A 72,089-nucleotide genomic window follows, 5' to 3' on the forward strand; every position below is an offset into this window, starting at 1 on the left:
TACGGGAGCCGGGCTCCGCCGCCGACATCGACTACAGGACAGTTTCGTCCGGACTCCTACGGGAGCCGGGCTCCGCCGCCGACATCGACTACAGGACAGCTCCGTCCGGACTCCTACGGGAGCCGGGCTCCGCCGCCGACATCGACTACAGGACAGCTCCGCCCGGGCTCCTACGGGAGTCGGGCTCCGCCGCCGACATCGACTACAGGACAGCTCCGCCCGGACTCCTACGGGAGTCGGGCTCCACCGCCGACATCGACTACAGGACAGCTCCGCCCGGACTCCTACGGGAGCCGGGCTCCGCCGCCGACATCGACTACAGGACAGCTCCGCCCGGACTCCTACGGGAGCCGGGCTCCACCGTCGACATCGACTACAGGACAGCTCCGCCCGGACTCCTACGGGAGCCGGGCTCCGCCGCCGACATCGACTACAGGACAGCTCCGCCCGGGCTCCTACGGGAGCCGGGCTCCGCCGCCGACATCGACTACAGGACAGTTCCGCCCAGGCTCCTACGGGAGCCGGGCTCCGCCGCCGACATCGACTACAGGACAGTTTCGCCCGGACTCCTACGGGAGCCGGGCTCCGCCGCCGACATCGACTATAGGGCAGCTCCGTTCGGGCTCCTACGGGAGCCGGGCTCCGCCGCCGACATCGACAACAGGACAGCTCCGCCCGAACTCCTACGGGAGCCGGGCTCCGTCCTCAGCGTCGACCGCTGGCAAGTCTCGTCCGGACTCCTACGGGAGCCAGACTTCGCCTTTGACTTTAATTGCAGGAAGACTCCGCCCGGACTCCTACGGGAGTCGGGCTTTGTCCTCAGCTCCAACAGCCGCCAGTAGCCTCCGTCCGGACTCCTACAGGAGCCGGACTCTGCCAACAACGTCAACTGCAAGCGGACTCCTACGGGAGCCGGACCTCTCCTTCGACTCTAATCACAGGAGGACTTCGTCCGGGCTCCTACGAGAGCCGGACTCCATCCTCAACTTCAACGGCTACAGACAGACTATGTCCGGACTCCGTCCGGACCCCCACGGGAGCCGGGCTCCACCCACGACCCCAATCGCAAGGAGGACTCCGCCCGGATCCATACGAGGGCCGAACTCCAACCGCTGCCGAGCTTCAGCCGGCAAATCTGCACTCCTAGGCCACAATCACGGCCACGATCCTGCTCCACTTCCTGCGGCGAACTCCGCGCAGCTCCATCACTCCCTGACAGACCGCAGTAACGGTCGCAACACTGCTCCACTCTCTGCGGCGGATCCCGCGCCCACGCGGCTCCATTACTGCCTGACAGGCCACGATAAACGGCCATGATCCTGCTCCACCTCCTGCAGCAGATATCGCACGATTCTCCCATCCGCTGGCAAGACGCCGCAGCATCTGCATCCTACTTCCCACGGCAGATTCCACGTGGCACGCCCTAGTGATGGCCACGGCTCCGCTCCACTACTCTTCGCAGTAGATTCCTCCTGACTAAGGGCGGCTCACTACCTGGCGGTTACAAACGTCGCCATCAATCCGTTACCTCCCCCGCCTATAAAAGGGGGACCCAGATACGTTATTCTCTAAGCTCATTTCTTATCTCAAAACTCTGCTAAATTCTCCGTTCGAGCACTCCATTCTTGTTGAGGCAGAGGACTGACTTGAGCGTCGGAGGGTCTTGCCGGAGCAACCCCACCTCTGGTTTAGACTTCCTTTGCAGGTCCCGGCGGCGACCGCGGCTTCCCCGACTCCAGCTTCTCCGGCGCAAGCAGATTTTTGCACCAATAGGATTGGCGCTAGAGGAAGGGCTGTGTCTTCGCAGCACCCTTATTCTTAAAGGAGTGTTCAACGGAGCCGTCTCCGACCGTCTCCCCGTCACCCACTCCTAATCTTCCCCCGTGAGACCGACACTCGATGCCTCCACGCAAGGCGTCCACCCGACGGTCCACGGCCTCCGCGGCCAGATCTCAGGCTCCGACCTCCCCTCCAGTTTCTCAGCCTCCTCCTCCTCCCCCTCCGGCGGCGGCGGTCGGCGCGGAGCAATTTGACTTGCTGGCACAGCAGGTCAGAGGCCTCGTCGAAGCCGTACAAGCAATGCTGCAGCAGCAACCGCAGGCGTCGGCGCATCCGGAAGGGGCATCTCTGGAATGCCAGAACCCGGCGGTGGGGCGGGCCACCTGGGCCAGCCGCCCCGTCCTTCCCGGGAAAACAAATCCGAGGGTAGAGAGCCCTCAATCGGATCATGACTCCACCCCTGGAAGATCCCTGCCCCCGTTCTACCAAAAGACTCTCGAGACTCGAAGTCGAGAGGATTTCCTGGACCGGAGGCTCCAGGAGATGAACCGACGGATTGAAGAACTCCGCCACGCGCCCCCCGCTTATGGTGAGGATATTTGCACCGACTCTCCCTTCTCCCAAATGATCATGCAGGAACCGATCCCGCCAAACTTCAAGCTTCCCCAGTTTGAAAGCTACGATGGGACTTCGGACCCGGTTGATCATCTGGAGGCCTTTCGGACGATGATGCTGCTTCACGACGCTCCTGACGCCATCTTATGCCGGGCTTTCCCATCTACTTTGAAGGGAGCAGCGAGGAACTGGTACTCGGCTTTGAAGCCGGGTACCATCTTTTCCTTCGATCAAATGAGCCACCAATTTGTGGCCCATTTTGTCAGCAGCCGGCGTCCCCAGAAGGGTTCGGAGTCCTTCATCAACATCAAGCAGAAGGAAGGGGAGTCCATACGGGCCTATGTCAACCGCTTTAACATCGCGGCGTTGGAGGTCCGGAACTTGGACCAGTCAGTTGCCATGGCCGCCCTGAAAGGTGGCCTTCAGAAGAATGATCTTTTGTACTCCCTGGAGAAGAAGTACCCCAGGAATTTTGCCGATTTACTGGCTCGGGCTGAAGGATACGCCCGAGCGGAAGAAGTCTTCAAAATGAAGGACGAAGAGACAGCAAGGGAGCGTCAAGCGGGAGATTCGAGTAAGCCCGCAGTTGAGAAAAGGCCAAAGGAAGCCCGGCCGCGTTCCCGATCCCCTCCTGGACATAAGCGCGCCCATACTCCACCCCGGGCACGCAGGCAGAGAAGCCCGGACCGCGGGGTTCGGCGGGGCTCCCCACCAGGGAGATTTCGTAACTACGCCCCCCTCAACACCTCGAAGGCCCAGGTATTAATGGAGGTCAGGGAGCAGCTCCCTAGGCCGGAGAGGATGCGCACACATCCCGGGAAGCGCAACCCCAACAAGTTCTGCCTCTACCACCGCGACCACGGCCACGACACCGAAGAATGCATCCAGCTCCAGGACGAGATCGAGGAGCTCATTCGGCGAGGTCGACTCGACAGATTCATCCGCCGCAGGCCTGAGGGTAGAGGAGACCGGCCAAGAGCCCTCTCACAGCCTGAACCGCAGAAAAGGGAGGAGCAACCCGGGGACCGGCCTCCCATCGGGACCATCGACTCCATCACTGGAGGGCCTCAAGGAGGAGCGGAAAAACTGTAAATGTATCACTTACGATTTCGCCTTGAATCTAATTTTCTTTCTACCTAACGTGCTCTTCCCACCTGGCATAGATTTGTTACGACTGGATACGACCCCTCCAAAAACCACAGCCATGTCAGGAACAGGAGGAGAACCTCGTCCTGACATAAGCAAAGTCAAAGGCCCAGTTCTTTTAGACCGGATGGGGGGAGAGGCTTTACAACGCCCCAATGTGCCCCCACAGCCCTGTTAGGGACAGGAGGAGAACCTCGCCCTAACTTGAGCAAAGTCAAAGGCCCGATTCTTTTAGACCGGATGGGGGAGAGGCCTTACAACGCCCTAATGTGCCCCCACAGCCCTGTTAGGGACAGGAGGAAAACCTCGCCCTAACTTGAGCGAAATCAAAGGCCCGATTTTTTTAGACCGGATGGGGGGAGAGGCCTTACAACGCCCTAATGTGCCCCCACAGCCATGTCAGGAACAGGAGGAGAACCTCGTCCTGACATGAGCAAAGTCGGAGGCCCAGTTCTTTTAGACCGGATGGGGGAGAGGCCTTACAGCGTTCTAACGCGCCCCTACAAACCAGGCTGGTAACGAGAGGAGAACCTCACGCCGGCTCAAGCAAAATGGAAGGCCCGGGCTCCTACGGGAGCCGAGTTCCGTCCACAACGTCGAGGAAGACTCCACCCGGACTCCTACGGGAGCCGGGTTCCAACGCCAAGAAAGACTTCACCCGGACTCCTACAGGAGCCAGGTTCCGCCTACAAGGAAGACTCCACCCAGACTCCTACGGGAGCCGGGTTTCGCCTACAAGGAAGACTCCACCCGGACTCCTACGGGAGCCGGGTTCCGCCTACAAGGAAGACTTCGCCCGGACTCCTACGGGAGCCGGGCTCCAGCCACGACTTCTGCAGCGGGGGTTAATGGTGGCGAAACCCGGCCGCCTAACAAGATCGGATGAAGGAAAAAAGCCCCCACGTCTACATCAAACAAGTCAAACGACAGGAAAGATTCAGCAGACAATAATATTAGTGCAGCGCGCGGATGAGGTAACGCAAAACGCTCTTTTCATTTCATTTCCGATATGCACACTACAAGGCCATGACGGCCAAGGAAAGAAGGGCAAAATGACAAAAAGGAAATAACTACATGATAAGACAGAAAGACAAAAGAACTCTAAGAAAGCCCTGCTCCCTCCGACCTAGAGTTATCTGTTCCGTCCCTTAACCAGGACTGCCTCAGGTTCTCTATTGCTTCTTCTAGTTCTTCCCTCTTCCGCAGCGCATCCTGGAGCGCCCGACGAAGTTGCTGGCTCTCAGCCTCCGCTTCTCGACGCCTCTTCCACAAAACTTCAGACTCCGCCTCCGCGTCTGCGACGGCCTGCCGCTCAAGTGCTAGTTGGATCTTCACTTGTTGCAGCTCGGCTGTCTTCTCCCCGAGGGAGACAGAAATCCCTTCAACAGTGCCTCTCAGGGCTTGGAGCTCTTCAGAATCTTGGGCGGAAGTAAGCTGCGTCCTATTAGCCAGCTGCCTCTGGAGACGAACGACTTCGTCAGCCGCCGTCCGGAATCTCCCTTTATACTCTTCCACTTGCCGGCGCCAGCTGGCCCGCTGCACGTCGTGGCTCATCTCGGCGTCTTGAAGCTGCTTCTGAAGGTCGGAGACCTTCTGCGATCACTTCTGTCCATCATCAACCCGGGCCAAGAGCCGAGATGAGTTTCCTTCCAGCTGGCCGATCTTCCTCTTCGCAGCTGACAGTTCCACCTTAAGGGCGCTGATCTTGGCTTCTTGAGCCCAAATTCGGTCGCTGGTGCTCTTCTTGCATTCCTCGAGCTCCTTTGTGAAGTTCGCCTTCCTCCGGCTGTAATCCATGATCGCCTTCACATGGAGACTCCGAAAGTGGGCGGCCTCAGCGGCGGCTTCAGAATGGCTTTCTCTTGATTTGCGGAGCTCGCCTTCCATCTTCTTTAACTTCTTCATCAGGTGAAGGACCTCCTTTTTCAACCGCTGGATTGTCGATTTCAGCGGGACCCCCAAGGGCAAGGGGAGTGCTTCAGCAGGGCACTGCCATCGGAAGGTGAAAGCATCAAAGAATGGCTCATTGCAAGGAGAGAAGCAGAAAGAAGGAGGAGGGGGAAGGAGAAGCCATCCACAACAAGAAATTCGACTTTATTGATTGAATAATTTTGAAGACAAACAGAAAGGAAATATGGCGACAAAATAAGGGTACAAGGTCAGAGGTCTCAGACCTCAGGGGCGGGAGGTGGAGAACTCGGTGCGAGGGGTGCGACCGCGGTGGCGGTGGCGGCGGACGAGGGGCCGGCCTCGTCTTCAGACTCCTCGAGAAAGCCGAGGTCGAGTTCGGAGAATTTACTGGCCACCTTCTCTTGGCAGAGCTCGAACCCCTTGGTGAACGCCTCCTGGCCGAACTGGACATTCAGGTCCCTCATCTCCGCGGAGGCCTTGAATTCCTCCACCGCAAGGGCCCTGGCCTCCGAGACCAGAACCGGAGTTTGCTCGACCAAATGGGCGACCTCGGCCTCCGCCTTCCTCGCCGACTCCTCCAAGATCCGTCTCTCCTCTTCCCGGGCTTGCCTCTCTCTTTCCAGGGCCTCCTAGAGGGCGACTACTTCGGCCGTCTTCGCTTGGAGGCGAGCAATCTCGGCTTGGCAGCGTTCCTCCGCCTGAAGGAGGTCCCTCCTCATGCGGCTCGTCGCCTCGACATAGGCGAAGAGCTGGTGCCCAATCTGCAAGGACGGATAGAGAATTACGACAAAGGCCGAGTGACCGTGTAAATAAATATCCGCTTACCTCGAGGAAGGACCCCAAAGAGTCCCAAGCCCGCTGCTCAGGATCGGCGCGGTCGATCCTCTCCACGACGTCGGACAGGATGCAGCCGTCGAGCAGCCGTCTGATCAAGTCCCTATCGTTGAAGGGATTCTCCGATCCCTCCTCGGAGCAGACGGACTCGTCCACAGCAGCTCGGTGGCTACTCGCCCTGCGAGCCACCGATTTCCTCCTCCTCCCCGCGGCGGGCGCCTCCGTGGGATGAACCCCCGGAGCGGGGGCCCCAGTCGGCGGGCTCCTCGAGGAGGCCCGAGGGGCCACTGGCTCGGCATCTGAAGGAATGTCGATGGCCGGGGCCGCCTGGACGGGTGCAGCCAAGCTCGTCTCCTCCGCCCTGGCCCTCTTTGCCGATCCGGAGGCCGCCGCGCCCTTTCTCTTCTGAGCTCTCATGCCCCTGGCGAGCATCCGCGCTGCTTCGGCATCCATTGCTAAAAAAAAAAATGATGAAAAAAAAAAAAAGGAGAAGGAAGGAGAAAAAAGGAAAAAAGAAGCAACATCGATCAATCAAGAGTCAAAAAAAAAAAAAAAGAGAAAGAAAAAGAAGAGAGTGGGAAGGAAAAAGAGGTAAAGAGAAGAAGAAGAGGAAGGCAAGAAAAGAAAAGATAAGATGAATACTCGCTGGATCCTGAGGGCTCAGGCCGATGTTGAAAAGAAGCTGCTCCCTCAGAAGATTAGGAAGGGAAGGAGCGGGATAAGTTAGAAGCTTCTGGGCGGCCTGGAGGTCGTTCTCCCCCAGGCTGGGAGCCCGGCGGACGGAATCCCTCAGAGAACCCCAAGGGGGCAGGCCCAGTTCCAGGGTCGGGTAGTGGACAAAGAGGTATTTCTCCTTCCAATTGTGAATCGAAGAAGGGGCGCCCTTCAGCAACCCCTTTCTTACCAAACTGGGGGGAGAAGTACCACCAGTCCTTCACCGAAGGATAGCGTTTGAAGGTATAAAAATGCCTAAACAAGGAGAGAGACGGCTGAACCTCGACTATGTGACAGAAGGAGAGAAACCCTATCAAAAATCTAAAGGAATTCGGGGCCACGGAAGCGAGAGAAATGTCCAAGAAGCGGAAGAAGGCAGCGACAAAGGCAGGAAGCGGAAGCCGGAGTCTGGCACGGAACGCTTCCTGATACAAACAGAAGCGACCGGGAGGAGGAGTGCTGGCCCGGTCAGAGGGGCCAGGTAGCTCCAGGTCGTACTCCGGAGGAACCCCATACTGAACCCTTATCAGAAGGAGTTCCTCCGAAGTCGACGAACATGGAATAACGCTCGGTGCGAAAACCGGGTGAGGCTCAGCCCCGGACGCGGGTTCGTCCACAGAGACAGGGACCTGGGGGTTTGAAGCAGAAGAACTCTCGGAACTGCCAGGAGCAGAAGAGCCAGAAGACATTTTGAGTAGTTTCGAAGGGAGGATCTAAAGGACCCTAAATAGACGGACCGAAAGGGGAACGAGAGACCGAAGGCTAACTCGGAGGGACGCACAAAAGTAATGATGAGAAAAGAAGCCCCTAGGCGGTGAGAGGAAGGTTGGCACTAACCTATATTACTCTGAGGGACCTTGGGGACGAGAAACGGGAGGCGCCTACGGCTCGAGAAGACGATCACTAAAGCAGGGCTCTCGAAGAGAAGACAGACACCAGCGAAAACTCAGGAATGGAGTAGGACGCCTAAAGGAGGGAGGACGGGTTTAAATAGACCCTGGGATCCGGCCCCATAATGATTGCGAATCCCCCAGGCCGGTCCGCATCCGACACGTGTCCCACTCCCCCTGGCAGACGGCTAAAAGCGGCTGACGGTTGGCAAGATCATAATTGCGCCGTACCTAGGCCAGAGTACCTGCGGGATTTTTGAAGCGTCCCCTCGTACCGCTCCAATTCGAAAAGACTCCGGCACGCACACATTTAATGCCAAAATATCCGGAGGCGGCAGTGCGCAGGATTCGAAGGGATGGTTTCGGCTGTGCCCATCTCTCTCTCTGTACTTTCTTCGTTTGAAAGTCAAACTCGGAAGTAGGGGGACTGGTGTTGGGTATAAAATACTCACAGTCAAAATCCTCAGCGGAATCGACTACGAACAGGACAGCTCCGCCCGGACTCCTACGGGAGCCGGGCTCCGCCGCCGACATCGACTACAGGACAGTTTCGCCCGGACTCCTACGGGACCCAGGCTCCACCGCCGACATCGACTACAGGACAGCTCCGCCCGGACTCCTACGGGAGCCGGGCTCCGCCGCCGACATCGACTACAGGACAGCTCCGCCCGGGCTCCTACCGGGAGCCGGGCTCCGCCGCCGACATCGACTACAGGACAGCTCCGCCCGGACTCCTACGGGAGCCGGGCTCCACCGCCGACATCGACTACAGGACAGCTCCGCCCGGACTCCTACGGGAGCCGGGCTCTGCCGTCGACATCGACTACAGGACAGCTCCGCCCGGGCTCCTACGGGAGCCGGGCTCCACCGTCGACATCGACTACAGGACAGCTCCGCCCGGGCTCCTACGGGAGCCGGACTCCGCCGCCGACATCGACTACAGGACAGCTCCGCCCGGGCTCCTACGGGAGCCGGGCTCCGCCGCCGACATCGACTACAGGACAGCTCCGCCCGAACTCCTACGGGAGCCGGGCTCCGCCGCCGACATCGACTACAGGACAGTTCCGCCTGGGCTCCTACGGGAGCCGGGCTCCGTCGCCGACATCGACTACAGGACAGTTTCGCCCGGACTCCTACGGGAGCCGGGCTCCGTCGCCGACATCGACTACAGGACAGTTTCGCCCGGACTCCTACGGGAGCCGGGCTCCGCCGCCGACTATCCGCCCCCGGGCTCCTACGGGAGCCGGGCTCCGTCGCCGACATCGACTACAGGACAGCTCCGCCCGGACTCCTACGGGAGCCGGGCTCCGTCCTCAGCGTCGACCGCTGGTAAGTCTCGTCCGGACTCCTACGGGAGCCAGACTTCGCCTTTGACTTTAATTGCAGGAAGACTCCGCCCGGACTTCTACGGGAGTCGGGCTTTGTCCTCAGCTCCAACAGCCGCCAGTAGCCTCCGTCCGGACTCCTACAGGAGCCGGACTCTGCCAACAACGTCAACTGCAAGCGGACTCCTACGGGAGCCGGACCTCTCCTTCGACTCTAATCACAGGAGGACTTCGTCCGGGCTCCTACGAGAGCCGGACTCCGTCCTCAACTTCAACGGCTACAGACAGACTATGTCCGAACTCCGTCCGGACCCCCACGGGAGCCGGACTCCACCTACGACCCCAATCGCAAGGAGGACTCCGTCCGGATCCATACGAGGGCCGAACTCCAACCGCTGCCGAGCTTCAGCCGGCAGATCTGCACTCCCAGGCCACAATCACGGCCACGATCCTGCTCCACTTCCTGCGGCGAACTCCGCGCAGCTCCATCACTCCCTGACAGGCCGCAGTAACGGTCGCAACACTGCTCCACTCTCTGCGGCGGATCCCGCGCCCACGCGGCTCCATTACTGCCTGACAGGCCACGATAAACGGCCGCGATCCTGCTCCAACCCTTGCAGCAGATATCGCACGATTCTTCCATCCGCTGGCAAGACGCCGCAGCATCTGCATCCCACTTTCCACGGCAGATTCCACGTGGCACGCCCCAGTGATGGCCACGGCTCCGCTCCACTACTCTTCGCAGTAGATTCCTCCTGACTAAGGGCGGCCCACTACCTGGCGGTTACAAACGTCGCCATCAATCCGTTACCTCCCCCGCCTATAAAAGGGGGACCCAGATACGTTATTCTCTAAGCTCATTTCTTATCTCAAAACTCTGCTAAATTCTCCGTTCGAGCACTCTATTCTTGTTGAGACAGAGGACTGACTTGAGCGTCGGAGGGTCTTGCCGGAGCAACCCCACCTCCGGTTTAGACTTCCTTTGCAGGTCCCGGCGGCGACCGCGGCTTCTCCGACTCCAGCTTCTCCAGCGCAAGCAGATTTTTGCACCAACAATTACTATCGCAAGTATTATTTTATTCCTTAAGCATTGAATATTATTGCTATTAAAATTTATATTATTTTATTCAATCAACAAATGGTTAGATGAAATGATATATAATGGTATTTAAATATCAATAAAATAAATAATAACAAAAATCAAAAAAAATATTTATTTACTATTTGTTAGAAGCTATTTTACACCTTAAAATTAAATATCCAAAGTGATGGAAGCACACTCCAGTAATTTTCACTTTCTCAATAAACCAAATAGCAAAAAATGAATGATTTTTAAAATGCATGCACGCACCTTTAGAAAGTTTTCTTAAATTCTTCTTTTCTTTATAATTCCTCAAAATTTAGATCTCTAAATTGTTAACAAAATAATTGTACTCCACATAGACTTAGATATTCTAACAACAGTATTATTAATATTTTGAATTATTGAGTACTTATCACATCATGGTTATAAATAATTTATGTACTAAAAATACATCTTTGACTAACTAAAAAAATTGTGGAAAAAAGTAATTATATTAAAGATATTGTCTGTTATAAAAATAATGATCGTATGGATTACCATTTATGCTTTAAGGGTTAATTATTAAACAAATGGTGAAGGGAAAGAAAATTTATGTGGCTAATCTCTTTATCACATTGAAAGGTGTAAAAGTAGAGAGGAATGAAAAGGAAAAACACATCATTGCGAGAATTGTCACTGAATATTGGCCTTTTTTCTCCGCGTCAAAGTAATGTACTCCCGATGCATTTGCTGTTGAACCTAAATATCTATTTTATACTTGACTGACCCAAGTTAATATCTTGAGAAAATATTGTATTTGATGATTATTTGATTTATGCAATATGGAGAAAATTTAGAATCCATGTGACCATCTGCGATGGGTAGATAAGAAAGAAAATAATAAATTATCTTTTCAGATGAAAAAGAAGACAATAAGTGTATCTCATTACAAGACTAACTATCTGATTCTCCTTCCTTGGCTCTTCAGCCTTTGCCTATAAACAAAGGTTTATAGGGACTCTCAAGGTATGCAATCACTTCTCTCTCAACATACTCACTCTTTTATATCTGTTTCAGACTTCTAACTTGAGTGTCGGAAGATCTTTACCGAAACCAACTCCAACCAAAGATTTATTTTGTAGGTCCTGCCGTCGTCGTTCTATAGTCACCGTCTAGCTCTAGTTAAGCCAACCCAAGATACAAATATGCAGCAAAAACACCAATGAGATATGGTATTATTTGTATCCCTTTTACTATTTTTGTTCTAACAACTGTAGATCTAGACATTGAGTCTATTCCATTAGTTATGCATCAAAGGATAATAGTAGGGACACTATGGGAGATTTGAAAGCTCACTTTTAGTGGAAAAATTTTGGTCATCAGTTTTCTAGACATCCTCATACCAAATGCGTTCGATTCAAACCTACCTCCACTTCGAAGTCCTAAGAAGTAGAAGTTTGAGAATGGGAATGGGGCGATAAGACGTTCTTTTGTGGAACCTAAAAACCTCCTCTATAGCACGGATCCAGGCTCTTCATTTTGAATGCACGACCTTGTTCAGATTCCACACAGCAGATGAAAGATGGCACTTTACTATGCATGTAATTACATCATTGCCACTTTTTACTTTGAATTAGCAATGCTGCATATCTACACGCAACGGTCTCTATGCAAATGGTTCAAATTCTTTTGAGGTGAAGAGATTATTGCATGAGTGCTCGCATGCATAAGGATGCATATGTGCCATTGTTGATTTCAACATAGATGGTAGTAAATTAGTAGGGATGGAATTAAAAGAAAAGTTGCAACATGTTGGAGAATAAGGATATGAGATTAAATTGTATCCGCTTATATAATGAAAATCTTAGCAAAATATGAGAGTACGGTTTGCATCCCGATCCAAAATGGTAATAAATTGGGATTGTTCTATCGTAACCCTTCTGCATCAAACCAAATATGAGGGCCTTGTGCTAAAGCTATAATTATTTTATACTAAATAAATATAAGCGGTTTCAATTTCATAATTTTTAAATTTATTTATTTATTATTATTATTATTTTAATGCTAAATGGGCAAATGAATGAACATGCTAGTGGAACAGGATCTAAAATGCATCCACATCACCACAATATATCTTTCTATACATGAAAGGAGAATTAAGAGCTCTCCTTTCGTGACACGTATTGCTATAAGAGCTCTAAGCTCCCTTTTGTTAAGGTAATGCTCAAGCAAAAAATAAAAAAAAAATACAAAAAAGGATGAAGGTGAATGTGGACATATTTTGAGAGTCTGAACTTCCGTACCCCTTCTATCAGAACCTCCTAAAAAAAAAAAAAATTAATCACCCATCAAGGCCCATTGTCCCATCTCCATCATGTACTTAAACTCTATGCTTGGTTGGGGCTATAGGAGGATAAATGGATGGGATGAAAAGATGGATGGCCTGTTTGATTCAAAAGTTTCAGAGAGGATAGATAAAAAAAAAGAGATTGCTCGTCTATTCTGATCCATTGATTAGTATCCTTCCAAATTGAGAGGATGAATGAAGGATGGATGGAGTATTGATAGGTAGATTTTTACACTGACAAAATCATCCCTCATTATGATAAAACTATAATATTTTTTTTATTTTTTATTCATATTATTTATATATATTATTAATTATATATTATTAAATTTTATTACTAATTATTTAATTTTAGTACATATTTTTCATAATTATAATTAAATAATTAGAATTATCTTCTATTTCTCTATTTATATTTAGTATTTTTAATTAACTATCTGTATAATATTAATTAACTATTTAAACTAAATTATAAAGTAATTAGTTATTGATATAATTAATATATATAATTAATTCACTAATGATTAATTTATAAAATCACATATTCTATTAAATTAAATTAAGTATTTATATAATTTTTATATAATTATAAATTATAAAGATTATAAGTTTATATATTATTTATTTTTTTAGTATAAATAAGTATTATAAATTGATAATAATAATATTTTTATTAAAAGATATTTTAGTAAAAATATTATACAAATATCATCCATCATCTCTCTTATTCCTCCTATACTAAATAGAGGAGAAAATTATTTCCATCCATCCTTTCATCTTTCATCCAATATATAGGAGGATAGATGGAAGATCTATCCATCTTCTCCTCTATCTATACTTTTATCTTCACCCATCCTTCCTTTAATCGATTCTTCATACTAAGTAGAGGGAAAAAACTTGGAGCTTCCCTTCGTTGAGGCAGTGCTCAAGCCAAAAAAAAAAAAAAAAAAACCATCACATCTCATTGGAATTCCCTTTGTCAAATCCAAAAAAAATTCACTCCATTACCATCACATCCCATCCCATCAATTTTATCAAAAAAATCACTCCATTACATCCCATCATGTCCCATCAAGATATAGAAATTGCCTAAAAGAATAAAAGAAAGTGGATTAGAGAATGGACGACCATTATCAAATCTCACGCATTAGCAAAGATAGAGAGAGAAGCTGCATAAAGCATGTGAGGGAACAAAATTGAGAGAGAGTAGTAACAGTGAGAGAAGTATAATAGATGATATTTGGATGACAATATTGTCAAACCTAATAGAGAAAAAAAGAGACATTATTGTTTATTAATTTTTTTCCATCATTTTCATTTTAGTATGTTATTCTCGTACTTATTTTCTTTTGAACAAATTTTTAAAAAATTATGTAGTCAATTTTTTATAAGTTATGGGATTTTTTTTTTTACAATAATTATGTAGTCATACAAAAATTAGCATCTAACTCGTGTCTTTATTGTTTTATATGGAGCTTAGTCGGTTAGATTGTGCTGAGTACAAGATTATTGAGAAAAGATAAATTTTTATAATATTTACACTACCCAGGATTAATAAGAGCTAGCTGTTAAATGAGTTTCAATTTTTTTTAAAAAAAATAGGGGAGGTGATTATAAAATGAAAGTGGGATTCATGTAATGCACTGATGGATGGACTGATCTCCAGAATCGCCAACCTATTCTGACTCTATGTACTTTTTTTTTTTTTTGTCCATCTCTTCTTCTTCTTGGATTTGTCACCGTCCTCTCCATCTCTTCTCCATGATCTCGAGATGAATTAATACTTACATAAAATTTTTGAACAAAATATTTTTCACTTGGCAAAATCAAGTTTATAGATTTATATTATTTTTTTATACTTTGTACAACCCGACTGTACAGTGCAAGGTCTAGCGTACCATGATTTGGGTCCAATGACATTACGTTATCTCTTAAAACAACGTTAGCGGCTAAAACCCTAAAGTCCCCAATCCCTCTTGTACAACCGAAGCCGGAAGCCGCCACGAAGTCGAGCACACCTCAGCGGCTATGGTAACCCTAATCTTCCCGCTTCTCCTCCTCCCGCTCTCTGGTATTGGATCCTGGCTAAAACCTAATCTTTCTTTCTATGGCAGGGTATCGATCTCGTCGCTGGCGGCCGGAGCAAGAAGGCCAGGCGTACCGCGCCCAGATCCGACGATGTCTACCTCAAGCTCCTCGTCAAGGTCGGATCCAATCAGCTCCCAGCCGATTCGATCATTCTTCTGTCCCCTCTTTTTGTAATTCGTTCCTGTACTGCGGTTTTTTATCTATTTCTTGAACTGATGAATGGTCCATTGGGTCGTGTTCTTTGATCAGCTCTACCGTTTTTTGGTGCGGAGGACGGGTAGCAAGTTCAATGCCGTGATCCTCAAACGGCTTTTTATGAGTAAAATCAACAAGCCCCCGATCTCCCTCAAGAGGCTCATAAGATTCATGGAAGGAAAGGTTCGATTTTTCCATCGTTCGTTTCTGCAATCCTTTCTTGTTCTCAGAATCTTTGGTTGTACGCTTTGGTTTCTGTACTTGTGTATCGATTTTCTTTGGGTTTGGATCAGGAGGACAAGATTGCGGTCATAGTGGGGACTGTGACAGATGATAAGAGGGTGTATGAGGTCCCGGCAATGAAGGTGACGGCTCTGAGGTTCACGGAGACGGCGAGGGCTAGAATTCTGCAGGCGGGTGGAGAGTGCTTGACCTTTGACCAGCTCGCTCTCCGTGCTCCCCTTGGGCAGAACACGGTATGTATTGAGCTATCTTAAAATCATCCTAAGTTGATTCCATTTCTTCTTCTTCGTCATATTTTGTTGCTAATGTCGAATGTTATGGATTGTTATTCTTAGTTTGATGATGCAGAGAATTTAAACTGCTTTGTATTTTGCCACGTGATGTTCTGTAAATTGTATGATAGTTTGGAACTGTTAGCAATCACCCCAGTCTGTCTGCTATATGGCTAATTTTACACAGTGCATCATTCAGAAGATAGACTGGTAGCAATCGCTGCAACATATGACCAATTTTGCAATTAGACACGAGACATGAGAATGTCTACATTGTTCACTGTGGAGAATGACAGGTTTATTGGTGGCTCATGGTATGTTGATGATTTAACTAGCTTGAAGTTTGGATGGCGCTGCGCACATGTACGTGTGTGGATTTTTCATAAATTAGACAAGGTCCTTGTGCAACCACTTAGTATATCTTCGTTTAGTAGGTCTTTGTGCTAATCACTTGTTCATTTTACCTATCTATATTTTTGAGGGCATGAGTTGAGGAATTGGTTTTGTCAATGTTTCCCTTGGGTAAGAAATTTATAAATTGGCATGTCTAATTTCATCATATGATAATAATTGTTGAGACTTGATTGGTAACAAATAGATAAAGTATGTCTTTTCTTCTCCCTTTTGCCCATACACTCCAAAACTCTCTCTCTCTCTCTCTCTCTGTTTCAACATTTCTCCCTTGACATCTCATGTTCCTCAAATCCTATTGCAACATTTCTCCCTCTATGTCCTGCTGGTGGTCTACATAAGGGCAAGTTTGACATACCCAAGTGCCAGCTTTTGCTTGGCAATATAGTTTGTATACAGGTGGAGCATGGTGAAGGGAAGATGGGAGTTGTGTGGGGAGGGGGATACAGAGACAGAGGGAGAGATGAGCTTGAACCAAACAACTATTTTATTGAAGGATCTATTGTTTCTAAAGGATAGATTTGAAGCCTTATAAACTGAGAGTTCATTTTGTCTATCCCGATCTACAATATTTTTTAATTATCAGCAGCTAAAAAAAATTCTTCTAACGTATCTTACCTGTCCATCAAGTGGATATAAAATGGGTTGTAGAAAAAGTGTTTCGCAATATATCGAAAAGCTATATTAGTTTAGAATCCAAATTCATTCATCATGCTTTAAATGTTTTAGAACACTTGAAACAGATGTAGACATTATGTCATGCAATTTGTATGTCACTTTTTGTGACCAATTTAAATGCATGAAGTAGGGAAATCTGAAAAATGTATGATTTTTCGTTTCTAGGTATTTTTGGCACTGTTATTCACATTTGGCAATGTGGATTTTTAATTTGTTATGTTCCATCATTCATTTTACACTGATAAGAATGAGTATTCTATTTTACTAAAAGGATTCTAGTTCCACTCTTTGCTTTTGCGCGGGTGCGCGCGCACACACACACATATATATTATATTATATTGGAGTTTTCACCAATTGTAAGACCTAGGTCTACTCTGCATCTCTTTGTTGTTTGGTTATAAAAGGAAATTTCTATTCACTCTTTTCCATTTTATATATAATTTTTGACCTGATCTTGGTTCCCTGTGATGTTCATACCAACCATGCTAATGCTGAGATCATTTGCTGAAGAACTCATTGTATGCTTTTCTCAGGGAATTTTTTCACTCTTTTTTTTTTCTCTGTGTTGATGATATAAAACCATTTGTCTAGTTTGGGATCCAATGTTTGTTTTATTTAAAAACTTGAAATACCACTATTATTTGATTCTAGGCTATGGAATATTGTTGATTTGCATGCGATCAAGGCTTGCACTGTTATACACATAGCATTAGCTTGCCTTGTGTCTTAGACAATTTATAGTTTGTCAATAGTTCAATATCTCTCAGACAATTTATAGTTTGTCAATAGTTCAATATGTTGTCATATTTGTGACCTCAACTTCAAGGCTTGCACATCTAGCATTTGATTATGATTTTCTTTTGCTATGATGATTTAAGGCAGTGATGATAGTGTCTTTAACGTAGCTCATTATGAGACCTTCCATTATATGGAACATCAAGGAATAAATACTACTACAGTATCGGAGCAAAATTTTATTATTGATCTTTTGCTGTTCTATATCATCTTGTGCATTCAGATTTTGATTCCTTTTGATGTCATCTAGTGCCTGGGTGTGTTAATTCTTGAATTGTTGTCTTATTTCTCTCCCTCTTTATTGGTGTGTATATATGCAAGGAAACTATATTTATGCATAGGTGCATGTTTTTAACAATCTTAATTGGTATTTTTTGTTACTTGCCTTGCCAATGTCTGCAAACTGGTCATTGTTGGTGTGCTGGTTGATGGTGTATGTTTCTTTATTCTTAAACGAATATTGCAGTTTTTGCTTCTCATTTTTTATAATATGTTTGGTGTTTGATTACACCATCATTATTGAACTGGTATATGTTAAAGAACAAACCAGCTACAATCTGGTTATATGTTCGATCAATCAATCAATCTAGATAGGCATGGTTGGAAATCATTCTAAGAGATAAGATTGGTAAAGATCATTAAGAATAAGATTGGTTTTTCTTGATTTTCTTCTGATTCCAAGCATTCGCTTATTGTTAGCATTGCTACATGTTGAAGGCTTATTGATATTGATGGAGCACATAAATTCTCCAATTAAACAATTTGTTGTTTATAAAAGATTTGACAACCAAGAGTTCTGAAGATGTAGGGCTGTGTTGGCAAATTTCATGCAAAACCACTATATTTACTCACAAGTACTATGATATTGCTAGTTAGCTGTATGCTCTGTGTTTGAAAATTTATCCATTTGGTACTGTGGACAATCTGATAATGATAATAATAAGCATCAGATACTACTCCAGCCAATATTGCTAAAAGTTTCTGGATCATGATCTAGATCTTAAGATCCGAATCAAAATGGCCCTAAACGATCTGAATCCCATCCTTTGATTGACCAGTGTAGGATATCAACATTTGGATCTATATGACGGATGGTATGTCCCTTTGGATAACGAGATCCAAGTTGATTGTTTTGCTTCGTTATTTTTATCTGCTACAACTATTACTAAATAATGGTGGCCTGTCTGTTGCTTGAACATTGCGTACTGTGTTAAAAGTTTCTGATGGAAGCACATATCTTCTCAGCAGTGGACATATGAAATTGTTATATAGATAGCTTTAAATAGAACTTGAACATGATCATCAGCATGTTGTGGTTGTCTATTATGATTTCAGAAAATGTGTTATTCTCTTAAAAAAAGTGTAATTTTCTAATTCAAAATAAAACTATTGTTCTCACAGGTCCTCTTGAGAGGTCCGAAGAATGCCAGGGAAGCTGTGAAACACTTCGGCCCAGCCCCTGGTGTGCCACACAGCCACACGAAGCCTTATGTCCGTTCCAAGGGGAGGAAATTTGAGAAGGCCAGAGGTAGAAGGAACAGCAGGGGATTTAGGGTTTGAGTCATCCTAGTTATACCAAGGGCAGACCTAAACTCGAGTGTTTGAGTGGCAAGGATCTTCGTTCTACATTTGGAATCTCTTGTTATGTTTCAGATTTGAGGACATGCGAAAGAGAAGTGGCCCACAACTTTTTTGTCTATTTGATTCAGCACTCGAACCAGTTACATCCCTGTTACTTAATCAGAAATATTTGACGGTCTGCTTCAAGTTATTGGGTCATGGAATATGTTGTGACTTTGGGTTTCTGTAGCAGATATGTTGCTTGAAAGTGACAGTATGAAACACCGCTTGATTTCTTGATAGAGGTTAATCAGTTGTGTCAGCTGGTAACATGTTGATGGATCATCAATTGAAGCTGATAATTTTCTTTTGTAGTAAGTAGATTTCTGGTACCAATTTCAGTGGCGATGGATTTCTTTGGTTTAAGAATAACCCAACAAACTTGTCAGGTTCTTGCTAAGATGTAATTCTTCGCACCTAATGACATTAGGGATGAAACTAGCTGAGAAGATGTGTTGATGATTTTTGAACGTGCTTGATTTGTTTGAACGGTAGACTGCCAATTAGATTGGTGATCCTCAGTTTTGGTGGTGAATCATGAATTTAGAGTAAAATATATTTTTAGCAAAGGAATTCGTCGATGGTAATTCGAGGGAAGGTGCTGTCGCATGGAAGCAGGCGCATCTTATGATTAAATACTAGAAAGTGGAGCATACGGTGCTCACCTAATAGAATTTTGAGGAATTTGTTTTCCTAAAAGCTGATGCATGTCGTTTTTGTTAAGATGATCAAATTTATTGGAATTGCTTAGATCAAGCGAGCTATTGAGGGCTCATGTTAATATAAAAAGAAAAAAAGAGAGAAAAAACTAGATTCTTGAAAAGCTACTTACGTTCATGTTAATATTGAAAAAAAAAAAAAAAAAAAGAGAGAAAAAACTAGATTCTTGAAAAGCTACTTACGTGGCTCATTCTCAGTGCGTAAGGATCTAAAGATTCCACCCTCTTGATTTCGGAAATCACCGGAAGATTAGCACGTCTGGTAGAAACAGAAGGGCCTCGTTGCGTTTAAAACGGTTGTTGTTTACTGTTGTAAAAAGAAAATAATAATAACAGAAAGATAATGACACCCTGCTCCATCCACTGGTCACCTGAGAAAACAAAGGGAAAATTTTCCTTTCCGGGTGACACAGAGAGGTTCAAATTTTTGAAATATTTTTGTATTAAAAAGAACAGTGGAGCCCATGCTAAATAATTAATTTAGCATAATTATCTAACAAGCTGGCTAAACATAATTATCATTATTATTATGTGTCATAAATGGAGACCCTTCTACCAACTAGGCAACGGTGCGCCGAAGAGTGGATACGAATCAAGCGCATGGCATGTGCATCAACGTTATGCGAGTTTACCGAGACACCCTTCATCCGATGGCCCAATTGCAGTGGTCACCCGATCCCTGACCCACCTTTCCCGTCCGGAGACTCTGGCGTGGATCGATCGAGAAATTAGGGTTTCAGAGGCTTGACGTGTAGCCATGGCAGCGGCGGCAGCATCTCAGAAGCTTCTCAGCATCGGGACCAAGATCGTCGCCGTCGGCCGGAACTACGCCGCCCACGCCAAGGAACTCGGCAACGCCGTCCCCAAGGTTATATTTTTTTTTCTGATTCAAATTCGAGTCACATATCTTGGATTCATACTCTTTTCTTTCTGCTTTTCGTCAATCGATCTCATGTATGTTTGTTTGCATGTCTGATTTTTTTCCTTTTTTTTAGGAGCCGGTGTTGTTCTTGAAGCCCACCTCCTCCTACCTCCAGAATGGAGGAACCATCGAGGTCCCGCACCCGCTGGAATCGCTCGATCATGAGGTGGAGCTGGCCGTCGTCATCGGGAAGAAGGCTCGCGACGTCGCGGAGGCCACCGCCATGGACTACGTTGGAGGTATTGATCAACTCCAGCTTTAGTACCCCTTGCCTTTTTAAAGAAGTTAATTTTGAATCTTAATACATGCTGGTGATACTGGATTTCTGATAATTTTGGGGTACTAAAGGTGATATCTTGGATATAATGGTAGTCAAGGCTAGGCCCTAATACCAGTTGTCAGCTTACCCTGAAGTGGCAGTTCCCTCCCTCCCTCCGTGTGTGTATGTCTGTGTTGGTTACAATGCAAATATTGGACTGATAATTGGTAAAATCAATCCTTCACTTGGACTGGAGTGCTTGGATAGAAATCATTTTTTCATTGCAATGATAAGGTTCCCTTGGCAGCTCCGTGAACGGTGCAGGTAGGCAAATAATTATATTATTATTATTATTATTATTTGTTTATTTTATCGTAGGAACTCTTCAAGGAGTTGTTCTAGTGTTATAGTGCACATTGGGCTAGCTTATATGTTGAAGCATTGGCTTGGTAAAGTACTCTTATATCATATTTCTCCTTAATGGGAAATGACAGGGGATATTTTTCGTTTTTTAATTTTATGGCTAATATCTTGCCCGTGTTCAGCAATTTCTTTTTGAATATTATCTTTCTTTTTCTCTTTTAAGTTATAATGGTCATTTTAGTTCTTCTTAGCATGTAAAGCAAGCAACGGTTGCTTAATCCATGTGCTGCTGTGATTTGGACTGTGTAATTTTGCACGTTTGTATGTTTTGATAAATTCACCATGATTTGCATGACATCATTTTTTTTTTTTTTGATTGGAAATTTAGCATATAGCAATTTTGACATGGAACAATACGCACTGACTGTGCCTGTAGAACTTTTAATATTAAAGTGTCTGCTTATCATGATTCCTTAGAAGAACAGTGGTTACATTCTGTACCTTGTACAGTCTATCCAATAGGGATACTATGTCCATAATATATCGGACTGTGCTTCTCTTCTCCTAGATAACCAAGTTAATTGCTTGTGAATGATTGCAGGTTATGCACTTGCTTTGGATATGACTGCAAGAGAAATCCAATCTTCTGCAAAGGTGCAAAGTTTCAACATTATTTTTTCTAGTAGAAATAATTAGGTAGCGGTATCTTCTATATAGCCACTATATACATTTCTATATATATGTCTCTACATGTGTCCACAAACCTCTCTTTGCTTTCCTTATTTTTGATCATCTCATAATTTATCATACAAATATCCACATCAATTGATTAATATCTAAAGATGGCCAAAGATCCAGTGAGGTATAGTAGGTGTTTGCATGATATTTTTAAATGAAAGTGATTGGATAATAGATGATCAGAAAATTGCAAGTACACATCAACCTTTGTTGGGGGATATCTATTGTTGAATATGCAGCTAACTAGATTATCTTATCTAAATTCTAATTTGAGTTCCTTGCTGATCTTCTATTACACTAAGAATGGAAAATTCAAATCCACAATCTCCTGACTGATTGCCTTTAAAGTTCCCAAAAATTGGATCTTATTATTGTAATCATTTTATGCTAAAAAATTATGCAGTAGGATGAGTTTGTTGTAATGTAAGGATCATAGAATCTCATAATATAGTAATGGAGGAATAATGTGATACGAAGCATAATTAAATGAAATATTTCCATTAACATGCTTTTTCTTCATTATTCATTATCTTTCTTGTTTAATGTCACCATTATCTTGATGGGTTTCAAGAGACATAACCTTTAGCATGATATAAGATCAACTTAAGTTATATGGCTAGGTTACAGATTTAGGCACTGAGATATAGTTCACTTACTTGATATTTACCATGAAAGATGGAACTGTTCTATTGGGTATAGATATCTAAGCTTGTTGTATGCCAAATTCTATTCATTGATCACCATACCCAGAACAGTGGGGCTCCATGGTGGCCTGGGCCATAGCCTTACTTTTTTTCTAATACCTGAGATTTAAAAAAATTTACAGATATATGTATCCCTCTTGTTTCTAGTAACTTAATGGATAAAAATTCAAGGGGGAAGTAAAGAAAGGATACACTTTTCTGTCTGTTTTATCATAATATTATACTTTTTTTTTTGGTTAGGGTGATAAAATAGTGATATATTAATGTTATAGAATTGAAAAAGTATTTTGAGTTGTGCAATATGATGACTTCATTCTTTTAAATTTCTGCAATAATGACATAGTTGTGCACATTAATATATTGTGATCATGAGAAACTGATGTTTCCAATAGCTGAGAAATTGTAGTGTTATTTGCAGTCAGCAGGTCTTCCATGGACAGTGGCCAAAGGGCAGGACACGTTCACTCCAATCAGTGCAGTTGTAAGCAACCCTGTACTTTTGGTCTATATTTCTCTGTTTAAGAAGGGACATCTTTTCCTCCTAATCAAATTGTAGTTGGATCTTACCTACAAGGATGAGATCTCAAAGTTCAATGAACACTTCATATCTAGGTACATTTTGAAGCAGGAATCATATTAAACCCAATTGTCATATTTTGGAGAGTAGAATTTTCTCTCCAGAAATGTAACAGAACAAGTTGATGTCATATAACCTTCTCTACAGTTATGGCCCAAGGTAGACAAGCAGTTTATTGAGATTGCAAACGCACACTCATTTATTCAAGTTTTTGATTTTTCCTAGCTTTCATGAGGTTTGTGATCATCTGCACCTCTCTGCTTGTGAGACATGGTTCATAGCTAAGCATTCGACAAGGATATTTGGAAGTTCAAGGTTGTAATTTTACCCTCTTACTTACCTATTTGAATGCAGCTGCCCAAGTCAACTGTGATGGATCCTGACAATCTGGAGTTGTGGTTAAAGGTATTTGTTTGAATTCTTTGCTCTTTCATTATCCCGTATAATGTGGCAGTATCTGATAATTAGTTATTAATGATTTTCATAATTTTTCTATGAAGTTAACTTACCAGCATTCTTTACCAGGTGGATGATGAACTTAGGCAGAAGGGCTCAACTAAAGATATGATCTTCAAGCTTCCATTTCTCATCAGTCATATCAGTTCAATTATGACACTTATGGAAGGAGATGTGATTTTAACTGGTAACTTCACTTTTCTATTCGGAGACCCTTTTGCACTCAAATTCTTCAGTTTCGTAGACTTATTAGAAGCCAGAAGCCACATGAGTATCAACTTTAAGATCAATGGATTATTCAAAGTAGAAGGCACATGCTAGATGTATCGGCATGAATTACCATTCAAAAGACTTAAAGATGTGTTTACTGCATCCATGATATCTATAGCACAAAACAAAGAGAGGCTGGTATAAAATTCAGCTGCATATGTTATTATTGGCATCCATCAGAAGATATAGATTGCCATATTTGGTTATTTGTGTTGAAAATGCCATGGGCAATTCAAACTACTAAATATACAATGGATCTAAGGGTATTTTTTACTAATCTATATGAATATATAGCAAACTCTTTCATGATGGTTGTCAGTCATGCATTCAACAATCTATTGCAGCTACGTGAGTAGGGAACCTATAGGATAAGAAGAAGAAACCAGAATTCCCATGTCCAAAGAAATTGTCATCTCAACAAGAAGAAGAAGAAATCCGACATCCAAATAAATTGTGGTCTCAACGGACTGTCTCCCTTTACTATTTTTTTTTTAAATATAGGGAGGGATCACAGTTATCCATTCTTCCTCTCTAGTGAATCGTACATGTCATGATCTAGTGCCCGATATAGTATCGAGTCTTAATATGTAATCCCTCTTGAAACCAAGACTGATCATATCCAAATGGTCCTTGTATGTGCTGAGGATCTGCCATAAACTTTTAAAATGGGTCTCTCTAGTGCCTATATTGTCAGTTTCCTTCCACATCATCTGAGAGTGGATATATAAGCAATTGACTTGAAGAGAAGTGGATGGGAGACCCTGGTTGACTGCAAGCATATTTTCTTTATGCAGGTTTATGTTATGATGACTGCTAAAAGTTTATTTTCCATTCTGATAAATATGATGCATTCATTTGTTTTGTTACACACTCACCTCAATGTGGTCCTCTTTTGTTGAGTTCATTTTATTTATAGGTTGCCTCAATTTTTTTTAATAGTTTACATTTCCTCATAATTATGATGGCCTTAGTTATAAATGTCTTCTAAAAATCTCCAACGAGACTAATCTCTGACAGTAACATTATCTCAGCCCCTTTCCCTTGATCTGTATATATTGATATTCCTGAAAATCTTTTGAACTTGTACAATTATCCCTGCCTTAAGATCTTCCTCATAGTTATGATGGCCTTGGTTATAATTGTCTTCTAAAATTCTCACACAACACTGATCTCTGACAGCAACATTTTCTCAGCCACCTTTCGTTAATCTGTATATTGGTATTCCTGAAAATCTTTCGACACATACAATTATATGTACCTTATTGTCTTCAAAAAGTTTGCTTGCTTATATTCTTTCATCTGAGTATTCTGAATCCATATTCTTGGTACTTTTTTAAAGAATACCAAAAATATGCATTCACTCTTCACTGATTCGGTAAATACTACTGCTATATACATTTGCTTAATCTTTAGCACACTAATTCTTCAGAATTCACACTATTTTGCTATCAAGTTAATGTTAGTATTACCATATTAAAGTGTGGCATTTTAGCAGTTTGTATATTACTATTTCTTTGCCTTACCGCGCTGCCGATGCTTTCTATGCAGGTACTCCTCAGGGTGTTGGCCCCGTTAGAGTGGGGCAAAAGATTACAGCTGGAATAACAGGTCTAATAGATGTCCACTTTGATGTCCAGAGGCGCAAAATACCATTTAGTGGTTGAGGCTGTAGTATAATAGGAAGATCTGCAAATAAATTTCCTGTTATCATCGGATTTGAGCTGGATTTTATGCTTGAGTGCATTAGTTAGCACACCAAATTTACAAGAATAAAAAATTGATTTTTCTTAGATTCCTGTTAAATGGAATTTGAAGTGAGGACCGAGGAGTGTATAAAGATTAAATTGAATGGCATTGGAAGAAACGTCTCCTTTTCATTTGCTGTTCTCTCTATTGCATTTTCTCGCACAATGTTTATCCCTGCAAAATAAAGTGTTTGTGGAAACGCCAAAATGATTTCACCATTACAAAACTTGGGAAACAGTACACCAAGTAAGAACCTTGATAAAATCGGAGATGTGAATGGTGATCGCCTGTTCCTCCTGCTGGTTGATGAAGCGAGCAGCTCCCTCCATAACCACTACTTCCTGAAGGAACGGGAATATCCTCGTTAAAGCCGCACTTGTGTATATAGTCCTGCATACCTGGGTAATGGCAAGCGAGGGCCAGGTCTCCCATGAAAAACCTAGCTGGTGGTTTCATTTATGCCCCAGTACACTTCACAAGAATGATACTTTATGTAAAATATAACATTCCATAACTGCATATGCGTGATTGAATGCCTCCAAGCTTCCAATGTATGAGAAAGCAAATGCCTAAATTTAATATATGTAGGATACTAGGAACTAAAAAGCTTTCCAAGTAACAATTAAGTTTAATAAGTGTATATGTACATGTATAAATATATATGCATATACATTTATACATATATATACGTACATACATGCATATGCACACATATTCATAGTACAAACTATCAGCATGCTTAATAAATTTTGCTTAAATGCAAATTATTAAACTTCAGTTTAAAAAAAATCAAAATTATGTAAATATAAGACCTATATAACAAATAATACTCTACCCTATCATCTAATAACTTTTCTCAGCTTCTCGTTCACTATTCTTTTCTTCGTTTTTTGACAGAGACTCCGAAACTTGAGTGATAATGCCAATAGTGTTGAAACCAGCACCCCATGGACCCGGCCAAAATAGAGTTTTTAAACCTTGCTACAAAGAACTTGCTACAAAGAAATAAAGTTTTTCTGTACCAAAAAAAAAAAAAACTTGCTACAAAGAATTTACAAGTCAATAAATAGGTAATAATCGATTGGTCCAATAGAACCAGACTTCTCAAATTTGCTCGTAAAATAGTGGATATCTTCTTCTGAGAGCCAAGAAGGTGATGCAATATGCTCACCAGGTGAACTCAGCCTTCCTTTGGGTAGGAAAAGAGGCCCAGCGGACTCTTGCAGTTCCAAGCCAGGTAAATTCGCTTGGACAGATCCAAGTTCCTGCGGCAATATTATGAGATATTTATTTAGACAAAAAGTTTCCACTGGTTAAAAAAAACAAAAAAAGGAATGCAGGTAATGTTCGAGGATCATCTAACTGGTTCATGCTAACATTAAGCTCAAAGCCACCTAGTGCATCATTACGTGGGAGGTTCAGTAGAACTAGCTTACCATCCAGTACATTGGAGATGCTCACTTTCATTAATACAAAGGCCAAGTCAAATCATCAAATGGCTAGCAAATCCATTTGGAAAATTTAGTCATTATTATGGGGGAAAAAAAGGCTGTACCAGCGGTGAGTTGGTATTTGCTATCTTAGGAGGAGCACTGATTAACATGAGGGTGATGCAGAAAAGATGAAGCACTAAGGTCAGATAAATTGGTTTGGGTCATGTAAAGAATGATTGATCCTCTTTTGCGATCCATCGACCATTAGATCGCACTATATACAGATCTTAAAACACCCCGAACTCCTTTATTCACACATCTACACATATCTCGAAGTGATCATTGAGCGATCCAACAGTGGATTCATACGAAGGAAGGTGAATCCTTCTTTACAACCGCTGTCCCCAATAAGTTGGGTCTAAGGTTCTGCATTAACAAGTCTTGGGAGCATAGCAGCCATCCCATTTCCCTATGCAATGAGATTGAGAGTTTAGACATCCAGAAATCTCCACATGTTAGACTTCAGCAAACCACATGCATATGTCTGTGTAATGGAAGTTGGACGCATGCATGTCCACTACACAATGCACTGTGTTGCACATCAAATGCTTGTCCATCCATGCAGGAGCGACCAACCATGATTGATAAGCAAGCAAGCTAGGTTATTGCTAAGTAGTTTGCCATGGGTTTATGATTTTGTTGGGTGCAAAACCTGTGCTGCACTCGGACTACCTCCGCATAGACTGAGTCAATCTTTTCTCTCTGCCAAAGCCTTTGATGAGGCTTGTGCCAAGCCCTTGGCAAGAAAGATCCCTACCCTTAGAAACCTAGGCATGGGCACAAGAGTGAAGGAATGGAACGTTATTGCAATAGTGTATAAAGAGTTAATGAATAGATTTTGCCAAGTATATTGGGGTTGGGCTATTTGTTGCCAAGAGTTTGGCTCAAGCCTCACTGAGGAATTTGATTAGAGAAAGGAAAGGCTAAATTGGCTGAATGCATACTCAAGCAAATTCTTTCAGAATCAACAAATAACAAACATTAAAAACATAAAGCACCTTTCAGACAGATGGTTGGTGCTGCTTTTTATTATTCTTTGTTCCCGATGGTACGGCAAATATGATTTTTTTTTTTTCAACCATTACAAAAATTGGAAACCCCAGGTATATATCATCTCAGAACTTTGGGATGAACTCAGATGTGATCAGTGATCTCATGTGCCTTTTCCTGGTTGATGAAGTGATCAGCTCCCTCCATAACAACTACCTTTCTCAAGCCAGCTATCTATACTCAGAATCAGAATCAAGAAATAAAGGCATTTTTCTGATGCTATAATTTTGATTGGATTAAAGCCTGTCGTAAACTTACAAGTTCATGCATCGATAATACTTGAGACGCCCTGAAAAACCGGATTTATCAAGTTTGCTTGCGTCATAGTTTATGTCCTCTTCTGAGAGCCAAGAAGGCAATATAACCTCAGGCAGATCCCAACCTTCCTTGGGTACAAGAGGAGGTCCTTGATTTCCAAATATTGTTAGCAATGCTCTGAAGATTGATGCTGTTTCTTTCTGAGAAGATAGTGCCTCTATAGCTCCATTTTCCTACCCCAACACTACGAAATGAGTATTAGATAAAAAGGCTTAGAAGATAAACAAATAAAGCATGGGAAGTCATTAATTAATCACAATCATTGTGGGTTTAGCAGGATGCCCTTTGTTAGATCAATCCCCTATTCTCTCTCCCTCTTTCCCTCTCTCTCTTTCTTTATGTGTCCAGATCTGCAACCAATGTTTAATCACAGGACTATCCGAAAACCTTTGCTTCAATCTTTGTTATCTTATAGATCGACTAGCGTTTAAGAGAAAAATGGATTGCCTCATCATATTCATTTCTTGAGTTGTGGAATGATATGGCTTTTAAGTACATCAACTTATATTGCTTGGAGGATGTCTTCTTGTTGACTAGTTAAAATATCAGAATTGAGTTATATATATCTTTCGGACTTTATTATTACTCTAATTATTGTATGAGTGGTGATCAAAAGATACTCTAACATTCGCAATTTATGTTCAAGGAAAATGTGGTTGCTTAGTTGTCACCATGGAGAGTAAAAGCCATCTCGCTTGCTACAACTTGAAAGAAGAAGTAAAATTATGTATCTTTATTGTTTTTGTAATAAAACCAAAATTATAGAGTGCCTTTTATGTAGAAGCCTCCACATGGCAATATTCACTCCCATCTTACATAAATATGGGTTGTTTGTTCACTATTGATTCAAAAAATGCACTTCTATCTATTAACTTTTATGAATGATAAAAACATATTTAATCAAATTGGTGGATCCAAATCACATAGGAGCAGTATTAGTACATAAATATATCAACTATTATACTTTCTAATTGATGAAGGGCCCTCCTATGTCTAAGTTAAACTTAACTCTCAGGGAACAAAGGGGCTGTGAGAGCAATAAAATGGCATCTTGAGGGAATAAAAGGAGCTTAGAAGCACTTCAAAAGCTTAACAGCATTTACTTAGAGGTTCCCCTGAGGTTTATATACAAAGATTAGCATTCGTCACCAAGGAAATTATGAATGCACATTTGCCATTTTTGGTAATAGATCGCACACCGCGAATATCATTCTCATTCACATGTGCATCTCGTCCAAATGGATATCTCGTTTATCTCATGGTTATGGAAATCGTTCACGATCATGACCAAATTATCACTAGCTAGAGGGAAGGTTTAAAATTTGAAGGACTCTCCTCACGTCTTTGGGGTCGGTCATATGGTAAGCTTATGACTTTATGGCAAGCTCTATCCATCCATCATATTGGTTGTGATTAGCTTCGAGATGTATCAATTTTTTCTTTTCCACTCTTCTCTGATTCTCTTCTTCTTCCTCCCTTTTATACTAATTTCATTATCACTAAAAAGTATAGTAACCTCTTCCACAGTTTTGCTTAAAATATATAGGCATATGTTTCTTGCTGCCACACATGATCCCAAGTGCAAGCTTGTGCAAGGTGTTTTTTCTAAAACATAGTAGTGTGCAGGAGTTTATAACCATTTTCAATGAAGAAATTATATAGTAATATGCCTTTCTTAGAACTATCTCTCAAAATATCTAGCCATATTAATCCTAGGTCAGTTGTGATAAAAGGAAAATAAATATCATACCGGGCATGCGCTGCTCAAATTCTTGAAAACGTGGGATGCCACTAACAAGATCTGCAAGAGATGGATCACTCAGATATGTTGGCCATCACATACTAAAATCTCTAAGAAAGTTTGATATGACGGACCAAATTTCATTCTTATTCTTAGAGATGTTGTGATAAGCAACATCTTTAGCATATCACCCTTGCCACTTCTGAAATGAAATGGCGCCACACTAATGGAGATGATGAGTAGCTTAGATGTCGATTGGGATTGTGCAGCACTTCCAGAATCCAGAGTCGAGTTTTGGGGACATTTGTTTGAACAAACTATTTTATTGTGGTCGTGAGTTTCTCTTCCTTCATATATACCCAAGACGTGAGCCCAATGTTTCTTCAGAGATCGATCCTAGCAGACGTTAGACATTGCTTCACTTCCCTCAGGCCACCCCAGATATCATACATGACCCAACAAAGCTCTCAAAATTTATGCATGGCAGCCAAGCCTTGGTCTTGTAGGGCAACTTCAGCTGAAGGAACCGTCGAGTTGATCTAGCTTGTCACTGGTGGCGAGTGCAACTCTCCGGCGGATGGTGATTGCACTGTCTGCGGATGGTGTCGAGTTGCATCGATCTTAATTTCATGCTGAACAGTGATTTAATCTTCTTTCACGGTATCAATCGTTGGATCACATCTCACGCAGCTTTCCAAGCACTCCAAACATCTTTTTCATTTGTCCGCATAGATCTTAAAATGGCCATTGTATGCCGCAAAAGAAGCTGAATCATGTTTTGGTACGAAAGATGCAACCGGAATCCGTATGGAAGCGTATATCTTTCGCATGTAGGGTTCACGTTTTTTTTTTTTTTCATGCGAATCCAATGCTAGACATCCATCGGTCACTTTGCGATCTATGAGGCATGTGAATAATAGCATTCGAAGGGTTTTCAGAGGTTGTGCAATGGATGATTTAATGGTAGATTTGTGTGAAGCAATGTGTAACACTCTTTCGCACAAAAGATACAATTCTGATCCACGCATTATGCATGAGGAACCCAATGATCATGGCTGTGCTTGTTATCAAACCCCTATGAAGTTTTAATTTCTATAAAAAATGGGTTAACTTGCTGCTGGAAAGCCTTTTTTTATAATGATTCGTTTATCTCTCACAAAACAAGGAGGGTAACTGGTTAACACATCACCCTGTCATTGAATTATTCATGCCTCTATTTTTTTTTTTGCTGGAAGCAAAGCATGTCGTCGTCCTAGGAAAAACTAGAACAGAAAATTGGCGAAACACAAGAAGCCATTGGACTAGCCCTAATCAAAATCGGGATATTTTGCAACAGCATGCATGCACTCACAGTATCTACTTTGCCAGGAATAAACTCCTAGCCCAAACGGTACTCGCCATGAGCCAATCAGCAGCTTGGTTGTTCTTCCTATACATTTATTAAACTCAAAATGCAAGAAGCACAGCATATCAAACAAACCAAGCAAACAATATATTAGTACAGGATATGGATCCTCTGTGGCGTATCACAAGTGTGGTGCATCACTCATACCATTCATTGCATGATAGAAGACTGCATGTGGATGCGGGCCATGCGATGCACACCATGTGCGACAACATGTAGCTGTTCATTATGCAATGGATGTTGCATGCAATGCACCACACTCTCACCTGTTGGGCGATGCATCATGAGTATCAAAGAGGATCCACGCGATCAATATAACTCTTAATCCACTTGCATGAGAGACATGCTTATTAAATATCTATATTGCATAAACATTCCTATCAACGACCAACAAAGCACGCCACGTGAAAGAGCATCCCCACCTTTATCCAATAACACTTAACCTGCATATAAATAACCCAGACCAAGCCTTTCCGCCACCTTTTAAGTGTCTCTTTTATTAATTTTTTTCCCTACCTTTCAAGGGCCGCTGATATGGTGTACCTGTGTGCACTCACTCCCGGTTTAGCCTAATCTTTCTGCTGCCATGTCACTGCAATCGGACTCCTCACCGTATGCTTCCCGTCACTCCATGTCACCGATCCAAACTCTGTCCAGGAATTCCATGGGAGCAATTTTTTGGGCTCCGTAAAAACCTTGACGGCAAACTCTTGCTTCTGACCTTTGCCTCTGAACACCAACTTCCGAGGCTCCACCACCAGTCGCACCCCTTCCGGTTCTTTGATACCAACACTGTACTCTGCCTTCTCCTCTCCCACATTCCTCACCGTCCGACGAACCACGGCTTCAAGCTTCCTCGTATTGGATCCCTCCAGAACCACAGCAATTGATGGGTAATTCAGATCCCAAGGCCTTCCAATCTTGTTCGAACAATTAACCGGTCTCCTGGCTATCATCCCAATGGTTGCGCTGCTGTAATTGGAGCTGCACAAGAAGTCCAAGTAATCATCCACCGTCAGATCATAGACCAGCCCAGGATCGACGGCCTTCTCCGGGTCCACATGCCCCGAACTATAGGCCCATTCGGTGGACCTATTTCCCGTCCTTTCGTCGACCATGTCTTGGCCCATGTTGTCCGTGGTATAGGCCGTCGTCATCATCGCCGACCGGATGGCCGCCGGCGACCAGTCCGGGTGCGCGGCCTTCAGCAGCGCCGCCACCCCGGCGATATGGGGACACGACATGGACGTGCCGGAGATGATGTTGAACTCCGTCCGTCGCCGGTCGGCCTTCAACCCCGTGGGGCCCACCCGGTCCGTCCAGGCCGCCAGGATGCTGACACCTGGCGCGATCAGATCCGGCTTGATGACGTGCGGGGAGTGCAAGCTGGGCCCGCGCGCGGAGAACCCGGCCACCGTTGGCGCGGGCTTGACCCTGACCTGGGTCCCATGGAAGGCCAGACGGACACGTGGAGCGTCGTTGGCCCTGATGTACGCTTTTATGGCCATCCCGGCCTTGTAGCCGACCGACACGGCGGGGAGGATGTGGGCGTCCGGGGTTGCGCCCTCCCCGTTCTCGGGATCGTTGGCAAGGATCATCGCGGCTCCCCCAGCGTTCCTCACGACCAATCCCTTCTCGACGCGTGACAGTACGCCGCGATCGCAGAGCACGATTTTGCCGCGCACCTTGTTGGGTTCCAAGTACCCGTGGTCGCAGATGGCGGCCGTGGACGCCTCCCGGTCGGACCGGGCCGCGTTTCCCGCATACACGAGCGGGAAAGAACGCTTCGGAGAAAATCGCCGGCCGACGTGGATGGAAACGCCGGACACGACGGTGCCATCGCCGAGGATGATGTCGGCGGGGAACCGGCGGTCGACGGTGCCGGCACCGACGGTGGTGATCCAGGGGGCGACATTGCATACTGTGTACTCTCTGGGGCCATCATTGCCGGCGGAGGCAGCAACAAAGACACCCCGCTCGGCTGCGCCGAGGGTGCTGATGGCGATGGGGTCGACATGGAGAGGAACGACGCCGGCACCGATGGAGATGGAGATGACGTGGGCGCCGTCGGTGACGGCGGCGTCGATGGCGGCGATGATGTCAGAGTCGTAGCACCCCGAGGCCCAGCAGGCCTTGTAGACAGCAATGCGGGCACCGGGTGCAATGCCGGAGGCGACCCCGGCAGCGTAGCCGCGAAGGGAGGCATTGGAGGCGGCACCGCCGGCTGCGGTGGAGGCGGTGTGGGTGCCGTGGCCTTGGGAGTCCATGGGAGAGAACACGTCCCAGCCCTTGCCGATGCCGCCATGCGTACTGGCGAGATAACCGTAATCGAAGAAGCGGGCGCCGACCAGCTTTCGGTTGCATGTGGTGGCGGGGAAGTGGGAACCGTGGTCGCAGGAGCCGTTCCAGCGGGAGGGAGGAGGGGAAGGTGGCCGTCGTCGGCGAAGCTTGGATGGTCGGGGCGGATGCCGGTGTCGACGAGGGCAATGACCACGGAGGAGCCGGAGTCGGCAGCAGCGAGGAGGCGGTTGGGCTTGGAGTCGGCAGAGACGAGGCCGAGGAAGAGGGGGGAGCGGGTGGTGTGGAGTTGGCGGGGGAGATCGGGGAGGACGGCAAGGACTGCCGGATCGGACCGGAGGAGGTCGGCCTCAGCCGGCGTTAGCACGGCGGAGAAGCCGAGGAAGACGGTGCGATACACGTGGAGGGGCTTAGGTCTGCCACGTGCCCCTCGGGAGGAACTCTCAAGAGAATGGGTGAAAGAGGAGAGGGAATGGAGAATGGAGGTGTACCAGTTCTCGACGTGGGAAAACGCAGAGGGTTTGAGGTCATTCCGGACAGCGATGATGAAAGTTTTCCGGGTATTAGTGTCAGCAGCATCGTCACCGAGAGAGGAAGAGAGGGAGAGAAAGAAGGCTAAGAAGATAAGGAGCAGGAAGGAAGGAGAGAAGGCCATTTTTAAGTGAGTAAAAAAAGTGCTGGGGAGCATGATATGGAGTGAGGGAAGGGTTGGGTGTGGTTTTATAAAAGAGCAGTAAAGGTGGTCGGTTGAAGAGGTGATGCATGCCGTGACGGGGGTTTTTGGTACATTGCAGACGTTACAGAAATTAAGAAAGTAGACCGGGTTTTTGGCGGAATGTGATGAAATGGCTGCAAACCTAAAAAAGAGAAGGAAAAAGGAAGGTGTAAACTGGAGTTTGGAAAAGGTTGGGAGTCGAAAAGGTGGTGGGGTGAAGGCGAAAGTGGGCAGAAACGGCGGGGACAGAGGAAAGCTTGCACTGGTAAGAGTCCACAGTCCGCAAAAGTCTCCTTCTTTTTATTTTTTTAATATATATATAGAAAGCATATCAAGTAAAAAAAATAATTTAATATAAAAGATGAAAAGACATAATAATAATCATTAGATCCGTATCAACAGTTTAGATGAATGCTTCACATGCGTGCATTAAAAAAAATTAAAAATAAATAAATAAATAAATTCTAAAAATATTTGGACAATTTGAATAACTATGTTCTCATCTGAACTGTTGATGTGGATCCAAGAATTATTGTTATATTCTCTTACCTCTCATATTAAGTCATTTCTCTCACTTGATACACTTTCTCTCTCCCTCCTCTCTTTATATATATATATATTCTTCTTTCCTTCTTCTAATCTTTAGCTGCAAAAGAAGATGAGTTAATTGATGTGGTGCATTACATTGGAGAGGGTATAATTTATTCTTAGGTTAGCAGAGTTGGCTATCAGGGTGACAATTGGTTAAAGCAAGCTTCTTTCAAATTGTGCCAAATCTTTTTTTTTTTTGATCAAAAAGGTTTTCAATCTATATATGCCCCCATTGGCGGGGTCCTTTATATAGTCAGATTGTCAATTCATATTGTTCTTATATCAGAATTCTTCATAAATCATATTTCATATTCTAATTTTGATAATAAAATATATAATCATGTAGTACCAAAATCAATCAATATAATGCATCATGAAATCAATATGTTTAATCATGCTTCATCATAACATTTCAAATAAGATATTTTCATAACAAAATATCATTCATCCAATTCATGCATCGTTTCACAAATCATGTCAGAAAAATACATTATAATTTATCGATAAATCTAGAAAAAGTGAAACATTACTTACCTCGAACGCATTCCAATAAACCCACATAATTCTATAAATTTTTCTTCCAAAAATTCTGTTCGTATATAATATCGCGATATCTCATGATCAAACATCCACAATCCTATACAGAATTAATTTCAATAATTAGAAAGAATATGAATACCATATTTCAACGATTTAGATTGGGTCCAATCATCTAATTTTATCTAATCAAAATCTAATTAGGACCTAAACGATCCAAAGTTTGACTATCAGATCAAATCGGATAAGAAGTGATAGGATCGAGGTTTCTTCATCGATTTCATAAAATCAAGTGGAGAGAGAAAATCAGAGGAGAGAGAATTCATGAGGTACAATTCGAATTGATCAGGTGACACAATCCAACATTACGATTAGGTCCAATATCTCGATTGATGAAATCAACATGATCAAATCAAGTCAAAGCTAGATCGAAATCATGGATAATCAAATCTAAAGATTCATGGTCCGATCAAGGTGGGTGCCAGTACGCTGTCTAACAATCATGAATCAGGATTCTTCATTAGATCAGAAATATTAAAAGAAACTCTCATTGATAAATCAATCAAGAGAGAAAAATCGATAGAGAGAGAAATAGCTTTAGAGAGAGAAAATTTTAGAGAGAGAAAATTCATCTTGAATTCTTCAGATGATATGATTCAACAAATTCGATCGATCAGATCAAATCATGTTAAGATTATCATGTGGATAATTCAATAAAATCATAAAAAATAGAATCTTAAAAATACCTAATCTGATCAAAGTGGGTGTCGATATACCGTCCGACGATCACAGATCAAAAATCCATCACGAGGATCATTTAAATTCATCATCATTCTTCTCAAGATTCTAGAAAATCTTAGGAGAGAGAAATAATTTAGAGAGAGAAAGTTCAATTCTAGAGAGAGAAAATACTAGTTCAGGCTGAAGAAAGAGAGGGAAGAGAGAGAAACTCTCTTTCTCATATTTTATTATTTATATCATTATTTACTAATAGATTTATTTTATTTTTTCTTTCTTCTTTTTTTTTTCTTTTTTTCTTCACGAAAGAGAGAGGAGAGAAAATTCTATTTATTATTATTATATTATTATTATATTATTTTTCTTCTTCTTTTTCTTCTCTTTTCTTTTTTTTCTTTTTCTTTTTTTTTTCTTTTCCTTCTTCTTTTCTTTTTTCTTTTTCTTTTTCTTCCTTCTTCTTCTTTTTCTTTTTTTTTCTTTTTCCTTCTTCTTCTTTTTCTTTTCTTCTTTGGGCTCTTTCCTGGCCGAAACAGGGGACCGGCAAATCTCCTCCTTGGAGTTCCGACCGACGGTGCAGCCGGTGTGGGGTGGCCGTCGGCAGGAGGGGGGCGACCCAACGACAAGAGGAGGGCCAAACCGGTGGTCGGTGGTGACCACCGACGCCCAAACATCAAACGGAACCGAAAACCCTCCTTTTTCTCAAAGAAATCCGGCGACTCCGGTCGCCGGTGAGCATGCACACCGGCATGGAAAGGAAAGGGAAGAAGAGAGGAAGGGAAGGAGGCTTACCTCCGACGCCGGCGAGGCTTTTCCGGCGAGCAAATTAGACGGGCACAGGTCGGTCTTCCACGGTGGTTTTCTGACGTTTGCCGCCGACTGGACTTAGGATCTTCGGTGGAAGGGAAAGAGGAGAGATCTCCTCCTTAAATAGAGCGAGAGGAGAGATCTTTTCTGACTCCGATTGGGAGCCGGCGAGAGGAGGAAGAAGACTCCCTTCGGGAGTTCTTCTCCTCTATTTTTTTTTTTTTGGGCTTTGGTGGGCTGGGATTCTTTACTTGGGCCGGGCCATCACATTCAATTAATTGTCACTTTATATATGATCCACATATCAAATTCAATTTCGATAAATATTTCAATCAAGCATCATAAAAGATTTTTCTTAGTCCGTCCTAGAACAATATTTTATCGTCAAATCTTTATCTTGCCAATAATAGTCAACTTCTCAACTAGAAGTAATATCATAGTATTATTTTCACATCGAATTTGAACTTACGATTCACTTGAATAATCAATAATCAAATTAATAACCATAATGCACAATAAAATTTTATGTCAATCCTTTTGTGATTACTTTCGATCAAGATCTAACTAATCATATCATGATCTATAGATTATCCATCATATTTCAAACTCCATATGTCATAATCTCTTGCGATCTTTTTATACATAATCTCAATATTAAATCAAAAATTATAAAGATTTCTCCCACTACAATCATCAAAGATCTACACTATAATGTCCTTAGTGTCTATTCACTTATACTCATTCTATATCTGATTCTATATTTCATAATTCATCCACTTATGCTCTGATACCATATTAATTGTCACGCTCCTAATCCGAGATAGTAAATCGAGGGTCATGGCAACCGCCGTATACTCATAGAAAACTCTTTTCATAAGCATGCAAGGCATCTTATCATGCTATCCTAAAATAACAGTGGAATAATTAGACAATAATTTAAATCCAAAATATAACGATCTAAATTTTTTCTTTAATATCTCAATAAATTCAATAATGATTCATAGATCTTACATCAAATTCAATAAGACTTTCAATTTAAAATAAAAATATGGAGATTCTGCTTCTGATCACTTTTTCATTCATATCTTGTATCATCTTAATTCCTTAACATCTGTAAAAATAGTAAAATAGAAGGTAATGAGCTAGATAGCCCAGTAAGCAATGATCACTTTTCAACAGATTTCATCAGGCATTTAAGTAAATAATCATTTATAGAAAATAAGCATATAGAGTTCATCAATTCGAAATCAATTTTAATTATGCAATATAATTCATGCTAAATTCATTTCTTTTTCGAAAATTTAAGTTTCTTTTCAGATTTCAATTTCTTTCGTTCTTAAATTCTTTTCGTCAACCATGAGCTATGACCATATTTTTTCTATGGCAGGGTCATAACATCGGATATCTTCTTGCAGTGAGCTGCGAATCATCTGGCAGCAAAGTCCTTCGGAACCACTGGTCTCTCTAACAGTTTGTCACTGGTCTCTCTGATGACGTAAACCCTCAGGACAAATCAATTGCCAACGTATATGCCCCCATTGGCAGGGTCCTTTACATAGTCAGGTTATCAATTCATATTATTCTTATATCAGAATTCTTCATAAATCATATTTCATATTCTAATTTCGATAATAAAATATATAATCATGTAGTATCGAAATCAATCAATATAATGCATCATGAAATCAATATGTTCAATCATGCTTCATCATAACATTTTAAATAAGATATTTTTATAACAAAATACCATTCATCCAATTCATGCATCGTTTCACAAATCATGTCAGAAAAATACATTATAATTTATCGATAAATCTAGAAAAAGTAAAACATTACTTACCTCGAACGCATTCCAATAAACCCACATAATTCTATAAATTTTTCTTTCAAAAATTCTGTTCGTATATCATATCACGATATCCCATGATCAAACATCCACAATCCTATACAGAATCAATTTTAATAATTAGAAAGAATATGAATACCATATTTCAATGGTTTAGATTGGGTCCGATCATCTAATTTTATCTAATCAAAATCTAATTAAGACGTAAACGATCCAAAGTTTGACTATCAGATCAAATCGGATAAGAAGTGATAAGATCGAGATTTCTTCTTCGATTTCATAAAATCAAGTGGAGAGAGAAAATCAGAGGAGAGAGAATTCATGAGGTACAATTTGAATTGATCAGGTGACACAATCCAACATTACGATTAGGTCCAATATCTCGATTGATGAAATCAACATGATCAAATCAAGTCATAGCTAGATCAAAATCATGGACGATCAAATCTAAAGATTCATGATCTGATCAAGGTGGGTGCCAGTACGCTGTCTGACAATCATGAATCAGGATTCTTCATTAGATCAAAAATATTAAAGAAACTCTCATTGATAAATCAATCAACAGAGAAAAATCGATAGAGAGAGAAATAGCTTTAGAGAGAAAAAATTTTAGAGAGAGAAAATTCATCTTGGACTCCTCAGACGATATGATTCAACAAATTCGATCGATCAGATCAAATCATGCTAAGATTATCATGTGGATAATTCAATAAAATCATAAAAAATAAAATCTTAAAAATATCTAATTTGATCAAAATGAGTGTCGATGTACCGTCCGACAATCACAGATCAAAAATCTATCACGAGAATCATTTAAATTCATCATCATTCTTCTCAAGATTCTAGAAAATCTTAGGATAGAGAAATAACTTAAAGAGAGAAAGTTCAATTCTAGAGAGAGAAAATACTAGTTTAGGCTGAAGAAAGAGAGGGAAGAGAGAGAAACTCTCTTTCTCATATTTTATTATTTATATCATTATTTACTAATTAATTTATTTTATTTTTTCTTTCTTCTTTTCTTTCTTCTTTCTTCTTTTTTTTTTCTTTTTTTCTTGACGGAAGAGAGAGGAGAGAAAATCTTATTGATTATTATTATTATTATATTATTATATTATTTTTCTTCTTCTTCTTTTTTTTTTCTTCTCTTTTTTTTCTTTTCTTTCTTCTTCTTTTCTTTTTCTTTTTCTTTTTCTTTTCTTTTTCTTTTTCCTTCTTCTTTTTCTTTTCTTCTTTGGGCTCTTTCTTGGCCGAAACAGGGGACCGGCAAGTCCCCTCCTTGGATTTCCGACCGGCAGCGCAGCCGGCGTGGGGCGGCCGTCGGCGGGAGGGAGGCGGCCCAACGATAAGAGGAGGGCCAAATCGATGGTCGGCGGTGACCACCGGTGCCCAAACATCCAACGAAACCGAAAACCCCCCTTTTTCTCAAAAATATCCGGCGACTCCGGTCGCCGACGAGCATGCATACCGGCATGGAAAGGAAAGAGGAGAAGAGAGGAAGGGAAGGAGGCTTACCTCCAACGCCGGCGAGACTTTTTCGGCAAGCAAATTGGACGGGCACAGGTCGGTCTTCCGCGGTGATTTTCCGACGATTGCCGCCGACTGAGCTTAGGATCTTCGGTGGAAGGGAGAGAGAAGGGATCTCCTCCCTAAATAGAGCGAGAGGAGGGATCTTTTCCGACTTCGATTGGGAGCCGACGAGAGGAGGAAGAAGACTCCCTTCGGGAGTTCTTCTCCTTTATTTTTTTTTTGTTTGGGCTTTGGTGGGCTGGGATTCTTTACTTAGGCCGGGCCATCACATTCTTCCCCTCTAAAAAAAATTTTGTCCACAAAATTTTTCTTGCTTGAGTCTTCATAGTTTCTTACTTGAATCTCGTCCACAAATATTTCAATATTCTAATTCTTGATATAAATTCATTCTTAAATCATTTCATAAGAAAAAAGTCGGTATATCAAATATCTATTTGAAATGGAATCACTCATTTTCTTATTTATCAAGACCAACATCTCAAAAATTTTTAATATTTCAAGATTTTGAAATTATGCTCTCATTCCCTATAAAATAATGTTCAATACCTCATGACTAGATCAAAATCAAATCTATCTCTTGTGAATAGAAGAAAATCAATATCTTAATTCTTGAATAAGAATTTTATTTTTCATCATCATTTATTTATTTTTTAAAATATTAACCACTCTTAATTTCAACATCATAAGATAGGAAAACATACTTCTATGAATCATTTGATGACATCCTAATCAATCAAAATTTAAAAATATTTTTTCTTATTCATACTTTCAAAAGTTGAAGATTTATTATTTCAATCTCATTCTCAAACTTTTGATATTTTAATTTTCGATACAACTTCATCATTAAGTCATTTCATAAAGATCAATATCACCATTGTTGATTGAATCAATATCACTATTTCTAGTCATCGAAATTTTCTTACTCAAACACTCAAACTCTTAAATATTCTAATTCTTGAAGCAAATTTTATTATTAAATCATTCCATAATAAAAAAATTAATAACTCAAAAATTGATCTAAATCAAAACTATATTTTTCTTATAATCAAAATTAATGTCTCTATTCTAAGTAAGTATATCAATTTGCTTTATCAAAATATTAACTACTCTTAATTAATTGATTCATTATCAAATTAAATTATAAATAACTCTAATCTATTTTTTGTAGAACAATTATCAATATCAATAGATAACCTCAATCTTTTCTATTTTGTCAGAAAAATAATAATAATCAAAAGAGTCCAAACTTCAAATTTTATTATATCTTGGAGATAAATATTTGAGTATAATAATCTAAGATCAAAATCATTATTCGATAAATAATCTCAAATTCTTTCTAATAAATAGAAAATTATAAAATTTAATTCTAAGATAGAAAAAATTTATCTTTAAATATTCTAAATCTAAAATTAAAAATCAAGGATCCACTGATCCTAGAATTAGGATACTAAATATTTTATTTTTATTTTTTTTTAGCATAGTAGGTGGAAGCACTACTTTAAAAAATCACATTAGGATATCTAAAATAATTTAAAATTTTAAAATATTATTCTTTCTAATATCAATAAATTTTTTGTATCAAACCATATCATCTATCATAATTCTTTAACTCAAAGGGTCAATATTCCTGACTTACTCAAAGTAATCCAGATTACCATGCTTTCGTTGTGCACTCTGATCTAACAATCAAAATTTTTTAGCTTCACCAAAAAAAAGTTTGATCAAATTATTTCTTTATCTTATCAATAGAAAAGATCTAAAATTTTAAATTTCAATTGAAGTCAAAGATTAACTTTCGATTCTCATTCATACTTTTACTGGTGTACAATAATCTTGATTAACCCTTGAGTCCAATATCATATTTAAACCATCATATAGATTTACTATAATTAATATGAATCAAATCTTAATTCTCATATCAATTCAATTCGATAATTTTTAAACCAAATATTCTTATAGGTCAAATCAATGAAAAAAAATCCTTCGATGCTCTACCAAATTTGGACATAATCAGAATATATAAGAATTTTAAATCATTATTATTTTTTTTTTTTTCTAAAATTTCTATCATCAGGATCTTCAATATCTATCAAATATCCTTTCATAACAATCATACAAGCTTCAAAAAATTAAATCTCCATTTAATAGTAGATTCAATTAGGGACCTCATTAACAAAAGCAAAGGAAACTCCATATCAATTCTTAAATCCAAAATTTTTAAATTATAAATTCACATGGATCCCTTAATCTGAAATAAATATAAATCAGATCTTTTGTCTTAATCTAAAGATATCAATTTTTCATTAACAACCTCAACAATAATATCAAAAAATCTCTTGATCAACTTAGATACGAAATCTTTAAATTGAAATTTCATACACATCATGCAGTCTCCAAGAGACATAATAAGATCCATTATCTATATCTAAGGATGATGATTAAAGATTCCAGTACGATGAATATTCTACAACCTCAAAATTAATTTCATCAATAAGAAATAGGTTTCTTTGTAATATCCTCAAATATGCATTCATCCTAATTGAGATCGTCGCTTTTGCACCATTTCATCACTTCTACTACGGAGGCCATCCCTGACCTCAGGCACGAGATTTGGTTGCAACCTCTATAATTTTTTTCAATTCATCAATATATTTAAATTTTTATTTGTTGGTCATATATATAACTAAAAAATAAAAAATTATATAGTTTAACAATAAAATCAATATATATTTAAATATATCATTATAATTGTAACAAACTTAAAAATTTAATACGAAGATTATTAATTAATTAATGATAAAATTAGATAAAATACAATCTCATCATGTAGTCGGTCTTGTCCATCACCTTCTGTAATTTAAAAAAAATAAAATAAAATAAATCTTACAAAGAGAACTATCAATTATGTTAGGCCTAGCTTTATTAGGTCGATGACCGGATCCGCATGAGCTAGCATGTTGTCTTCATTGCTCGTACGAAACAGACGTCCTAAACGATGGTCGTCATGATGCATGAGAAAATGGTCAAGTCCGGCAAATTTGACCCGGTGGGCCATTCGTTCCACGCTCGGCTAGCCCTGTGTGAGGGAGGTCTTAATCTCGGGAGGTGACAGAAGTGACCTCTTGCCAAGATCTTTCGGAGTCTATTAGATTGCTAAGAGTATCGAATATTTGCCATCTAAGTTCGGACCAACCTTATGATCGAAAGTTTAAAAAACATATATATTTTTTGACCCCACAATTTGTCCTGTTGCGCATGCATTCCGTTCATTTGAAACATTCTTAATTGGGTACGTTTATCATCTTGATTGTCAGAATGGATCAATAGCTATCACATTATCATTTGGATGCTATTCTCGGTTGGCCTTGCGTTGAGATTGCGAGGAGTTTAGATTTGCTGGGCTCAAAACTGGCCCATTAACAGTAGTTGAAATATTGGTTCTGAGAAAAATCACGTCCACTTGGGGAATTGTGCAATTTATGTTTGTTTCCTTAATATTCTCTGTATGAGAAATATATGAATATTCCTGCTTTTACCTACAAATTATATATAGACGCTGATTGTCAATCTCCTGGTACTACTATTAATCAGCGAACTTGAAAGAAAAGAATTTGATCTTGGGTTGCTCATAATCAATGGGGGCCTGTTTGCTATAACTTTTATTTTCATTTTTATTTTTAAAAAATCAGAAAAAAAATGAACAAATATTGGACAACTTGTATTATTAAATCTCTTTTTTTATTTAACAAAATAGCTGTAGAATTATTAGTGATTTGTACAGTGAAGATTTATTGCTTTCAGAAACAACGAGGATAAAAAAGAGAAATAATATATAGTAAAAATTTTGCATAATTTTTATCTCCAACAATAATCTTGCATAGTATTTCACTAATTTATAGTGAAACAAAAACAACACTAACAAGGGTACCAAATAGATCCAAAATTAATTGTGAATTTTGTTGTAGTCAAGGACTCATTGCTCGACACGTGAGATACTATCTATTTTGGCCTACGGCTTATAATCCGGGGATTACATGAGCTGTTTTTGGACCTCACAGTTTTGCCCCTTAAAAGGTACATCATGTGAAAAGGATGGTCCCTTTCTATATAGTCAGATTTTTTCTTGACTCCAACTAGGGCTGAAAGTGGGCCGGGCCGGATCATACCCCCGTCCAAGCCTGGCCCGAATTTTTTTTTCGGGCTTTGGGCTAGGCTTAGGCTCGAAATTTTCTAAAAGATCCAGGTCCGAGCCCGACCCGAGCCCAGGCCCGAGCCCGGCCCGAATCAGATTGGGCCAGCCCACAACCCACACCATTCCTTAAAAAAAAAAAAAATCCAAAGCCTAACCTATTTCGGGGGACACCATCCCTTTATTTTGTTTTTGTTTTTTTTGTGCTTCAAACGCTTCCGGAGCCTCTGCGGACACTGCCTCTTCCCCCCTCTCCTCGCTATCTCCCGTCGATCTCCACCGTGGTTTCCTCCCCATCGTCACTGGCGTTGGCCTTCTCCCTTGGATCTCCCTCTGGTGCTTTCTTTCCCATCAATCTCTAAAAAAGAGAAAAAAATCGTTGCTTTCCTCATCGCCACCACCCGTCGGTTACCATCGTTGCCGTCGCTGTCGCCTTTCTCCCCATCATCATCGATATCGGCCTTCCCATCAGATGCTTTTCTTCCAATAGATTTTCAAAAAAAATAAAAAAATAAAAAAAAAAATAAAAACTTGCCTTTTAATTTTTTCCATCTTACCCTTGTTTTCATTGATTTTCTCCTTAGGGGCCTCCTCAGCTTGGTCCTTCTGCTGCTCATCGATAGGGAGAAAAGTAGTGATGAGGGCGATGGTCACGATGACCTCATCCCCAGTGGTGAGGATCTCCAATGGGAGCTCGAAGAAGGACTTGAAGAAAGAGTCAAGATGGGCATGACGATCGAAGGAGAGGGCCTCAGCTCTACCAAAGAAGATGAAGACGGCGATGGCCAGTGGATGAACAAGGACCACGGTCTATGATCAAGGGGGCTAAGTTGGAACTATTAAACAGAAACGGACTCTCGGAAAGGGTGGCATGGAACCAGGCTTGGGCTGGCTCATAAAAATAAATGGGCTGAACTTCGGAGTGGGCTCGGACCGAAAATAAATGGGTTGAACTTCTGGCAAGGGTAGGGCCGGGCTCAGGCCGAGCCAAAAGTCTACCCGAGCTTAGTCTGAATGGTTTCGGACCGAGTCCGAAGTTCGACCCGAAGCCGGCCCAGCCCAATAGGGCTCAGATCGATCTGAATCCACTTCCAACCCTAACTCCAACCAATGTGGGACTAATGATGTCTTTTCTTCTAGAGCACAATATAGCCTCCCCAATCAAAAGGCATCTGTGTACACCACAAACAGTGTCAGTGTAGGCGGAAGGAGCCTCACGATTCATAGAGGGTGATGCCCTCTTTCTAGCACCAATGTTGCAGTTAATGGCTCATGCCTCGGCACGTAAGGTATTGCCTGCTTTGGTCTGAGGCCCATAGTTCTGAGGCTGTATAGACCGTTTTGGATCTCACGATTTTGTCCTTTAAAAGGTGCCTCACGTAGGAAGGATGGTTCCTTCGTATATAAGATAGATTCTCCTTTGACTCCAACCAATGTGAACTTAATGATGTCCTTTCTCTATACCATAATAAATCTAAAATTTTTCCACAACGTTACTTCAAATGCAATTTAACATAGATCTAGGTCAAGCATTGCATGACTCTACTAATGTAATAGCCCCTTGTCTCATTTACCACAACAAGATGATTAATGGTAATATATTTGATGTGGGCTACTTATATTTTTAGATTTAATATTTTAATAATTTCAATAAAAAGATTGATATTTCGGTTTTGAATCATAGTTTCCTGCTTTAATTCCTTAAGCCTTTACGTTTCTCCAGGATTTATTTTTTTAGTAGTAGTATACTATAGTTGCTCTAAGCCATTCCATGTCTCTGGTTCTAGTGCATAGGTCTGCAGAGAAAGCAGTAATTCAAGATTCCATAGGTGTGGTTTCTTTAATGGAATTACCATTAGGCCAAATAATACAACTCTTATGGCGCAAAAATGGCATATTGATCCTGATTAAGATGACTCCTGATTTGAAATATGGGTGAGTGAAGGATTCATGGTTGTTCTTTTTGTGATTTGGTTTCAGCTCTGTTATGATTCATGTAGTTTGATAATGTTCAACTTCAGATGTCTGTTATATGGCTGGAAATTATCATTGTTTATCATATAATTTACACCAAAATATAATTGCCCTGAGAACCATTTTAAGCTGACATTTTTGTTCAATGTTTCTAAAATTATCATAATGAAATTTTCTTCTAATGCACCTACTTAACAATAAAGTTTTGTAGGAAAGGTAAGAAATTCTGATTATTCCAGGTTTTTGAATTCCCTTATCTGAATTTAAGCACAAGGGTTCGGAAATTTTCTCCATAACCAAAGGACTCCATGCGGTCCAAAGGGACTTAACCAGACTATTAATCTAATGGTTAATTAAAATGGCTTTTGATTTACCCGCCATTATATAACTGGGTTTGTAATGACTGACTATTATACTCAATTTATCATTCATTAATATAAGCTTACCAAAGACAAAAGAGAAAATTAAAAAGAAGGAATGTTTGAGCTCCTGAATCCAAGATAAAATTTTCCATAAATGCATCATCAACTTATGGATTCCATAAATTTCTTCTAATAAAATCAAAACACATAAATCTACATCTCACAAGCAAATGTTGAGAGATTACAGAAACAGGGCAGGAAACAAGCTGATACATGAACAGAAATACATTAAAGCGGGTATTTAACCTTGGCCACTACTTAAGTACTTACATTACCAAACCTAAATAAACCTTAATATATAAGAAGAAAAGCTTAGAAAAGAAGGTCCTCGAAATTCCAGAAAAGGTCTTCATTGGAAGCAGGGCCGCCCTTCTGACCCCCGGCGCTAGCACCGGCCTGCGCCGCCGCAGTCACCTCGACGAACGGCATCTCCAAGAGATCCGCACACGACCCGGAAGCCATCGCCTCCTGCCTCAACCCCTCCGCCTCCACACCCCCGCCTACCGCCACCATGGCGGAGGAGTAAGCCTCACCGCCGACGCAGTACGGGCCGTAGCGCTGGCGTGCCGCCTTCGCCGGCGGTGGTGGCGGGTCCTCGTTGGGGAAGTTGACCTTGGCCTTGCAGCCGCGGATCCGGCGGGCTGCCCGGTCGTAAGCCCGGGCGGCCTCCTCGGCGGTGCTGAAGGTCCCCAGCCAGACCCGCACCCCCTTCGCCGGATCACGGATCTCCGCCGCCCACTTCCCCCACGGCCGCCGGCGAATCCCGCGGTAAAGGTTCTTCCTTTCTCTCTTCTTCGGCTCTGAACCACCCAAAGAGCCCATCATCAGTCCTCGATTCCTCTGGAAAACGTCAAAAGGAAGAAAAGAGGAAGGAGAGGAAGGGAAAATCGGATAAAGGCGTCACCTTTTTGGGTTGGATCGGTGCCAGGACCGGGCCAGAGGTCGGAGGTGGCGACGAGTTGGTGATGTTGGCTCCGGGGAGGGAGGAGGTCGGAGATGATGGCGCCGCCGCACATGGTTCCTTTGTTCTTCGCTGCTCCTAAGCCTGCTCTGCTGCGATGGAGAAGCAAAGAGAAATTAAAACAGGGGAGAAAGAAGTGGAGTGGGCTCAGAGGGGACTGGGAAGGAACAGAGTTGAGAGAGAGAGAGAGATGAGAGAAGAAGGTAATGGGAAAAAGAATTGGGACAGGGGGGTTTATATAGTGGTGCTCTGTTTCACTCTCTTTGTCCGTTTGTTCATTAACACGAGGAGAAGGTGAATCTTTTTGGCCATTAAGTAACATAAAAAAAAAGGAGAAAGAGAAAAGAGGAGGGGGGAGAGAGAGGTAGGTGGTGGAAGGTTCCGGCGTCCGGGTCGTATGTTTGCATGGCGTCGCGCGTGGACTGGATGTGGCTGGCGCGTGGATGCCGTCTTTGTCACGGAAGGTCCCCAGCTGGCCGCCACCCTGCTCCTCTTTATCACCTGCCATGCACGTGAGAGTGCGAGAGAGAGTTTAAATTTCATTAGCTACTAATCCATAATCTAATTAAAGGTTAATTATATTAACCATCTAATTTTATTGATATGTTTAGGATTTCGAGATTTGTACTTTTTTTTTAATTATCGAATTCAATCACTAGATCATAGTTTGGATGGATATCAAAGCAGTCCAAACATCTCTTCCTTCTATCTGCATAGATCTCATAACGACTATTATGTAATCCAATAGTGTATACCGTAGAAAAAGATGAATCATTCTCATGTGAAAGATATAACCTAGACCCTATCATGGAGGGTCCCAAGCTGGCCACCACCTTCCTTTTGATCACTTGCAATGCACGTGAGACTCAAGGGGGAGTTTAAATTTCATTAGCAACTAATCCATAATCTGATTAAAGGTTAATTTTATTAACCATCTAATTTGATAGATATATTTAAGGGGGTGTTTGGTTCATGATCATAATCGGAATTAGTATGGATTAAAATGAGAATCGGAATAGCTATATTCTCTAAAGTATTTAATTCATGATCGGAATCAAAATCAAAATAGAAATGAAGATTTGAATTCTTAAGAGAGAGTAGGAATTGGGATTTAAGAGGATTGGACCGTTTCTATTTCATTTTGGAATTAGAATCGGAATGAGACTTTTTCTAACTAAATGATTGGAATGAAAATCATCCATTGCTATTTCTATTTTGAATCTTAATTTTTTTGCAACCAAATATCTTTTTAGAGTTTCCAAAAATGCCTCATCCTAATTGTTTCTTTTTCGCAAAACAAATAAGTAAATTGAGTGACTTGTGTGCGCGTGTGTATGTACATATAATAGAGATAGGGAGCTCCTATGAAGAGGTAAGGTGATTGGAGAAACGAACTGCAAGTTTGATCTTATCCGGGCATGATACTGTGAGAAACAAAACTTCATAGCTTCCATGGTCATTGTTGAGGAAAATTTTGCATGGACCAATTATATAAAAAAGTTCAAGATTCAAAAAATTTGTGCTTAGCAGGCCCGCCAATTGAAGTCTTTGCCGACTCAAGGTTGACTACAATTTTTACTGAGCTAGTCCTCTGTGACTATCTGATCGGGATTTTACCTTCTCAGCAGACGAAAATTTGTCGACCGTCACTCGACAATCTTTATTCATCACCGTCGATGTCTCCTCATCAACCGATCATTCCTGACGACTACCTATACACTGTTAAGCAGATCTGGTGGTAGCATAAAACGACCGACTTCTGGTCGTCATTGATCAAGCCTCATCCCCACAACATTCAATTGGCCATTCGATTCAAAATACGGTGCTAGTCAGGCAACAACTGTCGTTGGACTGATAAGGCAATCATAACTGTCACATCTTAAAAATTTTGAATGATAATTTTACACCCCATGAATCGTGAGATCGTGTCAATCAACTTGCCAACTGGAGTTTCAATTCTTCGTTTATAAAGAAGATTCAAAAAGAACTCCTAAAAAGATACACTATTACTCTATTTCTCATATTTTTTTTTTGTTAGATAAAAATTTTAATTTAAATATCAAAGAGTTCTCATCAGAGTAACTTTGGATTTAAATTTTTATATGGATCACACCCTCGAGAGGCTTATTTTACCGTCAACCCCAGTATTTTGGCTATGGGTTCTCGCACCAACGGTCATGTACAGTGTAGGAAAGGATTTTGTGGTTGGCTTTTCTCGGCCACCTTGTCTTAATGCACGTAAATGGAAAGCTTTCATGCTCTTGTACAACCGAGCTAGCGCAAGGCCCTTTGAACCTTTTACGATTACACTACAGTATTAATCCAATAATGTAGTACAGATCGATGCTGTAAGCGTTATCGGGCTTTGCGGATGATGCTACAGTCCACTACAGTATTAATCATTGTCTTATATTTAAGCTGAAAAAAGAATTCATAGATAATTGTGATTGCATTATTTATTATGTTTCAAACTAATTTGATAAAAAAGATAGCTTTTGTTATTCAACTAATTTGATAAATTATTTGAATTTTAACTTTTTTTTTTTTAAGAGAAGTGAACTGGAGCGAATTCTATATTATGTTAAGATTTGACGTCTCAAGATTCGATCCATATTGAGTGCACAGTGAAGTTCGTAGCGAAAAATGGAGTCAAACGAGACTAAGATCACCCTAAACGGAGCTAAGATGGAGGAGATACGAGCTTTTGAAGCCTGCACGAGATCCGAAGCAGTAGAGGACCGTCGGCGGCATAGCCACAGGCAGCGGAGCGCGGCCCAGGTGGGGCCAATGCGTGGGATGCGTGGCCCAAGTGCGCGGCCTAAGCGCGCATCCCGGGCTCGCGGCCCAGGTGCTGCACCTGGGCCTGTACCCCGATCTACGGTGGATCGGGCGATCCATGGCGGTTGTGTGGACTGTCTGGGCATTTTTCAGGCATTTTTTACGGTCTACGATACTATTCTATGGACCGGAGCATGATCGGATAGCCTAGGGACGTCTCGATCACGATCCGATGATTGGGGAAGGATTTTGGGTCTGTCTAATAGACCTAAATCTAATCTAATTAGGTTTAAACCCATGTTTAAGGCCTATAAAGGCCTGGGAACAGTGAACAGAAGGGCGTGTGTGTGGTTTGGTTTTCTGCTGTGGATGCACCGTATGGAACCCAAGGAAGAGAAAAGAGACCGCATCATTGAGAGAGAAGGAGCAGGAGGCTCCTGGACAGCGGACATCGATCACTTCAGGGGTTCAGGGGGGTCTTCCAAGAGAGAGAGAGCTTTTGTGAGGAAAACTTCTAGTGAGAAAGAAATTGAGTGTACGAGGGTTGAGGGTGAGATCTCCTCTTGTAAATTTTTTTTTTTATAGTGAAGTTTGCATGTCCCGTGGAGGTGAGCCCTTTTGTGATTGATCTACGTATTTTGATTGTTTTTTGTTTTGTTTATTCTTTCTTCCTGCTGCATCGCGCAGTACCGAAAAGATCCTGGGAGGTAGTGTCCTGACCAGACATCCACCCAACAAGTGATCAGAGCGAGGCGGTACAAGGACGTAGATTGCAGCAGTGGTGAGTAAGACTGAAGATAGAGAAGACAGGAACAATCAAGATGGAGATCAACAAGTTTGATGGTAAGAGCAATTTCTCCTTGTGGCAGGTAAGGGTGAAGGACGTGCTCATCCAATAGGGATTGATCGATGCTATCTTGTGCGACGAAAAGTCAACCACCATGGAAGTGCAGGATTGGAAACGGCTACAGATGCTGGCGGTGAGTACCATCCACATGTACCTAGCGGATGAGGTAGTGATCCATGTGCTGAGCGAGACTTCTCCGACAGTGCTGTGGTCGAAGCTCGAGGAGTTGTACATGGCAAAGTCTCTCACCAACACTCTTTTCCTTTGGAGGCAGTTTTACCAGCTGCAGATGGCTGAGGGATAGAGTGTGCAGGAGCATCTAAGCCACTTCTAGAAGATCCTCACTGACCTCCTCAGCGTTGGTGAGAATGTTGAGGAAAAGACTAGAGTGCTGATTTTGTTAAAGTCGCTTCCTCCTTCGTACGAGTCCTTGGTGACAGCTCTTCTAGTGTGGAAGAGCACCATCAAGATGGACGAGATCATCGCGGTGATACTCCAGAATGAGGTTCTCAGGAGGGAGAACCCAGCTTCGAGCTCAGGTGGTGGTAGCTCAGCTTTGGTGGCTTCTGGAGGATTAGAAGGCGGTAGACGGAGCGACAAGAGATCGCGACGAGAGTGGTCCAAGTCCATGAGGGACTTGAGCAAAATCAGATGTTACCGGTGTGAGGAGTTGGGGCATCCAGCCAAAAATTACCCTCAACTCAAAAATCGGACGGTGGCTACTGTGGCGATGGCCGATAGCGATTCAGATGGAGATGTTCTGGAGATATCTGACGAGATATCTACTTCTTTCCAACAGTGGATATTAGATTCTGCATGCACCCATCATTTATATTGCAGAGAGGAGTAGTTTGACTTCCTGAAGAACAATGAGGGCACCATATATCTGTCGGATGGATCGAGCTGTGCGATCAGAGGCATTGGGACGGTCAGCTGGAGGACACATGATGGTGCAGTGAGGAGATTGAGAGAGGTTCGATATATATACGATTTCAGACGGAATCTTATCTCACTTAGCGGACTGGATTCGAGATGCTACAGGACGGTAGCTGGTGGAGGAATCATGAGGGTGCTACACGGCGATAGAATTGTGCTGGAGGGAAAGAAGGGGAGCAAAAGACATTATTACCTGACGCAGAGTCCAGTGCGAGGTGGAGCTTCGGGAACCAGGTGGAGCCCAGAGCAAGGTGGAGGTGGATCGGGCATGAGACAGGAGACTCGGGAGGACGAGAGATAACGTCGCAAGGTGAGATTCCTATTGCCGCAGGATGATGTCCTGAACAGGTCTCAACTCAGGAGGAGCACAGCATACGACGGAGATGGGATCGAGCAGCCTGGCTCGACTCCCATGTTTGCCCATCCATGATCAGCAGGCGATTGCCCCAGAGCATGGGGGCGAGGAGATCCAGAAGCTCTCAAAGTTAGGAGGAGACCGAATATTGAGTCGATGTGAAGATTGTTAAGATTTGATGTCTCGAGATTCGATCAACATTGAGCCCACAGCGAGGTTTGCGGTGAAAAATGAAGTCCAACGAGACTAAGATCATCCCAAACAGAGCTCGAATAGAGGAGATACGAGCTTTTGAAGCTTGTACGAGATCTGAGGCGACGGAGGACCGCTGGCGGCGGGCCGGCGGAGCGACGGCGGCACCGCTCCAGGCGGCGGAGCGCGGCCCAGGCTCGCAGCCCAGCCCACGTGCAGGGTGCAGCCCGGGCCCAGGCGCCCGGTGCGGCCCAGATTTGTGCGCGCGGGCCGGCCCAAGCCCAGGCACTACGCCTGGGCCTGTACCCCTATCCACGGTGGACTAGACGGTCCATGACGGACTGCGTGAACTGCTTGGGAGTTTTTGATGCATTTCTCACGGTCCACGACATTATTCCATGGACCGAAGCATGATCGGATGGCCCAGGGACGTCCCGGTCACGATCCGATGGTTGGAGAAGGATTTTGGGCCTGTTTAGAAGACCTAAACCTAATCTAATTAGGTTTAAACCCTTGTTTAAGGCCTATAAAGGCTTGGGAACAGTGAACAGAAGGGCATGTGTGTGGTTTGATTTTCTGCTGTGGACGCGCCGTACGGATCTGAGGAAAAGAAAAGATACCGCGTCGCTGAGAGAGAAGGAGCAGGAGGCTCCTGGACCGTGGACGCCGATCACTTCAGGGGTTCAGGAGGGTCTTCCAAGAGAGAGAGCTTTTGTGAGGGAAACTTTTAGTGAGAGAGAAATTGGATGTACGAGGGTTGTAAAATTGGGTCTTGTAAAAATTTTTTTTCATAGTGAAGTTTGCATGTTCCATAAAGGCGAGTCCTTTTGTGGTTGATCTACGTATTTTAATTATTTTTTATTTTATTTTTTTTTTCTGCTGCATCGTGCAATATCAAAAAGATTTTGAGAGGTGATGTCTTGATTAGACATCCATCCAATGTATTAGAGATTGAGAAGAGTTTGCAAAGATGGGGAGATTCATGGAGCAACCATGTAGTGAACAAGTTTTGCACGAATGACACGAAGGGAATTGTATTTGGCCCAGGGATCTAGGGATCAACAACTTGCAATCTTATATGCGATCTAGGGATCAACAACTTTACTCCAAAAAAAAAAAAAAAAAAAATCAAGAACTTTGCGGTTGGCCTGACTCGGTCATATATGCAGCCTTAGGGCACATAGTTTAGTTGCTTATAGAGTCATTTTGGTTCAAAATAAAGCCTCCTTGAGTTATATATTACAAATTTAGTGAGTATTATTACATTTAAATGATGATGCTATAGTTTCCTACAGCTACAATCTTAGTTGCTGTCTTGCATGACTAAAGCATCTTATGTGGAATGCATATTTGATTGACAGTGATAATTAACGATATCAATCAAGATATACTTTCCAAGATAATTTGACAAATGTTCTTTCCTTATATTTATTACTATTTTTTCCTTTAAAGTAATTCGATATAGAGTGCATGTTAAGGAGTGTATTTATAAAAAAATAATGGATATCTATCGGTCTTATCTTAGGACTGTAGCAAAGAAAATTGTTTATATGAAAATAGCATAAAAAAGTATTTATACGGAGACATGGCATTTTTCGGTCTTCATTTTAATACTAATAAACATCAATTCTTGAAAAAAGAAAAAAAAAAAGAAATAGGCAATGTTACAGGAAAGCCAAAATTTCTTAAACAAGTTATGCGCATGGAAGAAGAAAAGACAAGTTATAGAGTGGCTACCCATGCACCCTTTTTTTTGAGATGCGCATAATATGCCATTAATGTTGGCCAGGCACTTTCTCTACAAATTAAAATTTTGGCAATTGCAAAATAGTGCATAAGTATGCTATATTTTTTTAAAATTAATAATTATTTAATATTTTTTTTATATTTTGTTTTAAAAAATATTAAATTTTGATCATGATATCTGATAAAAAAAATTATATCCTATATCATATGTATTATTTGATGAAGTACTATATCAATTATACATACACACCATGATGTGGTGTGGGATATAATTTATGATGACAACTCTCTCCAAGGTGCAGGCACGCAGTATCATGTGGCCCGCCGTGGGTTTGAGACAGCAAAGAGAAGAGATCTACCTCGTCACCCAATGCTAGCTCTCTCTCTGTACGTGCTAATCAGACCAAATCTTTGAAACCGTACAGTTTTGTGCAAATATTATACATGACCAGCATAACGTCGAGGAAAATAATTCTTCTATCCTAAAACAAAATAATTCAAATAATTACTGCGGCCTTCAAGCTGACAAGTGTTTGGCATTGCTTTGACAATCATGCATGTTAGGTGAAAGTGGTTAGACAGCTATAGGACATAAATATATAGATTATAGACATGGTTCTAACTTGGCATTGATTGCTTTAATCCACTGGACTTGTTACAAAAATTAGGTCCTGCACTTTTAATCAGCTGTACATTTTGTTTATGTTGACTAAATGAAATTACAAAAATTTGATTTAGAAATAATCCATTACCACAATGTCACTTGCTTATGCTTTACATTTTTAATCAATGTCGATTGCTTATACTTTTAGGCCTACTCATCTATTAACTTAAGTTTTTGGATTTAATTTTAATATCAAGATGATAAACATAGTTTTGCCTATTTGTTCGCCTAGAAATGTTTTATTTTCAAAGAAATCTTGTCCAAAGTTACATATAGAAACATAAAGGGAGGTAATATTTTTCTACTCATCCTTTTACTAGTTCAGCATAACGTTCTTTGTTTTTACTTTTTGTGTCGGTATTCAAATCTTTAAAATATTCTAATCCTTCATTGGGTCGTCATTTTCTTTACTCAAGTAATCTTCATGCTCACTCGAACTTTTTGACACCAAGAGTCCAGTCAAGTCATAGAGCGTAGGTTCAAACCATCGGCTTGGTGGCCCAATCCCACGAGACTAGATTTGAATCCGGGCTATAAAGAAATATGAAATTCATAGGAGGTACACAAGCTATGCTTCTTATTTTATTTCTGTTTACCAATTAATTCATTATTTCAAAAAGGGTAAATAATACTAAAATTGGACCAGATATCAGTATATTTATATTCATTTTATTTTATTCGATAAATACAGATATAGATATAAAAATTAGTCAAATATAATTTTTTTTAAAATTTATTTTAAATAAATATGATATTAAAAATATTGATATACATATAAATATAAGTCAGATAATTAAATTTTATGATCATAAAATTAAAGATATTATTAAGTGGATAGTAAATCAAATTAATAGTATGCTAATTTGCTTATATATTTATCTTAATAATTAATAAATATTATATAATATTAAATAAAATTATCAATAATACTGGATATTCGGATATAGATTGGATAATTGTCTGATATCCATTATTGAATATGAACATGAGTCAAATGCTCAAATTCCTACATGTTTCTAGATAGTTTTAGATAAAAAAAATAGATTTTGATGGATATTACCTGCATCATCTCTTGGAATAAGCCTTAGCTATAATTGTAAGATATTATAAAATAGAAAACTGCACTCTATCATTTGTAGATGTATATCAAAATAATGATAATAATAATAAAAAGGAAAAGATAGGATCCTAATGGGCAGAGACTGGCCAGATATCTAGAAGTTTTAGTAGGCCAGCCCATAAATGCATGCAGTGGTGATTGAGCAGCCAGATCTTATCAACCAAAACCGGCAACCGGTTTCCAAGGTGCTGTAGCTCAGAAGGGAGACATTCCAATGGATTATTTGGATCTAAGCCAAGGATTATCTAATATTTTAGATAATGTCTGCTCCATGGCCTACATAATCTTAAATTCATCCCCGAAAGCCAAAGTTTCTTTAACAATGGAGATGCCTAGGTTCTACAAACCGCATGATGTCAAACAACACCATAGATTCGATGGAAAATGACAGTATTTTTGGATTAACATGCTGCATAGAATCTTGGAATGGATAGGCCGTCAAAACCATGGGGCCAAATGGTAGCGATTGGACAAGCTTTTCTCCAAATCTCAGGACATTTACTGACTCAGACCCGACCAACCATAATCTAAATTAATCACAAGTCCATAAAGAATAAAAAAGAAGGATTAGCTGATAGCTTTCAAGGAAGGTGGCTTCTTAAAAGGATTTCGAAATCATTTGACTAATCGATATCACTAAAGGAGCCCAAAATTGCTAGTACCACACTCAAGTGGATAAGGCTTAAAAAAAAATGATCTTCTTTATCTTTATGGTAGTCAAAATGCATTTTTTTTGGATGAACAGAATAATCAAAAGAATGGGATTTTGACTGAAAGGAAGGGATGTAAACCTCCTCTAAAAAAAGTTTTTGCTATTAATATTTCTTTGTGCGCCATACTCCCAGATTTGATTTCCATCAAAGTATTCTGATATTATTCCAAGCCATATCTATGGGTCGGCCACCAGTGGACTCAGTTCGGGGCAAGCATTGTTAATCTTCTTTGTAGGCCTAAACTAAGTCGTATGAAGAAGCCCATTCATATACAGAATGAAATAAGTCGCATGAAAAGAGAGGCCAAAAAATATATTGTTGGTGAATTCGATAATAGCCACTCATATAATACTCGAACTTACTTTTGAGATGAAATCAAAATGACCCATCAAAAACCATTCAGAACCTAAGAAAATTGAGATGTGAGATATTGATATGATACTAATAGCATTGATCTTTCTCGCAAAATAAAATAATCTTACTATATTAATCAGATATCATGAAGATAATTATTTTTCTATATCTTAAAAATATTCATAAGTTGTCTTCACCCATTGATTCCATATAAATGTCCAGCAGTATTTATGATTTTATTACATGACATTTCTAAATGGTAGTTCAAGAGACTTAAAGCATATAGAAAACCTCTCTATAAATTTACTAGCCAATAATTTTAGAGATTCATAATAATCATTTTCTATATAGAAGAATCATGAATGCTTTAATTTTTATTTTTCTTTCTTTAGTACATAGAGGTCCATAGACAATAAGCTACATGTACGGGGACAAGACTCCTTGAGATACACTTAAACGGCCAACCATTATTGATCCCGTCAAAGCATGCCAAATCTAGATAGTCGTTGCATTTGTTCATCAAATGAGACAAAGCATAAACACCACAATTAGCTCGTACTGAGCTCCAAATTAAAGAGTTCGTACTTATTGTATCACATTCTAAACCATGGGTTGGGTCGGCTCTTATCCTTTATTTCGTATAAAAAATAAATTGGAAGAAGAATGGACAGGAGAGGATGAATGGATGAGGGAGAGGAAGGATGGGCCTTCCATATATATCGTCCCATATATTTGATGAAATATAGAAGAATAAATAGAAATAATTTCCACCCTTTGTTTAGTATAGAAGGAATAAAAAAAAAATCGATAATATTTGTATGATATTTTTATTAAATTATCTTTTAATAAAAAAAATATTATTATCATCAATTTCTAATACTTATCTATACTAATAAAATAAGACAATATATATGCTTATAATCTTTGTAATTCATAATTATCTAAATAATTAATAAAATTAAGTTTAATAAAGAAATTTATAAATTAATTATATATGAATTAATTTATTTATATATTGATTATATAAATAACTAATTAATTTATAATTTAACTTAAATAATTAACTAGAAAATAGTGAATACAAATAGAAAAATAGAAGATAATTTTAATTAGTTCCTTATAATTATGAAAATTATGTGTTAAAATTAAAATAGTTAGTAATAAAATTTAATAGCATATGGTCAGTAGTATAAATAAAATAAATAATATATATAAATAAAATAAATAAAAAAATCAAGATGTATTAGTATTTTATCAAAAAAAATTAATGAGAGATAATTTTATTAATATAGAAATCCATCGCTTATATGCTCCATCAATCCTTTCTTGCATCTTTCTAATTTGAGAGGGTATTAGTGGATTAGGATGGATAGACAATCTCTTTTTTTCATCCATCTTTACTAAGATTTTTTGAACCAAATAATGAATGGGGCCTAACCATCCTTCCAATCCCATCTATTCTTCCAACTCCATCTATCTTTCTTTTCATGATCCCCATCAAACATAGATTTAGAGACCATTGGGAATGCTATAGATGAAGTTGCCTTACAACCCAAGCAACAATGCAACTTGAGTTGCTTGCAACTCCATCTAGAAAGCTCTATCTCCCCCATTTGGATTCAGATGAGGAGTGGTAGAGGGAGGAAGGAGAGGAGGATCAGGAGTGATGGAAGAGGGAAATAGAGATGGAGGGAGAAGGATAGAAGTGAGTAAGGAGAGGCCAGTGGGAGCCATAACTTGATGGAGGCATTGTCTTCAGCAATGGCAAAGAGGGTGCATAGGTGTCAAGTAAGGTAGGAGGTAGTGGAGGATCAAGAGAGAGGTCAAGAATCAAGGTCTAGCAAGATTTGGATAGGATGTGGGTGAGGGGGGTTGGCAGGGTGTGACCAAATAGATCCATATGGGCAAGAGATGTTAGGGGGAGGTCTAGTGGGGCACGACTGGGAAGATCTAGAGAGATGAGAGCAAGTGACGTTGGAAGTGATCCAGTAGGGCAGGGCTGGTAGGGAGATCCATGAGTATGGCTGAGAGAGGTCAAGTGTAGGGAGTTCTAGCAAGTCATTTTAGGGGAGATACGACGAGACACATCTAGCTAGGAGAGGTTGAGGAGAGGCTTAGCAAGACTTGGACGAGGGACATCTAGCAAGGCATCGGTGAGATACGCTGGTTGGAGGTTGAACATCACACAGCTGAGGAGATAATACGTGTACCACAACAAAACAAGACTTTAGTGATAGATTTTTCTATCACTGAAGCCTAAAAATTCATTACAAATAGTTTTTGTGATAGATTTTAGGATGGTAAAATCTATCACTAATATCCTAATCATGAAAACAATTTGTGATGAAAATTTTCGGCACAAAATTTTGTGATGAAAAATTTCATCACAAAATTTAAGTTTCGTCATAAATAGTAAATGATATTCAAAATAAAATTTATCACAAATTATAAAAGATTTATGATGGGTTTATGATGGATTTGTGATAGAAATATATGATAGATTGGTAATGGATTTGTGACGAAAATTTATGATGGATCAGTGATGAAAATTTATGATGGATTGTCCATCACAACATTCTGTCGTTGATCCATCATAATATTTAGAACAAATTCATCATAAATCTGTCACAAATCCATCACAAAATTTTATCACTGATCCGTTACAAATCCATCACAATATTCAAAATAAATCCATCACTAATTTGCCATTAAATTTATTTTTTTCTTAAAATAATCATAAAATTCTAATAAACCACTCAAATATTCGTATACAACTAACTTATTTAGTAATTATTATTTCATTCATAATAAAAATAAAATTAATTGATAATAAATATAATGCTAATATTAATTCATAATAAATTCATTCATTCATAACATCGTATTATTCTCAAAAACTACAAATATCAAGATAAAAATTAAATTATCTCACAGTAGCAGAATGTTACATTAAGTTTTTTTTAAAATGTCTTATAATAAAATAGTTTGGAATCCAAAATAAATTATCACATATTTAAATGGTTATGATCAGACCGAGAGGCACATGATTGGTTGAATTCCAACATCACAGCATGAATTATTTCCTTCATCTCTTCCTGCATTATTTTTCTCATCTGAATCATTTTCTGTTACAGCTCTTAGCGTATCTCTTGACATATCTCCTCTCGCCATTGGTCGCATTGTTATGTAATCAAGTGCTAAACTTATTCGTCAATGAGGTGCCATGTTGAAGAATTAGGATATCTCAATGTTGCTGAATAGGAATCACCGACAGATCCCAATAATAGCTTAGGATCTTTTCGGGGCCCAAATCCGTATAATTTTCCTTTATTTGGGCCTCTAGTTGCTTGGACCCATACATCTGGATCAAACTTGGATTGAGATGAGACATATAAACTATACTTAATAATGAGAATAACATAATATTCTTCTTAAAATCATTGAAAATATGTTAACTTACTGCTCCTTGCCATATATTGATAAATAACAAATTTATCATTAAGTAAAATAAGTAAATTTATTGAAACTCTTTTGGATTTGTTATCCACAAAGTCATCCGAACTCTCCTTTTATTTGTGGATCCGCTTAAATGCCTCAAGCTTGCAATGGTGAGCTATCCAACATCATAGTTTAAAAAGAAGAAATAATAAATTTGTGAGAAAGTATATATAAATAAATAAATTACTAAATGATAAATATTTTAAAGTAAAGAAAATATATTTTAATGCACCATTCTTTTTTTAAATATAGAAGATGTGATTGAACCACCTTTATATTTGATGATTCTCCCATCTTTCTCTGTCATCCAATTCTTACGGATAGCTTCTGATTTATTCTTTCATTTTGGAGAATTTTATATATCAATCAACTTATTCTAAATATTCGGTGCGACCCAAATAGGTCCATGGTCTTTGGCCTCAAGAACATCCTCTTTATCTGTAACCTTCTTTAAGGTATCATTCTTTGCTTGATTAAGCATACTAGAAAATCATTTTTTAGAAGTCTACTCTCGTATATGCTTAATCTCAGAAGTTTGGTTCTCATGTTATGGATATTTCTCCTAATAAAATTCAAAAAAGATTTAACTTTAAAAAGATTATGATGAAAGATACTAAACAATTATTTTATCTAAATCTAAATTGACTAAATAATCTATTATTTCATGAAATTCTGATAGTATCTTCCTTAAAACATGAACATCTATCAAATTTTGAACATGCATTACAATAACATAACACTTTCAAATTAATTTTTTAAATACAATACAATTCCACTAATCCAAAGATTACACATTCATATCACATAAATCATCTTTCAAATCAAAATAAAAGACTTCTCCTGATTACCCAATTATTTGAAATATTACTAAATTCTATCAATATTTATTTATTTATTTTTCTTCTTTTTCTTTCTTTTACTTTTGAATTGTAAAAGATTATCTGAAATTCATTTCACAAAAGATCACAAATCTCTATTAGCACCATCATCCATTTCTTTTAAGATTGTGAGAAGTACTGCTTCATCGTCATAATAATAGAATGAGTCCATTTCTCTATCACCGACAGTAATAAAAAATTTATATCTTTTTTCATCATAGATTTATGATAGATTTTTTGTGTCAGATATATATATGCGTCACTGAAAGCAATGAAAAATCTATATTTTTTTTTCTTCATAAATTTATGATTGATTTTTTGTGTCGGATATATCCGTCATAAATTTGTTACAAAAAATAATAAAAAATCTGTATCTTTTTTCTGTCACAAATTTGTGACAGATCTTGTTATGATGGAAGTATCCGTTACTGAGGATCCAAAAAATATATTTTGCTTTTTCATCATAGATCTATCATAAATCCATCATAATTTGTGATAGAATTTTTTTATTATAAATTTTTTATTTCTGATGCTTTATTTTCTTGTAATGGTCGGAGGTAAGAGGTTGGGATAGGGCATTAGAGAGGATGGAGATGATGAAATTGGTTGGAAGTATAAGAATTTGATCGAGATGGATAAAGAGAAAGAATTTAATTAACAAACCTACTCAAGTAGCTGCAATTCATCCTACAACAAGTTTCGCAATGGGTTGATCTATCCTGAGATTACTCAAAATTGTAGCCAAAAAAAGTAGCTCAACTTCATGTATGATTTGAGTTGCAGGTATCCAAACAAGTAGACTGAGTCATAACTGTAATTTGAGCCATGTACAACTTCACTTATGGGACCCCAAACAAACCTTTATACTATTTATAATAATCGAGTATCTTATCCAAAAAAATTAGCTAGGAAATATTATTTAGATGCCTTAATCTTGTATATATATTCAAGAATCTTTTTAATGCATAACAAATAAAAATAATAATAAGCACATACATTCACAAGTCCTCACTTCCAATTTCATCAATGAAACAGTTGTGAGATGCAAAGTAATTGAAATAATATCTCCATGAAAATATTCCAAAGGAATAGATAATTCAAGGGTTCTTCCTTTAGCCATAGCCTAAGCTACCTTTCCCATTTGGTTTGTATCTCTTTATAACATGCATGTATACTGATTTGATCAGAAAGGAGTAGGTAACAAGTCCATGCAGCACATTAAATGGAGATCGCGAAAGGAATTGATTCCAGTCGAACTCTAACAAGCCAGCATGATCGGTCAAAGCAAATATTAATAGATGAATTAAACTTTAACTTGTTGGGCTCTCTCTCCTCTTTGGAGGGTATGGAGTTCTCTTGGATGGTGACATTGCACCACTTATTTTTCCAAAAGAATTAAATTAGAATTTGCATCTGGTCTAGGGAAGCCCATCGTCATTTTCCATCGTAAATGAAGAATTGATTTCTTGCATGGAGGATCAGAGGAACACGCTAGGCAGCCCATATCTACGTCTTCTTGCTTGCACGTCATGCGACAACCCATTTGTCATCCATCAGGACGCTGATACATTGATCCTTTCACTATATTCATGAGCATGCCCACGATCTGTCCATTGAGATGCAGTCAAATATCTCGTGCATGAGAATTACTAAGCTATTCAAGTTTACTGACACTTATTGTAATACATACAACGTAACGTGTGATACCAATTGGGACATTGGCCATTTGATGTTAAAATAATTCCACCAATCGCCGCTGTGATATTAACCCGAGTTTGCAACGATTAATGCGAGAAAATTGCACCAGCTGAAGGCTTCCAATATGTATTATTAGAATTACAAGTAATAATAACTGTTATTATTTATGCCATAACAACTAATTATAACGGTTAATAATTAAAAAAAATATTTAAAATCATGGATCAAAGCACACCTGCCACTTATAAGAACATGGTGATCAGCTATGGATAAGATGTGTGTGATTCACTCACGCCCATGGTGATCAGCTGTGCTTGCACGTTACAACCATGCAACTGAGTGATCTAAGCATGCCAGTAAATCTGCATATAGATTTCAGACCTCCAGCCCAAATGCCACCCAAAAAAAAAAAAAAGGAAAAAACCAAAAACAAAAACAAAGACGGTGGGCACACCCTGCGTAGATCCGCACACCGGAAACCAGCCCCCGGTTTCTCTTGTTCCGTTGATCCGCCGCCAACGGACAGCATTGTATAGTTTTACCTGAAGGAAGTTTAACCTTCCTTCTCACGAATCCACCGTTGGATCGCGCAGTGGTTGCTTCGAGATCTGCGCAGGTGGATGAATGAACAGATCGAGATCTTTACGATCTATGCGGAGCGCGATCCGACGGGTGACGGCGTGAAAGAAGACTAATCATTCTTTCGCGGAAAAGATGCAACCCGAACCCACGCTGCCCATCCCATCGGTATCGCATCCATACCACTGACTTAAATCCCCGCATCCGGAATCCCGCAAAAAACTTTACCATTCTTGACAAACGGTTGAACGGTCGGTTTCAAAGCAGACACGCGTCAAAAAAAGGGTAAAAGCCCCGTCCGTTTCATTAAAAGGATTGTACGCATAGAAATATTTATGCAGCAGATGAATCTGCCGTCCAAAGTTGCCACGTGGACAAATTACACTGCTGATACGACATCTGCGTGGAATTTTCTATTACAACGTATAGACGATGCTTTATACTGTTGCAGGCCTATCAGGCTATCCCTGAGCACCTGGCAGCTAACCACTGGAATCTCTTTTTTTATACAAAAAAAAGGGAAAATAAAATATTATTTCATTTAAAGAGCAACGGAAATCACAACGGTATCTAAACGGTCCCACAAGTTATGATACATCACAGCCGTCCAAAGGAGATATTATCATGGATCAGACGGGGCGCACGTCACCGCACAGCCCGACATTATACGGCCCACCACCGTTGTTGCCCCGGTTTCCTCCGGCCGGCGCGCACGCCATCTCCGCGAGCGACACCGCGGACTGCATCGCCGATGAGAAGGAGCACGACGGCGATGGCGACGACGTCAAGCTCCCCTCCGGCGCCGGAGCTCGGGGCTTCTTGGTGATCCGGAGGACGGGGCCAACGGAGGATGGGGAGTCGGGGAAGTTGAGTCGGGCCTTGGGGCCGCGGATCTCGCGGGCGGCGGTGTCGTAGGCCCGCGCGGCATCCTCGGCGGTGGCGAAGGTCCCCAACCACACCCGTGCCCCCTTCCTTGGGTCCCTTATCTCCGCGGCCCACTTCCCCCACGGTCGCCTCCGGATTCCCCTATACGAGTTCTTCCGCGGCCCACGGTGTCTCCCCCCGGCCTTACCATCCTCCTCGGCCGCAGCCGCAGCCACCTTCTCCACCGTCTTCTCGCCCTCACGGTCGCATCCTTAAAGTTTAGCAAAAAAGAGAATTAAAAGAACACAGAAGAACTGATAAGACGAACCGCAGGAAACGTACGTTGTGGAGATGCAGCGGAGGAATTTGGAGTTACCTGGGATGATGTCAGATGATTCCGACAGCCAGTTAACCGGCGGCATGAGCTGGCGGCCACCGCTGGCAGCGAGGAAGTCGGGTACGACCGCTCCTCCGCACATCTTCCTTAGCCAACGAGAGCGTGTGCAAGGGGATGCCGTTTCAAGAGGCATACGAGTACCGTCCCAGCTTTGCCGCTTTATAAAGAGTTGGTGGAGTACTCCCTGATTCTACTTTTTTTTTTTTTTTTTTTTGGATTATTTCGTTTTTTTTCTGTGTCAGATTTCAGTTGGAGAAAAAGGGAGGAGCTAGTAGAATTTTGGCCCTATGCAATGATATTTCCTTTAAAAGATCCGTGAAGAAGATATCACATAGGTACTTGTACACTAGACACATGCGATCCCCATATGATATGCTAGGGTGTGGATTCCGTGGATACTGCGGCTTGCGATGAGAGTCCGCCGAAGCTATGCGGTTTGTACCATAATAATTACTTTCCTAATCAGTCAACAATGGGAACACATATATTTACAAATCAGTAAGACATAATTTAGATATTGTTTGATATCACTTTTTTTTATATATTTTAAGAAAAAAATAAAAACTCTATTTTTATTTTTTTTAGATTTAAAAATATGGATATGTTTGTAGTTGATTATTTTAAAAATATAAATAAAATGATGGTGGTGAAAACTAGAGTAAAGCATTAGAAATGATGAATACCATGATAATGGAGATATGGTGCATGTCGTAGGGTGCTGGCGATGTAATAAAAGTGAAGATGATAATAATGATAGTATGGTAAAGAGATGGTAGTGATGGTAATGACAATGATGCCAACTATATAGTATGGATAGCAATGGTAACATTGATTGATAAAATTGAGGATTGGTGTATCAATGATGTTGCATATGGAGGTAGCAATGATGGTGATTGTAGTATTATTAAGGCAATATAAGTAATGAGATTGATGGTGGCAACAACAATGGCAGAGGCAACGATAGTCGTAGTGGAGATGCTATTAATTGTTATATTAAAAAAAAATATAATAATCTTTTATTTTTTTAGAAATTATAAAAATAATCTGTGAAAATAAAAAATAAAATCATTGTATAATTTACATTTTATTTCAATTTTAATAATTATTTTTAGAGATAAAAAATAAAAATGACATCATTCAGAAATTCTCAAATTAGTTACAAAATAAAATTTTTATTTTTATTTCAATCTTGTTTACCGTACATGAAAAATTTTAATTTAGAAATAAATCATCTTGTACGCTATATATGCGCTAAAATACATACCATGTGAATGGTAGATAAAGTCTAAAAGCAAAAACTTAAAATCGAAGTTGTGTTCGAATGCAACAAATTGAAATTACAATTAAAAAAATATTTTCAAAAATATCTTTATTATGTACGGACTAATATAACAAGTTGCTTACAAGTTATACGTCCGCCAAATCCATGTTTAATAGGTTATCAAGCGAAATATGTTGTATTTATTAATTTATATGGGAGCCGGAGCAAGAATAGTTACGTACACAATGCATGGAACTTTCTATATGATCGGTGGATCGCATCGTACGCTTTTAACTCGCCCATGGCGTCCTTTTATTCTGTTGAGTTTTTTTTTTTCCTTTTTCGAAAAATACACGGCGGCGTCTGTTTACCAGGCGCAGTGCGTGCGCGTCCGCACGGAAAGCTTGATGTATGCGCCGCAGCACCATCGCAGAGACCTCGAGAGATCGGCAAAAAGCGCTCCTATTGGCCTCCACGTGGCTCTGTACTATTGGAGACGGGAGTGACGTGGCTGTTCCTACGAAAGCTGGCAACTTGGGGTGTAACGCACCAGCAGGGCCCGTCTAAACTTTTAATGGACGTGCCCATCTATAGCAACACCCACTAATGGATGAAATCACGTAGACTGCCACTTGCGTTGGTGCTCCCTTGGTTCCATCCCAAATTTAAGTGCTAGTGGGAAGCAATCAAACGGCTGCCAGATGATGGAAGACACAGCCGTATTGGTGGTCTCATGGGGAAGATTGTAGGAAGGCCAGTGATAGTGAATGTGACGTATCAGGCTAGTGACAGGTTTTATTATTGGAGGAGTTATCCGTGGGCAGTTGGCCAGGAGGAGTGTTCCAAAACTAGGAGCTTTTGTGTTGCGTTATGATGTTTGGCCGGAATTCCGGATATAGCAACTAACCACTGTAATTGGCAGCATGTACGGATATATGGTGCATGTTGTGTAGCATATAAATTCAATGAGCACCATCAAGGTAGAGAGCCTCAAAAAAATCGCTATCGACAATAATGACAGCTTCAACTGTTTTCAAATTCTAGATGAATCTATTTTCTTAAAATTATTTTTGATTTTTTTAATATTTTAAAGTCCCTTGTACTCTATTTTTGGACTAGTAATTTGTGTTAACCGATCGTGTCGATACGAAAGTATAACACAGGTTAGCTTAATCTGAATATGATCTATTTAATTAAATAGATCGATCTGTGAAACACAGATACGATATGAATACACACGGATTGATACGATACATTCCGTTTAATGATCTATTTAACTATTTAATTTATTTATAAAATTTAATTAAAATAATAAAAATTTAATCAAAAAATTAAAATAATATAAAAATAATTTAGTTATCTACTGTACTAATTCACATATCTAAATTTTATCATTGTTTGTTTTAGGTTAAAATTATAATTCTTTAATTTTTTCTCATTTGCTCTAAAATAATTTTAAAATAAATATGCTAAACATGTTTAAACATGTCGTATAATCTGTTAACCTGTTTTAATCCATTTAGTTAAACGGATCAAAACAGGTTACGCGGGTCAATCCATTTAAAACATGAATTTATCATGTCATAAATGGATCGAGCCGTTTATGATCCGAACTCATTTATTTTAAATTCGAATCTGTCCAAGTACGTGTCGTATCGTGCCTATGTCAATGGATTGTGTCGAAAATTGCCAGCCCTATACTATTTTTGTCGTCTATTTGATTGGTTTTCATCCAAACAAATAGAATTAAGCCACATAACCGTTACTTTCCAACGCGCATTTAATGCTTATAGTTCCATTTTTTCATTTGAAATTTTGAATGATGCAAATATTTCTCTTTTTCTGAAAAAGCTATGATATCATGTAGTCATATTATGACATTCTGTAGTCAAATTATGACTTTCTGTTCATAATTTGGTCACAGGATGTCATAAAGAAGAGAGGGATATTTTTATCATTTAAAATTTTCATAAATTTTTAATGATGAAAATACTCTTCATTTTTTATGATTTTTAAAAAAATTATGATTTTCTTTGTGTATGAGATTATAATTTGACCATAAGACGTCATAATATGGTCATAGGATGCCATATTTTTTTTTCAAAACAGGAAGAATATTTTTATCATTTAAAATTTTAAACAAAAAAATAGAATTGCAGGTATTAAATATTTTATTAAATATGCATAGGAAAGTAATGGTTATATGCTCCAATGTAGTTGGATGATGTGCTCTATATTAATTTTAGTGCATCGCATGCGGTGCGCAAAGACTTTCTCCTGGGATGATATAAACTTGGATTGGGTTGGCTGGTGGGCGGATGGGCAGTCCATGAACCAAGGCCTTTGGGCCAAACTGAGCTCATATTTTAAGTTTCTAAGGCTTGACCTCGTAATTGAAGAAAATTCAGCTACATCCAGGCTTTAGACAGGCCTACCTGTGTACAGAGTATTGGGTGACACCATATTTGATGATGGATTATCATGACAATATCAATCATAAAGGAAACTTTAGATTTTAATATTGTGACTAGTACTTTTTTCAACTTTTAATGTGGCACTCAAGAGTGAACCTTGATGTAATCTTGAACTTGCTTTGTTACGATCTATCGTGATTTTGAAATATGAAAACAGTCTCTCTATATAAAGGTGTAAGACCGTATACATGTGATCTTATCCTATGAGCTAATCAAATGATGCTAGCCTATATCCACGCATACAAGTTAATATTGCTAAACTTAGGTTTTAAGTTTACACCTATACAGGTGTCTATTGACTCTACTCCCAATACATACAAATCCTATACATAGTGGTGGGAGCTTCATACACTTGGCCACTCGTTTTTCCTTATTTTTTTCCTTTTAACATGACAATCTGTGTGCATGTTCAGCTACACATGAAGTCTGCCACACCAAACCTTGGTGCGTGTCATTGCATTCCAGTTTTAATATGTAGGACACATGCAGCAGCTCAGCTACTAACATCAACAGTTTGCATTTGGGGAGTCTTCGCATGTAATGTAGATCCATCATAACACATTTATCTCTCAATCGATGAACAACGTACTTTACTCATAGGGACGTTTGTATTTTTGTGGTTTGTGAGTAGACACAGGGGATGGGGAGAAATCCAGTTAGTGTGGCAATGGCATCACCAGCAAACAACATCAAACAAAACGTACTCAGGTTCACTAGTCTGCAGATGTATGGTACATGGCTTCCCCTCATCATGTATTTGGCTGAGTTTGGATGTATGCTGTGGTGACGGACATCTGGGACCTGAAAACTTAAATCGCTCTCCTGGTCACAAGAAATGAGGCAGCTTTATGCACAATTTTCCTTCTCAAGGATTTCAGATGCTGATCGGGACCTCTGTTCTTGTAACCGTAGCTACAATTAGTATTCTACTGCTTTTGGATGTATTAGTAGGGTGTTCTGTATCTCCGAATCTTACTTGTTTCTTTTAATTCTAACTTTGTCCTCCGCTACTTACAAAAAAAAAAAAAGAGATATGTAAATTCTGTTGAACACCCCAAAATAGCTTGAAGAATATGTTGTATTTGGATAAACACCAAGAATAAAATAATTTTACTCTATCATTTTTTTGTGGAATAGAGTTGTCTTGGGAAAGAGGAAAAAGTGAAAAATTTATCTTACCATGCAGACATGCTCAAATTGCAGGCCACCAGCTTACCCAAGCCCGACTCCTTTAAAATTAGCTTGGGCCATGGGTTTTAGCCCAACGGGCCAGACCAGGCTTAAAAATTGAGCCCAAGTTTTTACATAGGTTACGCTTGGGTCTACATTTACCCGGTCCAGACTTCGCCCGAGCCCATATCCCTCTCCTAAGTCCAATCCTACTCCCATAATTTTCCTTCTTCCCGATCCTAATCTCTAAGGTGTTGTTTGGTAGGGGATGATATTTTATATCACCCCAGTGATGTGAGCTAGATGATGTGATCATCTTAGTTGGTATTGCAAAATCCCATCCAGTGATAAAAGATTCGGTGACAACATTACTGCACAATACAGTGATGTTATCACCACACATACCTCAGTTAATAGCACATCACCGGATACTGATGATGTGCTGAAATTATTTTGGGATAAAAATTGTTGGGAATAGTATCCCAAACAATCGTCAGCCTGTTGACGGTTGTGCTCCTTTTTGTATTAGTACATGAATTATAAATAAATAAAAATTATTTTGGTATTTTTTCATCACAAATGTTTCATCTTCTAATGAACTCCTGTGTTGTGGTGAAGTCCTTAGGACTATTTAGACTCGACAAAGGAGGATTTGTCGCTTAGTCCTTAAACATGTTCGCGACCAAATGATACGTTGTTACCAAGGACGACAACATTTATCGAGCATAGGTCGTTGTGTGCCATATGGGTTGGTTGTCCTCATAACCAAAGAGTGTGGAGACACTGGTATGGCATACAGGTGAGATGTAATGGTACATCTGCACTGAACGTGACCAACTCCGGAGCTATTTCTGCTGTCAAGATTTGCTCCGATGGGATATGGGTATAAATGTCCCTCCGACCTGAGACCGCCACGGTGACTTGCAAGCAACTCACTGCACTTAGGCACTGGACTACCTGAATTTCTAATTCAGTGACGGAAGGTTGCTGGGTGTAGTCAAGTACTTGACTTGTCGGTACGTGTGTCAAGATGGGATTGACCACTCCAGTTTAGGAGCTGTGTACAGTCGTGTTTCAATTTAGCAAAACCTTGGCCAGGGTAGTCCTAATGAGGAGTCACAGGACTAATTGAGTTGAGCACGATTCGGATGATATCATCAGGGTTGACAGTTTAACCCTGAGTCGTCCTAAACACAGGGGTCAAAAGGGATGAATTATACGGTAACCATATTCACGTAGGTTCTGAATGTTGCGATTGCGATTATTCGACCTATC

The 72,089-nt window shown here is 40.5% G+C and overlaps 5 protein-coding genes and 1 non-coding gene across 6 annotated transcripts; 3 read left to right on the top strand and 3 right to left on the bottom strand.

Annotated features, from left to right (window-relative positions):
- The first annotated feature begins 14,507 nt into the window (after positions 1 to 14,507).
- LOC105052541 (large ribosomal subunit protein eL18y) lies at positions 14,508 to 19,074 on the top strand. The gene is made up of 5 exons (XM_010933378.4): positions 14,508 to 14,655; positions 14,739 to 14,828; positions 14,962 to 15,090; positions 15,201 to 15,383; positions 18,709 to 19,074. The coding sequence occupies exons 1-5, from the start codon at positions 14,653 to 14,655 to the stop codon at positions 18,865 to 18,867; spliced, it is 564 nt and encodes a 187-aa protein (XP_010931680.1). The 5' UTR covers positions 14,508 to 14,652; the 3' UTR covers positions 18,868 to 19,074.
- LOC114914606 (small nucleolar RNA snoR53Y) lies at positions 16,970 to 17,051 on the top strand. Its single transcript, XR_003802088.1, has one exon. It is a non-coding gene; the product is annotated as a small nucleolar RNA snoR53Y (small nucleolar RNA).
- A 1,139-nt stretch (positions 19,075 to 20,213) lies between the features above and the next one.
- LOC105052542 (oxaloacetate tautomerase FAHD1, mitochondrial) lies at positions 20,214 to 25,812 on the top strand. Its single transcript, XM_010933379.4, has 7 exons — positions 20,214 to 20,514; positions 20,642 to 20,807; positions 21,792 to 21,844; positions 23,051 to 23,113; positions 23,564 to 23,614; positions 23,735 to 23,852; positions 25,484 to 25,812. The coding sequence occupies exons 1-7, from the start codon at positions 20,404 to 20,406 to the stop codon at positions 25,597 to 25,599; spliced, it is 678 nt and encodes a 225-aa protein (XP_010931681.1). The 5' UTR covers positions 20,214 to 20,403; the 3' UTR covers positions 25,600 to 25,812.
- A 6,223-nt stretch (positions 25,813 to 32,035) lies between these two features.
- LOC105052543 (subtilisin-like protease SBT1.5) lies at positions 32,036 to 34,662 on the bottom strand. Its single transcript, XM_010933380.2, is given in 2 exon segments — positions 32,036 to 34,113; positions 34,116 to 34,662. Coding segments are annotated over 2 exon segments (2,382 nt in total). The 5' UTR covers positions 34,642 to 34,662; the 3' UTR covers positions 32,036 to 32,257.
- Positions 34,663 to 47,424: 12,762 nt separating this feature from the next.
- On the bottom strand, positions 47,425 to 48,621 carry LOC105052544 (uncharacterized). The gene is made up of 2 exons (XM_010933382.4): positions 48,234 to 48,621; positions 47,425 to 48,129 (listed from the first exon to the last, which is right to left on the bottom strand). Exons 1-2 carry the CDS (start codon positions 48,610 to 48,612, stop codon positions 47,642 to 47,644), a joined length of 867 nt encoding a protein of 288 aa, XP_010931684.2. The 5' UTR covers positions 48,613 to 48,621; the 3' UTR covers positions 47,425 to 47,641.
- A 16,546-nt stretch (positions 48,622 to 65,167) lies between these two features.
- Positions 65,168 to 66,054, bottom strand: LOC105052545 (ethylene-responsive transcription factor RAP2-3). Its single transcript, XM_010933383.4, has 2 exons — positions 65,889 to 66,054; positions 65,168 to 65,783 (listed from the first exon to the last, which is right to left on the bottom strand). The coding sequence occupies exons 1-2, from the start codon at positions 66,040 to 66,042 to the stop codon at positions 65,278 to 65,280; spliced, it is 660 nt and encodes a 219-aa protein (XP_010931685.3). The 5' UTR covers positions 66,043 to 66,054; the 3' UTR covers positions 65,168 to 65,277.
- Between the last annotated feature and the right edge of the window lie 6,035 nt (positions 66,055 to 72,089).

This window comes from Elaeis guineensis, chromosome 10 (assembly GCF_000442705.2).
Source record: "Elaeis guineensis isolate ETL-2024a chromosome 10, EG11, whole genome shotgun sequence".
Classification (NCBI taxonomy): Eukaryota; Viridiplantae; Streptophyta; class Magnoliopsida; order Arecales; family Arecaceae; genus Elaeis; species Elaeis guineensis.

What these genes read in the sequence shown, in the direction of transcription:
- LOC105052541 (XM_010933378.4), top strand. An exon ending in TAAGATTCATGGAAGGAAAG is followed by an intron (nt 15,091 to 15,200) that starts GTTCGATTTTTC and finishes GGTTTGGATCAG; the next exon opens with GAGGACAAGATTGCGGTCAT. An exon ending in CTCCCCTTGGGCAGAACACG is followed by an intron (nt 15,384 to 18,708) that starts GTATGTATTGAG and finishes TTGTTCTCACAG; the next exon opens with GTCCTCTTGAGAGGTCCGAA.
- LOC105052542 (XM_010933379.4), top strand. Translation starts at nt 20,404, where the DNA reads ATGGCAGCGGCGGCAGCATCTCAGAAGCTTCTCAGCATCGGGACCAAG. An exon ending in TCGGCAACGCCGTCCCCAAG is followed by an intron (nt 20,515 to 20,641) that starts GTTATATTTTTT and finishes CCTTTTTTTTAG; the next exon opens with GAGCCGGTGTTGTTCTTGAA. An exon ending in AGGAGATGTGATTTTAACTG is followed by an intron (nt 23,853 to 25,483) that starts GTAACTTCACTT and finishes CTTTCTATGCAG; the next exon opens with GTACTCCTCAGGGTGTTGGC.
- LOC105052544 (XM_010933382.4), bottom strand. Translation starts at nt 48,612, where the DNA reads ATGTTACTTAATGGCCAAAAAGATTCACCTTCTCCTCGTGTTAATGAA. An exon ending in CACCGATCCAACCCAAAAAG is followed by an intron (nt 48,130 to 48,233) that starts GTGACGCCTTTA and finishes TGGGTGGTTCAG; the next exon opens with AGCCGAAGAAGAGAGAAAGG.
- LOC105052545 (XM_010933383.4), bottom strand. Translation starts at nt 66,042, where the DNA reads ATGCCTCTTGAAACGGCATCCCCTTGCACACGCTCTCGTTGGCTAAGG. An exon ending in ATCATCTGACATCATCCCAG is followed by an intron (nt 65,784 to 65,888) that starts GTAACTCCAAAT and finishes CTAAACTTTAAG; the next exon opens with GATGCGACCGTGAGGGCGAG.